Genomic DNA, 72,089 nt, shown 5'->3' on the forward strand with positions numbered 1-72,089 from the left:
CTTGTGAGCCCAAGATATTAGGGATGGGATTGGGCACTTGAAGGAACGGATGGCTTCTGCCCTTCCACAGGACATGAATGGACTGTGGTAATTTACATTCGGCTGTGCTGTGGCGCCAGTAGCCATCATGGAGGTCACGGAGGCAGGTGGCCTGTAGACAGCTGAACACAGCATGGACTGCAAAAGAGAGACAGGGGAAGGACGCGGGTCCTTGGTGATGTGGTCAAGCCGCTGAATTAACTGGGTCTGACAGCACTGTGAATCAGGACTTCTAATTACGTGCATTCAGAAAACTTTCAGATTGTGTAAGTTGGTTGAGTTGGGAGTTTCTGTTACTTGCAGCAGAAAGCTTCCCAAGTGATGTATCTTTTCTCATTGATCACTCGGAAATGAAGAAGAGGGAATACGTGAGTTATTACCCAGCCTTTAGCACCTCACCACGGGCAGAGGCAGAGCAGAACGTCCAGGACTCAGAGGCAGTAAAGCTACAGGCTTGCTTCTCATGGCTCATTATCTTTTCCAAAGCCCACTTACCAAGTGAAATGTCACCAGCTTTCTGTGTCACCTATCTCGCTCCAGCACTGCTAGCATGAGTGATATAGGGCATTATCAGGCTTCACAACAGTGTGTGTGGCTGAGGTTTAAATGAATTTCATCAGCATGATTAAATACTTATTACATGAGTCAAACATACGGGCTTCATTAAGCTAGTGAACTCCCAGGAACCTCCTCTTCTGTTTATACAACCCATCTGGACTCTCAGATTACTTTAAAGAAATGAGATAAATGGAGTTCAGTATGACAGCCAGGTCGTCTTTCAGCATTATACTCTCAGGAAACTCATCTTCCATTGCTAACTCTGGCTTCCATACAATTGGGTGCAGAGGTTTTTTCCATCTGCTTCTGGCCTCCGTTAAAGCCTGACATGATGCTGAAATTGAGACTTTAAGTGTAACTTGCCAGGACATGACAGACATACTTTTCTCATTGAAGCATGGAACATTGTCTAAAGTCATTTGCAAGCACAAACCTTGGGCCTTTTACAGGGAGGGTACACCTTGAAAGCAAAATAAAGGACAAGGTTTAATTAACTTACCGGGGCTCTGTTAGTCGTTATTAGAAGCTCTTTATCAAATTAAAGGCCTGCTGGGAAGGCAGCTGAGTGCCTAGAAGCAGTGACATGCGTTAAGTGCCAAAGTGGGTTTTAATTGGCTGTTTAAATGAGGAAAAGCTCCCTGCAGTGTGACAGACACATAGCGGGAGTGTGCAAACACACACACGCACACACACTCACACGTGCATGGAGCCCCAGGCAGTCTGGGAAATCACAGGAATCACATTTTTGGAAAGCTGGCATCCCTAAAGAGGGACCACAAGCCTACCAGGACAGGAGCCCTAAAACATGTACTCTATGCTTAATAAATACCATTTATTATTTCTGATCATGATAAATAACAGGGTGGAGCAGTACGTTGTTTGAACGCTGCCAGATTTATATTGTATGTAGTCCAGCTGCACGGCCAGGGTCCTCTTACTCTAGGATCGAGCTCAGGGTTTTGCTTTGTTCTCATGTCTGTCAGGCCATTGACATAACACGGAGTCATGTTAGCTACCTTGCAGGAATGCTCGAAGAGATTTATACAAAGCTCCTAGCAGTGCCAGGCACATACTGAAAGCCCAATAAATGATAGTTATTTCGGCCAGAATGTTTTTTCTACTCTACTCTTTGATAAGATTACTCGGGATTATTTATTCCTAACATCCCTAGTTAGGAGGAGAGGCATGGCAGCGCGGTGGCTAAGCTGTTATTGTGTGGTGGGCGTGCGGGTCCCACCCCATGAAGGGGCCTTTGTGAGACTCAGGCTCTGTTTCTGTGAAATGGGATGAACATACCTACTTCCCGAGCGGTGGGGAAACCCTGCGATCGTGCTGGGAAGGAGCTGAGCACAATACGCGTGTCTTGCAGGTGTGAGCGTCAGTACGTTTATTAGGGTTCCGTTTGTGCTTCCCGAAGACAGATTGTAGAGCGGCCGTGGGACAGGCCCCAAGGACACCTTGTCTTTTCACAGAGGCTGCTAACAAGAGTTCTTGGAGTCAAACCACTGGCTGAGTTTGTGGGATGGAACCTTACTGAGGTGGCAGAGCCTGGACTTCATGGGCTTGGGGGCACGCTTAGGACACCTGGGGAGTGGGGTAGACAAAGGAAGAGGTTGGCAGTCAGCCTCCTGCTGGTGCTCGTGGCATTTCTTGCCCCCTTAGAAAGCTGGGGCTCCCCTGTCGTCCGGGTATGAACACGTTTGGACCCAGAACAACTCTGTGGCACAGTTAGGACAAGAGCCTAGGGCTCCAGTTTCTGGTCTGTGGCTTATTTTACTGAGAAAGTTTCTTGTTAGGGTGAGATTCTCAACTGGTGGGGAAGAAATTATTCCAAAACAACTGTTTTTATTTCTTATGCAAATTTATTATTATTATGATGTATTGGTAAGAATTTTATTGGTAGTCTGAGCTTGCTATTTAACAGGAGTTCTCAAATGAAGTCCTTATAAAATCAAGATCTCCCATGTTCCTTTACAGGGTTATATGCAGTAGCCACTGTCCCTTGGCTCCCCGCCAGCATCACAGTTTGGTGTGAAGTTATGGGGGAGGGAGGAGGAGGGAAGGAATCACATGACTAGAGAGGGCTGGAGGGCCGGTAGAGTGACCATCTTTGAAGAAGTTAAAGGTGTCAAAGAGCCTCGGCCTACAGCTGTAGATGAGGAGCTTAAAATACAGGACCGTGGGGCCTTGGAGCCATTTTGAATCGGGGGATGTTTTCATAAAGGCTGTGAAAACCAACATTCCCGGTTGAAGGCATGTGCTATGTGCATTTAAACACACACCCTCTGTTCCAATTACACTGCAACTCGGAGCTATCCCAGATACACCCGCAAGGAAGAGAACAAACTCCTTCCTTTCCCAACGTGCTCGCTGGGGCTTGGAGGGACAGCTCTCACTCCATTTTCCAGCCCAGCAAGGCTTTGAACATGAAACAGAAGCGTCCCAGGGCTCTTACAAATGAGCCACAGCAGGCTGGAGTCAGGGGATGGATTCATGGGCTGCCGGGGGGTTAATATCTCTTGCAATTACAAATCAGAAAAAAGCCTGCATTCTTCCTCATTTCGCCTGTTTCACACATCCTTGGCAGCTGGGCTGCCCAATGCTTCATTTAGGCCAATGCCCGTGAAGGAACGGATCAGCAGGCGCAGGCCATCAGGCAGCCATTTTAAGCCCTTGGCCTGGGTCCTCGCTCCCCGCGCTCGGGTGAGACAGACAGGCCTTTGTGTGCCTGGAGCCGGCTAAGCCAGGATGTGACTGCGAGCTGGAATCTGACCTTTCATGGGCTCCAGCACCTGTCAGAAAAAACGAACAAGCTTGGGGTGTTTTTTCCGCTCCGGACTTAAATGCCAGTTTTGTGACTCCCTCACAGTGGAACTGTGCCAAAGCAGTTGTGGTCAACTCCGGCTCTCCGAGGAGCAAACCTGAGACATGAGTGATGGACGGCCCTGCATTGCCGAGAGCTGGCCAGCTCTCAGCTCAGAATGAACACAAGCCAAGCAGAGGACTCCCGCGCTCTGAGCTAGGAAACTGAGAGCAGAACAGACACATTACTCTGGCAACAGCCCTGGGGAGGCGGGGAGGGGGAGAGGGAGAGGGAGCCTGCATTCAGCACTGGAACAAAGCCCCGGTCCCGGTGACCCAGACAGGTAGCCATCAGGGGACACTTTGGGCACACTCCCTCCTGGCCTGCTGTAGGGGTCGGAGTAGGAATGTATTGGTCACACGTGGGTTGGACTCTGCTACTTATGATCTTCAGGACCTTGGGCAAGTGATTTAACCTCCTTGAACCTCAGCTTCCTCAGCTATAAAATGGAGAGAGACATGCTTAATTCCAAAGGTGATTGTGGATCAAATGAGATAATATACACAAATCACCCAGCTCCTCGCCTAAGCAGCTTGGCTGCAGGTGCCTAGCGATGGCCACTTTCCCTCCCCTGCTGCAGCCCATACTTGGGCTGGAGGAGGAGTGAGTGTGCTGGCACCACTGACGTTTGATCGCCCCATGGACACATCCTACCCTGATTATGGAAGAGGGACTGGTCTAGCCCATCAGTGACTTCAAGCATATGACTACTTTCTCCTAAGCATGGCTTCAGAGGATTATTTTCAAGGCTCCCTGGTGATCTGGTCTTCTGTTGGAGGTGGCCACAGCTTCCAGAAGGGCCTGGAAACCGTGGCGTGGCCAAGTGGTTGGTGTACTTTCCTTACCTCCAAGTGGCTTCAGAACCCTACAAATGAAGAAAAGCTAATGTGTACCAATACTGCAGCCCAAAGAGCTTGCCCCTTTGAAGAGAACAAGGCCACTGTGCCTGCATCCTTGGCCCTGGAGAGCCTGCCTCTGCAGGGATATCAGGCTGTTAGGCCACTTTGTTTCACAGGCTAGTAGTGCAACTTTAAGAAGTAGCAGCTGAGGTGGAAGAAAATATCTACACTTTTATAGATGCCTGGCCCGGAGCTTGAGACATGCAAATGTCAGTGGAAAAAATCCAAAGTCTAATCATCATGCTTAAAACTATGAGTACTTTAAAAATAAACAAACATCGTCATATAAAATCTGTTTTTGAATTACATGGATCATAAATGAACATAAATGAACTTCATTTTAGAAATGAGGTTTCTGTTTCTTTGTTTGCCTTTACCACATCTCATGAAAATAACTGGGTAGATTTTTACCAAATTTGAAGAGCAGATTAGGGTGGTATGAAAATGTGGGCCCTGCCCTGGGGGAAATCTCAAAAAGATAAGCTGTTATTCTTCAGACTGAATGAAACTGAAATTTGGCAACAGGTAGCCGTGACTGGCAGCTGAGGGTTACTGGCTCCAGAACTAAGACACTGGATCAAGAAAACAAATTGCTGCATAGGGGCCCTAAGTTGGAATGTGGTTGTTGATTTGCACCAAGCTGATTCTCAGATGGGCAACTCTCTGAAGTCAGATCCATGCAGAACATGTATTTGACTCTTCTTCTAAAGAGCACAGGGCGGGTCAGTTAGGCAACACACAGATAGGCTCTCAAGTCCATTACCTTTATATGTTTTAATTTTAAAAAAGATAGCTACTTGTCTAGAGTGTACATTTTGTAGCCTTTTTGTTCCTAATGTTTGAAACACATAGTTTGCAGTGTGCCAAACACTTTGCTTTAGATGTATCACATTTAATCCTCCCAAGGATTCCCCCAGAAAGAAGCTTCTGCTCTTCCCATTTCATGGATGAGGGCAGAGCCTTAGGGCAGTTGAGTAACTTGCCCAGCATCACCGAGCAAGGAAATAGTAAAGCTGGGACACAAACTCAGGCCACTTTATTCCAGGGCCCAAGTTCTTTAGCAAAATGCTATGTTGCCTCTTTCTACGGTTTCTTAAAGTGTCATTCCTTTACTGCAAAGATATTCAAATGGTCGTAATTTGATTTGTTGTCTTAAAGGGTTGCTTTAATCAATCAAATTGCAGGCTGACAATATATTCCTCTATACCTCTCAAAAACGTCTGAGTTTTAAAAATTCAAATGAAATTTAAGAAATGCTCCAAATTAGATTTTCACTGGTAAGCATGTTATCTGATCATGTTATTATTTGATGTTTGATAATATTCACCGCTACTGTTTGGTACTCAGTTGAACAGTTAAAAGGTGGCTTGTTTTAGCCTTAATCTGAAATACATTAAGAAGGGTCAGCCAAACCTGGGCCAGCTTCGCTAAAGGTTTTTTGCATTGGTCACAGTTTTGACTTATAGATCACCAATTACTTGCAGATGTCGACAGTAATATGAAGTGTAGGAAGGGTCAGGAGAACACTTCGTTCCCATTTGAGAGGAATTTAGAACTTGAAAAAATACTCTGTTAATTCTTGAGCTGCCAACATCTACACATTCATGCGTGTGTGTAACTCTCTGGAAAAACAATCAGATTTTTGGAAGCTGTAGGCTATAATTCTATAGACTTTATAATTCAATTCATAAATACCTGGGTTTTTAAAGCATAATCATAACAACAACAAGAAGAACAAGAATCGTTTTCATATTTCTCTCATCTCCATAACTCAATAAATACTTAATTTTTAATTCTAATGATTACTCATAAAAATAATAACAGTAATGAGAAGCACAGCTATGTTCATGGTGAAGTGTTGAGTGCACTGATTGTCTGTTATTCCATCAATCCTCACACCTACTCTCTGAGTTACGTTGTACCATTAGCTCCACTTAGAGCTAAGGAAAATGGAAGGTCAGGCAGGTCCTTGGAACTAGCCAGAGCTTGGGTGCCTCACCCCTGTGTGATACGGCCTTCCTCATAGGGCCATGCTTGGTGGGAGGCATTTGTTCATCTCTCTAGAGGACCCATGTTTGGGATAGATGGTATCAACTTTCTAGGAGCTAATGGATTTAGGAAGGGCTGAGATACAGATATCAGCACTTATAGGAGGAAGGACGTAGAGAAGTCCTAGTTCTTGGCGAAAGAGCAGGAAGGAAAGATTGCTTCTGGAGCTCATGGATCTCCATGAGTCAGCCAGCGATGGCCCACAGGCTGAGTCTGAGGCCAAGGCCTGTTTCCCTACAGCCCTGGAGCTAAGAATGGTTTTTATATTTTTAAAAGGTTGAAGGAGAAGGAAGAGGAGCTGTAGGAGGAGAAGAAGGAGAAAATACATGACAGACCATGTGTGGGCCATACACATTAAAATACTACCTGGCCCTTTACAGAAGAGGTTTGCCAATACCTGGTCTAGACCAGCACTAACAGAAATATAATTCAGTCACATATGTAGCTTAACATTTTCTAGTAACCCCATTAATAAAGTCAAAATATGCAAGTAAAATTTTAATAATGTATTTTACTTACCCCAGAATATTCAAAATGTTGCTTCAACGTGTAATGAATATGAAAATTATGAATGAAACATTTAACATTCTAATCTTCATACTAAGTGTCTGAAATCTGAAGAGCATCTGACACGGCACATCCACTTTGTACTAGCCACACTTCCAGTTTTTAATAGCCCCAGGTGGCAAGTGGCTACTCTATTGGGTAAGGCAGGTCTAAGTCGTGAAGGAATGGACAGGATTTTGATGTGGAGGGAAGGAGCACATCCTGGTGTAGTCTCAAGCAGGGTTCCTCAACCTTGGCCTTGTTGTCATTTGGGACTCTTTAACTCTTTGTGGTGGGAGGCTGTCTGTGCATTATGGGATGTTTAGCAATATCTCCAGAATCTAGCCATTCGATACCAGTAGCAGGTCCCCTCCCTAGTTATGACAATCAAAAATGCCTCTAGATATTGCCAAATGTCCCCTAAGTAGCAAACTGTCGTAGGTTGGAAAGCACTGGTCTAAAGTATGAAAAACTGATGTTTGGGAGCACGCATGGAATTACCTAGAAAATGTCCTCTGAGTCAATCACTCTGATGGAAGAAGGACAATCAAAGGAGAGTCATGAGCGTTTTGGTAGAAAAAGATGAGGGCAAAGCTCAGGGTAAAGCATTTGAAATTTATTTGCTCAGCAATGATAACCATCAGAGCTTTGAGCAGGGGAAAAAAATTAGCAAAGTTACAAATTAAAAACATTTTTTCTTCCATCTTTGAATAACTAGATTCTTTCTCTTTTTTACTGGAACAGATAGATCTTTTTCCCCACTTAAAGGAACGCATCATTTAAAGAGCCAATGCCCCCACCCTGCGTCTGGTGGGTGGTTTTTATTAAATTCCAGTAGAGGGATGGGTTTCCAAAGCAATCATCCAGCCCCTTGGTGAGCCGGCTCCCTGCCACTCAGCTGACATTCCACCCTGCAGGAGCTGAAGAGAGAAGAAAATCAACAGTAAGCAGGCAAAGGAACTGTAGCTTACACTGTTGGAATCCCTAGTAGGGCCACTTGGTGTTACAGATGGGGCCAAATGGGGCAGGGCACCGGGGTGGAGACAGCCTGATAACAACCCGTGTATCCTACAGTTGCTAAATTATTTATTTACTCAGCTCCTGACATCCAATCACTATTGAGTTTTCTAATTCCCCTTTGAATAATATTATTAATAATAATAGGAATATGGGTAGGTCTTTACTGTTGATCCTGTGTTTTTGTGCCCAGAGTCATATTTAACCGTCATGCATCATGATCTAATGTTGAAGTAGGAGTGTATGCTGTGCAAGTGTATTTTGGGACTTACTCTTTCTGGGGGACTCTGGGGCTTTTTTCCTATTCTGTTTGCCCCTTGGATCCATGCACCTCCCTCCCTGCTTTCCACCCTGCTCCAGTGCCCTGGGAGGCTGGCCGTTAAGGATTGCATCAGCTGGGCCCCTTTGCCCTCATTTCCTGCTGGGTTCAGCCAAAGGGAGGCACAGCAGGAGATCACAGGGTGGGGGAGATTGAGGTTGGGGTATTTGCTTCTCGGTGGGGCTGTGGGCTGGCAGCAGCTATGGTCCTCCACTGAAGACCACAGCTCCTACAATGGCAGGTCTCATTAGATTCCAGGAGCTGCTTTTCACCTCTTTGTCCTTTCAAGCCTGAGGATGGGAAGGCACAGTACTATTGTTGGCCCTGGGTGCTTCATCATCCCTTGTAGGTTGACCCACACCCCTGCAAATTACCCATTTACAAACTCTCTCCCGTTACCCCTTTGGAGTGTGCCGTCTGCTTCCTGCAGAGACCCCAGACTGACATTCTGGCTCCGCTGAGGAAAGTCCACAACTTTCTTGCCTGTCCCAACATCCAGTGAGGAAAATTCAAGCAAGGGTACAGTTAGTAGTTTGGCCTTTGAGGTCAACATGTTGTCCCCAGTTTATCCCTAGAGAAGGTAGGCATGGAGTTCCTGTGGCTTTTCCTGGGTTACCAAGTAACTTGGTACACAAGAACTTTAATCATAAGCCCAAAACCCACACACCCGGTTCTCTTCCAGGGAGGAATGTGTGTAATGCTTAATTCAGTGTTTTTCTTTCTGGAATTTCTAACAATAATAATGGAAAAGGAACTTGGGGGAAAGTGTCAAAGAAAATCACGTTGGTGTTTTCCTTTCTTTATGTGTAGATTGTTTGAAGGAATCCAAACCCCAGCTTGAGTTACAGTGTCTAAACTAGACATGTCAGCTGTCAGCAGGCTGGCCCTGGTCATCAGCGTGAGCGTGCTCTCCTCTCTGCTGTCAGCTTGGTTCTACCTGCGGGGATAGGCCTGGAAGTCACATCGCCTGTGCTTCCTCATGGAATCTCACTAACTACAAAAAGAACACACCCTGCTCTAGGTTTTGTCTCGGCCAGTATAACTGGAGGAAATGATCAATGTTGATCCATTGAAAAAGGCTTGGTCTTTAGTAAGATGCTTTCCAGCTATTAGTGAGCACACTTTAGGGTCTCGATAGTGTCTGGGTTATGAAGAACCAGTAACAGCAGAGATACTAATGGTAGTAGGTACAGTACCTACAAACTATAGCAAAAGAAAAGACAGGACTCTTCAGGCCATGCTAGATAGAGGGCAAGGAGCTGCCTGTATATTCAGCCTCTTCGGGCAGATAGAGGTGGGGTGTAGATACACGCAAGATCTTGGGGCTTTATTCTTGCCTCATGGGGTTACTTGGGGGTGAATTCCTTCAATATTTTAATCACAGTTTCCCAGGAAAGGAGATGCAAGGGGCTTAAACACTATTAAGTTGAGTGCCTCTCAGCCCTGACTCTGTATTAAAGTCACCTGGGCAGCTTTTAGAAAGGGTCTGTGAGTTTTCTACACACCAATTAGATTAGAGTTGCTGGGAATGCGGTCCTGGCATTGGTGTACACTGTTTTGTTAACTGTACCGCCCTCAAACTAGATGAGAGACACAGGAAAGACAGTCTGGAGAAGGGGGAAGAGGAGAAAGAAAGAGAGCGGGGAGAGAGAAAGATGGGAGGGTGCTGGGTTTTGGTGTAAAAATGTGTTCTCTACTATGGGTCATGATGAGAAATTTTGAGGCAACTGTACTTTATGCATAGTGGGTACTTGATAAATAAATGTTTAATGACAAGGAGGAAAGAAAAAGGGGCATAAGAGAAGAGGAAAAGGAGGGAAGGAAGAATGACAGAAGGACGTTAGGACAGTTTTCTGTCCTCAATATTTGTGGAAATCATGGGCACAGCCGTGAATAACTTACATGCATTTGCAAAAAGTTTTAGAAGAAACTAAGGAAGACAGAGGAGAGAAAAAGGGAGTAACCAAAAAGTTCATGAACCAAAACCTCAAAAATCAGTCCTGACATTTCATCATCTCACATTTGACTCATTCTGGCTGGTGAGCCTTGATATAGGAGTTTTCAATGAATTTTAATTTCCTGTTGGTTTGAGGAGATTCAAGACTGTGATATTTGAAAATAGTTTAAGGCGATCCAGTACTTTCTTGCCAACTGGATTTCTCCTTGGCCAGGCTCTGATCTGAAGGTGATTCAAGCATTGTTTTGTAAGCCCAGTCTGAGATAACTAGGATAACCCTGATCTCAGTACACTCTTCAGAGTGAGAGACCTTCCAGAAACCTCTGGCGCTTTTTAAACAGACTATTCCATGAATGCAGCATGTTGGTGCACAACAGAAGATATAATAACAGAGACAAAGAGGGAAATTTATTAATTAGAGAAGAGTAAACTCATCAGGAAGACATAACAACCCTAGATGGATATGTACCTAATATGAGAGCGTCGGAAACCTGAAGCAGAACTGGATATTTACCCAAGGTAGATGAAAGCCTGTGTCTTTACACACACACACACACACACACACACACACACACACACACACGAATATGCAAAAATGTTACAGTACCTTTATGCACATTGGCCAAACAAGCCAAATCTTTGGTGAATACAAAACCAAATGGTGGTATCTCCATATGATGGAATACTACTCAGCAGTGAAAAAGGGTGGGCTATCGATACATCCAACAGTATGCTAAGTTGAAAGGAGGCAGATTCAAAAGTCTATGCAGTGTATGCTTCCATTTATATGACAGTGTAGAAAGGCAAATCTGTAGAGATAGGAATCAGGTCATTAGTTGACAGGGACCTGAACTTGGAGATATGGAACTAACTTCAAAGGAACATGAGGAAATTTTTTGCAGTGTTGGAAATAGTCTATATCTTAATTGTTGTGGTGGTTATGTGACAGGCCTGAGTTTCTCAAAATTCATAGACAAGTACACCTAAATAGGGCTAAATAGGGCAAATTTTCCTCGATGTCATTTATTCCTCAATAAATTAAAAAAGTATCATAGATGAATGGCATAAACAATTTTATGATCATAAATTAAACAATTTAGATAATAGGACAAATTCTTTGAAAGACACAAACTACCAAAACTCATTCAAGAAATGTGAATAATTCTATAGCTACTAAAAAAAATCAAGTTTGTACTTCAAAACCTTCTCACAAAGAAAACTCCAGGCATTGATGGCTTCACTGGTGAACCTAATGTTAAGAGGAAACAATTACTAATTCAGTTGGGAATACTTTCCAAATCATTTTATGAAGTTAACTTTACCCTGATACCAAAACCAAGGACATTACAAGGAAAGAACACAAAGATCAATTTCCCTCATGATGTAGCTCAAAAAATATTTAGCAGAATTTGAGCAAATTAAATCCATCAATATATTAAAAAGGTAATAAATCATGACCAAATGATGTTTATTTCAAGAATGCTCAATGTTGGTTTAATACAAAAAAAAATCAATGTAATTCATCATATAGCATATTGAAAAAGTAAAATTAAATGATTATCTCAATAGATGCAGATAAAGCATTTGACAAATTTCAACACTTATTCATGATAAAAGAACTCAGCCAATGAGAAAATAGATGGGAATTTCTTCATCCTGATAAAAAACCAGGTGTGGAAAACCTACAGTTTACATCATACTTGATGGTAAAAGACTGAATGATTTCCCCTAAGGTCCTCTCCTCTCTTCCTACATCTATTCGACATAGTACTGGAAATTTTAGGGGAATAGGAGCTATAGAGATTGGACAAAGGAAGCAAAACTTCCTTTATTAACAGACAACATGATTCTCTACATGGAAAAAAAATTTTTAAATCTACCAAAAAGGTTTGAAGAATGAATAAATGAGTTTAGCAAGGTTGAAATATGCAAATTGATTAAACAAAATTCAATTGTATCTTTATTAGTCACAAATCACTAGAAATTGAAACTTTAAAATATAACATTTATAACGGCCTCTCAAAACATGAAATACTTAGGGATAAATTTAACAAAATATGTGCAAACTTAAGACTCTATTGGGAGAAATTAAAGACTTAAATTAATGGAAAGATACAGACAAAATAGGGAATCTAAAAATAGACCCACACATACATGGTCAAATTTCAAAAAAGGTGCCAGTGTAATTCAATGGAGGAAGGCAAGTCTTTTCCAAAAAATAGCTGATGTTTAGGGGTGCCTGGATGGCTCAGTCAGTTAAGCCTCTGACTTCAGCTCAGGTCATGATCTCAGGGTCCTGGGATAGAGCCCTGTGTCAGGTTCCCCACTCAGTGGGGAGTCTCTTTGTCCCTCTCCCTCAGCCCCACCCCTTGCTCGTGCTTTATATATCTCTCCCTCGAATAAAATCCTTAAAAAAAATTAAAAGTCTTAAAAAAAAAAGCTGATGTCTATAAGGAAATAAATGAACTTTGACTCTTACCTCACACCATATACGAAACTTATTTTAAGTAGGTAATAGACCTAAATGTAAAATCTAAACTATAAAACTTCTAGTAGAAAGTATACAAAAATATTGAATTGGGTTAGACAAAGATTTCTTAGACTACAAAAAAACACAAACCTTGAAAAATAAAAATAAACTGGATTTCTCCAAAATTATAAACTCTTGCGGTTCAACAGACATTATCAAGAAAATGACAAGGCAAGCCACAGACAGGGAGAAAATATTTGGAAAACAAATGTATTATAAAAGACTTGTAGCCAGAATATACTCTTGAAGAACTCTTACAACTCTGATAAATGAGAAGTAAATGGACAAAAGACTTAGACAGTCCGTCTAAAGACTGATAAGACAGTCCATCTAAAGAAGATATACAAATGGTAAATAAAGACATGAAAAAATGCTCAACATCAGTCATCATTAGGGAAATGCAAGTTCAAAACAATGAGTTATTGCTACACATGTACTTAAACGACTAAAATTAAGAATACTTACAATACCATGTGTTGGTGAGGATGTGGAGCAAGGAGAACTCTCTTCCATGCCTGAGGGGGAATGGGAAATGGTACAGTCCTTTGGGAAACTGTTCCTCACTTTTTTATAAAATTGAATGTACACTTATCATATGACCCGGCAATTCAATCCTTATATATTTACATAAAAAAATATGTGTCCAAATGAAGATACGTACATATATGTTCATAGCAACTTAATTTTCATTAGCTGAAAACTGAAGACAATTCAAATATCTATAAACTGATGAGTGGATAAATAAGTTGTAGTATTTCCTAACAATGGAATACTTCTCAGCAACAATAAGAAATGAACTACTAATGCATAAAACACATGGTGAATCTCCAAAGCATTATACTAAGAGAAAGAAGCCAAAAGTGGAAGACCACATGATTTGATGTCTAGAAGATTCTAGAAAAAGCAAAGCTGTAGAGTGACAGAGCAGATTAGTCATTGCCTGGGTCTGGAGACAGTGAAATGAGATTGACTGAACCTGGGCGAAGAGTACCTTTTGAGTGATGGAAATGTTTAATATCTCGATTGTGGTAGTGATTATACATTAATCACACCCATCCAACTATACATTTAAAAATGGGTATATTTTCTTGTATACAAATTATAACTCAATAAGGCTAATTTTTAAAAAAGTTTCTAGGTCTAGGGCTTCACACCAGAGTGACAAGTAAAAAGTTCCTTGGCAAATTGTGGGTGCAGGGAAGGGTGAACAATTAGAGCAATTAATGAAACCCGTCTACTATACCGGGTTTGAGGATTAAATAGAGTCTCTCTGTTGTTGGAGATTTCAAACCTCACCCTTGATAAAGAGTCTGTTACTTCACACTTGTCTTTGCATCTCCTTCCCTTCCAGCCTTCTGGCTGGTCCTCTAATGCTGTCATTTCTTATTACCTCTTGAGCTGAAATCTGATGTTTTTGTGCTTGGATCTCACGTAGTTTCTAAGAGACTAAGAATTCAAAAGTTTATGGTCATCTGGTCAATTTAAAAGTGATCTTTACTTAAACTCATTGGTATTTGCAATGCCAGCAGTTCACATGTTATCTTTTCCCAGTGGAAAAGCTGAGCAACTAAAGAAAAAAGAAATAAAGCTAATGAATTAGACACCATGGAAAACCATTTGGGGATTTTATAAACTTTCTTTTAAATGTAACAAGGCAGTTCACAAGATCACCACAATTTATGGCAAAATAAATTATTGCTGTTCCAGGCACTGTAGTCAATGAAGAAAACCCTTCAGCATGTTCCTATGACATGAGCAACCTATGCTAGGACTCTCTGTTCCTTGAGAGACCTGAGGTCCAGCAAAAGGAGAAAACTGGCCCAGGGCCGTGGAATCCCATGAGAAATTGAGATGGAAATCACAACAAAAAGAGCAGAAACTTTTCACGCTTTTTAAGTTTCTACTCCAGTTTGATGTGAACAAAGCTTTGTATGCAAATCAAAAATACATTTAAATTTTTTTCTCCTAGGAGCACTTCATGGCTTTTTGCATGTGACAGAATGAGTCTGGTAGGGAGGCAGGGCTGTATCTGGCCAAGTTTAGAATTCATTCAGCCTCTTTGGTCTAGGCAAATCCCACCAAATGAGAACAGTTTGGTGTTTAAATTTGTTTATGCTTTGTAAAATAGAACTTCCTGTTTTTTGATTTTGTAAAAAAATCTCTTGAAATGAAGTAGCATTTAAATATTTTTTTGATGGGTTGAATGCAAACAGATCAGAAGTATATGGATAAAATTTCCCTCAAATTTCCCCCAAATTTTAATAATTAAGAAGTAGCCAAACATACTTTAGGTTTGGGGCTGGATTTAAATTTCAAAACATTCAGGGAACTCAGACTGCATTCCAAACTGACAGGGTTTTGTTTTGGTGTTTGTTTGAATTTTACATGGGGAACAAAACACTTGGGTTTGTCTCCACAAGTATGAATTTGTTTTCAGTACTTATACCTCAACCGTTCCACTGATAGGAAAGTTTTCTTTTTTTTCCTTTCCTGGAAATGAAATCAGCTTTTAGAGAAATGAGAGATTCTGTTGGTAATTGAGAGTAGTCTAAGTCTGTTCTGGGCAGGTCCCAAGCCCCGTTTTTACAGGAGCCCAGTGCCCTCTGCTGTCGCACCCATTGTGGATGGACCTCATTTGTGAATGTAGCCAATATCTCTCATTTTCTGTTCCCCTTATCCTTCACAACCTCAGGGTTCCCAACCTCAATCGTGTTCTCTCTCCAGACTCTGTTCCAATTTTGCTATGCGGTTCTTTCCATTCTTAGCCATGTCATTAGGAAATTTCCACTGCAGTTCTGGCTCTTTGGGACAAATCCCATTCACCCCCCTCATCTAACTCTCTGTTGGAGGGAACCTTACTCTGAGTCTGGGCTGTGCTGGTTATGGAAGGGAATGGAGGCCACTTGGAATGCCAGTGACCTCAGTGAGGAACTCAATGAATTCTGGGTCAAGGTCTTGGGAGGAGAAATTCCTACTAAATTGGAATAAATGACTACAAATATTTCCAGAGGAACTGTCAATGGAACTAGGACAGGGAAAATTCTTTGGGGTGTCCTGGGCCAATGACATTTCATTTCCTGGTAAAGATGATGGTAGGTATGAAAACGCTCTCATCTGTCCAGCCAAGGGCAGACACATACCAGTGAAGGACAATTACTTGTAACCATGGCAATGATGGAAGCTGACGATTAACCAGATCCTCAGGGTTTTTTCTACTCTTTTCTTCTGGTTCTCTTTGTAATTGTGTCAAGTAGAGCCTGAGAGGGAGAAAAGACAGGAAAAAGAGACGAAACCCAAACTGATCAGCTGTGCTACCTTTTAGCAGTTAAAAAGTTTGAGTTCAGGTCTGAATCCCTAGGTAAAATGACTGACTAACATGTGTGTTGAGAGGACTGGTAGTCTTTCTCTTCCCCTGGGGGGAACAAGTGTATTAACCCCTTCATAAAGACATTTGCCTGTGTCTTTGCAGCCTGTGTATTAGTATTGTGGTGACTGAGGGGCAAAGTGACAAGAGAGAGGGTCATCCTGCCTCCTCCTCTCTGGTGGAAGAGGCAGGCAGCCCATCAAGAGGACCAGAGCTCTGCAGAGTGCCAGATGGTAATAGGCTCCCCACAGGGACTCCAGCAGCAGGGGTGCCAGATGGTCCCTTGCCTGTGGAGGATCTCTGGAAAGAGGATTTGAACAAGAGGGAACAAAGTTTCAGGCACCATCATGCAGTGTGTGCTATTAAATGCTTAACAAACGGCTGTCCAGAAAAGAAATCTCTGGTTTGTAGCGCTGGCCAATTTTCATGGTGTAAACATTTTCCCCATCCCCAACTCCAAGCTCCTGACCTGAACAAAGAGTCCCTGGAAGAGGAGTTGGGAAGAAATGAGCAAAATCAGCTCTGGCAAGTGGGTATGGGGCTTGGGGGGGTGGTGTGGGCTCCAGCATTCCACTGCCCCAGGGGTTAGGCCTGCAGACCCCCTGCAGAAGGGAGGGAGGGATCCAGCAAATTCTTAGGGGAACTGGTGTATTTTCTATAGTTTTCTGCTTTGTTTGTGTTCCCTCTCCTCTTTCAACATAAACAACCAACATCCAGCTGTGATTCCTTCAAGTATGACCTCATGAACTCAGGGTTTAAAATAAATCATTTATCAGAACCGAAACCTACATTTGGACTCAAATAGAACTAAAGATTACAACTCTTGTGAAATAACAAGAACAAATATTTTTTAGTGTTCTTCAGATAGCATCCTGCAGCTAGTCACGGACAGTTTGAGACGGTCCACGACAGTTAATGTTTATTGAGAACCCACAATGTATCAGGTACCTTCCATGTCTTAACTCGTGAAAGGTGGTATTATTAGGAAAATCTCACCTTTTCAACAGATAACCATGATGAATACTTTTGAATAAAACTACATGTGTAGTCTAGTGTATTCTAGATTGTTCACAAGGTAGTTTGAGATGTTAAAAATAGCAAACATTTATAGTGTTCCTAGTATATACCTGATATTTTCAGCGAACTTTCTGTGTTGAATTTTTATGATGATCTATGGGTCAGGTGTCATTATGATGCTTTTTTTACAGTTAAGGAAATAGAGGACAGAAAGTGACATCGTGAGGGTCAGACAACTCATTGATGGCAGAGCCAAGAATCAAACCCAGGCAGCCTGGCCCTGAAGCTCGCTCTTATGGATAGGACTCCACCATCTTTCCAGGCTCAAATGCTCCTAGGCACGTCCCTGACTGTCAGTGTAGATGTCTGACTTTGATTTAAAAGCAATGCACTTCTTATTGAAATGTTTCTGTGCCACCACCCTTCCCAACACACACTTCTTTGAGGCTGTAAACACTACCTTTTTCACTTTCACGGTAGATACTGTTCAGCATTACGTTACTGTGGTCTGTGATTTAAAGCTGGGGTAGTCACACTCTAAGAGGTCAGAAGATGAATTCAGAATCATACACAATTCTAATTGCTAGTCAAGTTCAATGTGATCCCCTTGAAAACCACTCCGCAACCACACGCAATTCAGCTGCACCAAGGGGTTAAGGAAAGTCAGATTTCAGAAGAATTCTATTGATCTCCACCTTTAGACTCTAGTGCTAACCCAGTTTTGAAGTTTCTGCCTCGTTGGAGTGACATGATTTACACCTTTCATTCTGGGGCTGTCTCAGCTGAGCTGCACAGTGGTGTTCTTACATAGACAAAGCTACTGGAGTTTAGAAACAGGAAGGGCTTGAAACTCACTTTTAAAAGTAAAATAAAGCTTACACAGTGGGGGATTTCCTTAACTCTCCAACGTCTGACATGTGTTAGGTAGTCAGGAAAGAATAATAAAATTCCCCAGGAAAAGCATTTCACAAATGGCAGTGGCTAAAATATGGTTTTCTAGGTGGCCATGGGTCTGATTTCCATCCTATTCTCCTCACCTCCTGCGGGGCTGGTCTCAGGTTCTCTTGTTGAGACAGATCCTTCAGAGTCCTGTACAAGAGCCAAGGCTTCCAGAACAGCCCAAGGACAGCCTGGAGGGTGCTCAGCCCACAACCGAGGCACCTGTAGAGACCGTATGTCGGTGTCACCCTAAGAGCTGTGCTAGCTTTCTCTGGCCACTCCCTGGATCACCCAGGAAAGGGTACCAGCTTTAATTAGGCTCTGACATCTCAGCCAGCACTGCCTGATGATGGAGAAGGGGAGGAGATACCTGTTCCATGGAAAGCAGATAATAGGAACCACAGGGATCTATAGGACTTCCAACAGGTGGCCTCAAAAAAAGAAAGGGCAAGATTAATGGAGATGAAGAAGAAAGAACATGCTTCTGGAGGACAAATGAGATTTCGGGGAGTCCTTCAAAAAGTAGCTGCACAGTGTAGGGCTGTCAAGACATTTGATTCAGCTCTGAGGGCCTCAAGGAATAAGGAGGCATTCGTGGGGTTCTGATCCTGGGGCTCAGTTTAATTTAGGGGTTCACACCCGTAGCCTGTGGTTGAGTGAGAAATGTGTGGAAATTAAAAGATCCAGGTAATAGCATCCCAGTGCATTGATATCTTTCATTACAGTACAGTCGGTATTGGGTTTAATGTAGAAAACTCCCCTCGCTGCACGAGGTCACACCATAAAAACCGTGGGGCTTAGAGACAGCTGCGGCCACCTAAAAATTCTGTCAGTCACATCAAAAAGAGAAATCTAATAGAAATAGCACAGCCTCACGCATGTTAAGTGACGGAGAAAGGAGTCAGTACTACAGTAAATACGGTGCTTTATCTTGAAAAAGACCTGAAGTTGGCTTCTGGAAGCAGGCGTTGCAGCTTGTGAGGTATTGTGAGGTGACAGGAGGAAGGTCATCAAAGTTCGCAGGCTTGAAATCCTGGAGCTTGCTTTCCTGTCTTTGAGACACAGGCCCTTTGAAGCAGGTCTTTATAATAGAGACCCCCTTTATCAAAATTGAAAATTTGATCCATGTGTAGTCGTTGTCTTCAGTTAACATCCGTCCCCCTTCTGGACATTCTTCGGTGGCTTTCTCGTCTTCACCTGGGGTTTCACCTAACAGCTGAAGGCTTTGGAAATCGGCCTGAAGTTTGAAACCACCAAATCAGCCACTCGTAGTACTAACAGGTGCCACTGCTGCAGCATTTGGCATTTGGCCTTAAGGTCTTGTATGGAGAGAGTGCTTTCTCTTTGTGAGACAGGTTGTCCCCCACTTTGCACTGTTTGATTTTCAATCGCAACAATGCTCGTCTTTCCATCCCTTCTGTTTCTTCAGAGGTCGTTCTCATGGACGTCTTAGTCCTCAGAGCTGTTTCATCCAGATGCCTGTCGTTTATCATCTCAGCGTGTGGATTCCTTCATGCCTGTTGCTTGGGAAATCGTACATGAGCTCTTGATTCTTTCGAACTGCTTTTTTACTTCAAGCTTCTCCTCAATACATAAAATTTTCCTTTTTCATGACCTGTTTGGTATTTTTAAATCAGGATGCTTAGACATGTTTGAGATGTTGAATGATTATTTTTTTTAATATAGAGAAGTTCACAAGAATAAGAGGCAAACATAACCTTGTAGGAGCACACACTTGGATGGGGTAAGGATGATGGTACAAGGTAGGGGGCAGTGTGTGAAGTGTGTGCATTTGTGCATTTCATGAATTCCTACAAGACTTGGCTCAGCAGGTGCAGTTTTCTATGTTAATGTAGTTTTTTAACTTTCAGACAAAATTGCCAGCAAGAAATTTGCATATGCTCAAAGTGGTCCCATCATATATTAATCTGATTAGAATACATTTGCATTTTCAAAACAAGTGTTATAGCAGACTGTGTACAGTACCACTACTCATGGGCTTTCTCAGCTGACCATTATACTAATTCTGTGAGGCAGATGGGAAAGTTAATATTCCCATTATGCAGATGGAAAAACTGAAGCCAGAAGTCCCGAAGCTTGGATATGAGCCTGGAACAACCAAAACAACCAAAAGATGAGAACGGACCGTGTCCTACTAGTTCCTAAAGTGAGTCCTAACCCTTCTTCTGGAAGTTTGGTTTTGCGAGCCAGGAAATTTTCTTCTTTTGCTTCAGTTAGTTGGAGGTACGTTTTTGTTTGTTTGTTTTGTTCCTAGTAAGGCAGGGTCTTGGCTCATGCAGAGCTGCCTGGTTAATGTTCAAATTCTCTCCTAGTTCTCGGAGACTTTCTGCCACATGCTGACTTGTGAATTGACCGTCTGCAGGTAGAGGGCACCCTACATGTCAACGTTTGCCCTTGAAATAAGACGTTCTGCCTGCCTGTGCTGTGGGCACAGGACAAAAGGATGGTGCCTTCATCCCCTGAGTGCTGGCCAAGAAAGTTTCCAGGCAGAGTGGGGGTGTGGGGGTGAGAGCCTTCTTTTGGAGGGGGTCTGACTCAGTTTGCACCCATTTAGACATTGCCCTTTCTGAAGACACTGCCCCTTGGCTCTTCCCGTCATGGCTATTTCTTGCTCACTGTGAGAGAACATGCTCTGAGTGTGGCTGAACCCCCCCTTCCTTTTGGTGTGGTGGCGTCCTGACGGCCCCTGGTCATATCCAGCTCAGCGACGACAGGAAAGGGTCCCCATCATTTCCCACCATGAGCTCAGGAATGACCATTGCTACTCAGCAAGCCCCTCTCTGTGCTCCAGGCCGCTGAGAAGCACTTCACATCATCGTTCACGCATTCCACTGGTATTTGCCGAGGGCTCATCATGTGCCGGGATCATTCCTATTGCGTGGTTCTCTCCCTTGCTTCTTAGAGTTTGGAACTGCGCTAGGGGCTCCCAGCCATGCACTTAACCCTGTGCTGTCCTGCGTCTCTTATTCGGGGCTGCCCATGTGGTCTTAGGCAAGGTTGCTATGAGCTCAGTCGGTTTCAATCATTTTCCAACTTGCTGGAGACCTGAAAACTTGTCAATGACCCTCCCATGACCTGGATAACAATTTCTCAACTTGTCACTGCTTTTCATGTGTGGGCACAGACTGAGTTCCCTTCCATTGGGATAGCATGTGTCTGAGTGTCACCTTCATGTAAGTTTGGTGAGCTTTAGATTTCCTTCCTTCCTTCCTTCCTTCCTTCCTTCCTTCCTTCCTTCTTTCCTTCTTTCCTTCTTTCCTTCCATTCTATTTTCGAATTCATGCACTAGGACCTACTCTACAAATCTGAGAGGAAAGAGAAAGAACAAAGAAAGCAGCGCAACTGAAATACTGAAAAATATATTTTTTTTAACTTTATGAATGAGGCCTTTGAACTCAGTGGCCCTGGCTCCTTCTTAACCTGCACCTTTCACGTCCTATTTCCAGCTGGAGTGGAAAATCTGAGGTGCCCTGGCCCTGAGCCCACAGTGGAACCTGGCTGTGGGTCGCGTCTCCCTGTCCTCAATGAGCAGTGGCAGCCAGGCACTTCCTGCCGGCAGCTTAACTCTGTCGCGGCAGCCATGGAAGTTTGCTGGGAAGGGAAGGGAGCTGGAGCCTTCACCCAATGTGGCCAAGGGGAGCAACAAAAAGAATGTCAAGGAGAAATTTCTGCAGTCAGTGGGCATGGGGCTGGAGAGGAAGAGGGCTGTCTCTAGAGGTTGGTGTTGAAACTTTCTGCCTTGATTAAAACCCAGGTTCTCAGCACAGGGGATGTGACTCATGGTTAAGAAATTCCCCATGGCCTTGGATGACATTGATGTTGATTACCTCTGAGTCACATTTCTGGGAGGAACTTTTTTTTTTCACCAGAGGCAAACTGAAGGGAAAATGGCATGGATGGTGGTTTGGAAACAGCAGGGGGAACAGGGTCACTGGTGTTCTTAGGAGGAGAGGTGAAGACATGCAAAATGGAAAGAAAAACAAGGCAAAAGGAAGGACACTGAGGAGGAAGGAATCCTCTCCCAGTGGAACAGGGAGAACTGGGGTCTCTCTCTGGGGTGATGAAGGGGTGGGGGCAGCCCAGTTGGGCTCTGACCTTTGGCTTCTTATTGTCATTACAGAAATTTAGGATGTTAAGAGACGGAACTATCATTCTTTCCTTTATTTCACAAGTATTTGCTGAGAATGCTCCATGTTTCAGGCTCTGTTCTAGGTACCAGAGATATTGATCTCAGTGGAGGAGCAAGACAACAATGAAATAGTGAATCAAACGGCATCTTTGAGTCCAGCCCTTTAACTAATTAACAGAAATATGTTCTGAACTTCTAGCTCCAGGATCCGCAAACGTGTGTACTTTGCTGAGCTCAAGGGGCAGTGACTTGAATGGACCTGTCAGGGGTGCTGTGCTTCAAAAGTTCAAAGGTTTTTCTTGAGTCCTGGCTTTCGAAGCTGCCCTGCCCCATACCTGGGACTCCCATCTCCTGGAAGAATGGCAGGGCCGTGGGGCTGATTGCAGAGAGGGGGAAACAAAGGGACCTTGATGGCCTTGAACCCTCCCCTTTCCATTATGTGTGTCTGAAGCCTCATCAGAGGTTAAGAGCTCTCTTTCTCTAAAATAGGAGAGAGAGCATGAGTGCTGGGAGAGGGGCAGGAGGAGAGGGAGAGAATCTCAAGCGGACTCCCTGCTGAGTGCAGAGCGTGATGTGGGCTTGATCCCACAACCCTGAGACCATGACCTGAGCCAAAATCAAGAATTGGAGGCTTAACCGACTGAACCACCTAGGTGCCCTGGTTAAGAGCTCTCTTAACGTAAATGTTGATCGCAGTTAAATCATGGAGTCTAAAAGTGTATCGGGGACAGGAAAAACAATATCCGAAGTCCAGTAGGATTCCAAACCACCAACAGAAAAACCACACCAAACCAAACAGAAAACACGTCTCACCAGATTAGCTTCACTTCTGCTTGACTTAGATTAGCGAGTCCGAGGTTGTTTCCTTCAAAAGGACCATCTGCGGCCAGTAGGTGGTAATTTGGGGAGTAAAGGGTAGTGACATGGAGGGGCAAAGAGAGCTAAGGGCCAGGATTCAAAGATCCAGGTTCTGATCTGGACTTGCCGCTAGTTGGCTCTGGAGAGGCGGGCAGTCCTCGGACTGTGGGAAGGGTCCCCAGCTGAGACCCGTTAGGAAGAAGGTGGGTATCTGAGAAGACTGACATAAACTGGGCAGGATCCCAGCATGCCGCAGAATCTTCGAGAAGCCGAAGAGTGAAGGATGGAGAAACTTCCCAGGCTCGAGTGACCCTGGCCGAGGGAGGCTGGGCCTGGAGGACCTGGAGGAAGCATTGGACTGCTGCCTGGCTGCCCTCCTGCTGAGAGCGAGGGCACTTCTGCCTCACTGGTGCCCTGTGTTCTCTCAACCCAGGTCTGAACTCACGGACTCCCCCGCCTGACATCCCCTGGCCATCTGGCTGCTCCCTTGACCCTGCCTTCTGGCCCACGCTTCAGGGTCCCCTCCTCCCAACTGACCTCTAGCGACCACTGCACACCAATCCATCCAGACAGGCAGCCTTGCAGCGAAGTCTTTATTAAAGACAGGATCAAAATATCGCAATAAGGAGAGAGAGAGAGAGGAAAGGCGGAAGGGAGGGAAAAAAAGAAGAAACATGGAGGGAGGGAGATAGCAGTGCAAAGGTTTTGCCTAATGGCTGACTGAGGCCTGGCAGGAGGAGACAGTGTGAGGGAGCAATGCTAACAGAGAGCCCAACCAGCCAGCAAGCACTTCCTTTCAATCTCCAGAAGAAACAAGGTGCAGCCCCACCAACCTCTCCCCAGCCCCTCCCTTCTTAATTACTGTCCTCCATGCAGCTTGGTTTTGGTTCTCGAAGTTCTGCCTGTTTCCCACAGGAGGCATGGAGGGGCCGGGAGGGGGCTCAGCTCGGTTCTCCCTCCTGCTCCTGTAAATTGCCAAGAAGCTTCACCCTGTGGGAGCAGTCTCAGCTCCTCGTTCTGAGTCCTCCTTTTGTCCATCTGGCCCTGGCCACCCCGCCCTGTCCCCAGGTCATCCACCAAGGCCAACCAAGGGGGTGACCGAATCAGAGCTTTGGTGGTTGCAGAGTATGGTTTTGACCTAGAGCTCTGCGTGCGTGGGTGTGTGTGCACACGTGTGTGCGCACGAGTGTGTGTCGTGGGAGTGGGGAGGTGACTTATAGCTGTGACAAAAAGGATTTGGGTTTCACAGATCAGAGGCTGGGAAGGATCTCTTAGCTGGAGGCAATCTGAAGGTATGAGTTAAGCCACACTCTGCAGACTCTGAATGAGTAAATTCCTGTAATTTACCCGCCATGCTATTGCGTGGCCTGCAATTCCTTACCTGGAAATAAACAAATGAGTTGTTGTTGTTGTTGTTACTTTTGCTTTAAAGAGGAGATGGAGTGTGTAATGTGCTGAGGGGTCAGATGAGTGAGGATGGTCATGGGACATTCGGGATGAGTCTCTGGAGCTTACCGCGTCTCTGGTTCAAGAGGAGAGAACCTCCACGCTAGCTGGCGGCCAGGAGGCTGGGGAGGAACAGAGCCTGCTGAGCACAGACATGGCCTGGCAGCTGGGCTATTGCCTTACCAGGGTCCAGCCCCAGCCCACTATTCAGGTGAATGGTCCTCCTTTATCATTTAAAAGGAATTACTTTATGACAGACATGATATTAAAATAACAGCCAAAGCAAAAACTGCCACCATTTCATCCTGAAGTCAACTCAGTGAAAAAATATGCCTGCTCTCTATCAAATACCAAACTCTCTCCGTGGTGGCACTGAGAACACCAGCCACGCATGTGAACGTGGCACGTGACCTGGTCTAATCAACGCAGGTTGTCTCAGGCTCAGGCCCAACCGTTGTACCTTCTACTGAGTTTTCAGGGACTTCCAGCAAGATGATTTGGCTTAGAAACCATGGAGGAAGGAGACCCTCCCCTCGGCCAAACCCCACCTATTCCCATTCTTGTTGTCCCTTGTGCCCGTCTAGCCCTTTGAAACATTGTCAGGGTTCAGTGGGAGGCAGATCTTCCATTACATTGTGGCAGGGCCCTTGCAGCCGGTGGCAGGGAATGAATGAGCCTGCGCCTTTGCTCCGGGACAAATGGTGCTTCATCTGCAGTCATCTGTCCGTGTGTGCGCTTCTGCAAGCCACCGATTTCCTCCTTCCCTAACCAACCTGCTAAATGCAACTTTTACAACCAGGCTCGCATGCATTATTGCCAGGCTGGGGACCGATCATGTTGAATGAAGGCTGCCAGCTTCCCCTGCCAGAAGCAAGAGGCACTGGGAAAAATGGAAATTGGACAATAGTCGTGTATACTCCCTGCCCTGTCATGGATGGCCTTCAGCAGGAAACCAATCAACGGAATCAAAAGAACACGGTTTCCTGTTAACAGAGAGCGATGCCAAATCCAGCAGACATTATTGCTTCATGCCCTGTGCCAGTCATTGTCAAACATAGCGTAAGTAATAGCATATGACTGGGGTTGCGGTTTCAGTGAAATATTCTTTTGCTTTTGGCACACCACCACACACCTTCATATGCTTTATTGCCCTTTCCCAAACTTGGGGAGGGTTTTTTTCTTTTCTTTTTAGATTTCTTTTCCCCCAAAGAACTATATCTGGCTGTTTTGCTGCATACCAGGTCTTAAACCCAAGCCAGCTGACTCCCAATTCTCTCCAGCCTTTTCTTAAGCAACACTTTTTAAAATACATTATTATTATTATTATTATTGCATCACATAGGGCTAAAATAAACCCGCTGTGTATTGGCCTTCAACGATCCTGCTTTCCCTCTGAAAATGGCTCGTTCCCTAAGACTGGCTTTAAGAGAGAAAAACCTCTCACATAATATTTTTCTTACTTTCCAGGCTGATGTTGAAGGTGATGATAGGTCATAAGCCGCAGCCTCGGCAAGGATGTCCTGGCCCCTGGAGCAGGCGGGAAGTACATGTGTGCTTGGAATGCAACAAAAGGGAAAAGTTACTAGTGTGCTTTGGACAGGACCCTGCGTTTTTAACCCTTTCTTCAAGCCTAGAGAGAAGCCAACTCCGTTAGCTACTCAGACGTTCTCTCCTAAAATGACGTGGTTAAGGGGGGATGTGAGTAGTCGTCTGGATTGTTGGTGTTTTTTGTTTTGTTTGTTTTCAGTTTTGCCTGGTGGTTAAGAGCTCTGGTACCAGGCAGAGCTGGTTCAAACCCTAAGTCCCGCTCTTACGAGATGTGTAATTCTGGGAAAGTTGATCAACTTTCCGATCCTGGTGTTCCTCCTCTGAAAAACAGAGGAAACACTCACCTCCCGGGGTTGTCAGTGAGAACGTGAGTCAAGCGCTGGCACTTTGCTTTCTGCTTGTCACGGAAGTCTTTGGCAGAGAGGGTAACTCCTAAGTGCTCAATAAATCACAGAACTATTAATGCCGAAGCACTTTGGAAAGCACTGGGTTCCCGCTTCAAATGCTGACAGTAAGGGAGTGTGGGGATCAAGGTCAGGTCACAGGCAGAGGGGCTTCTCCATGACGTTTGCATGCATTATCTCGCTGAATGGTCATGAGAATTCCGGGAGAGAAATCAGGCAGTCATTGTTATTCCCATTTCACAGATAAAGAAATGGAGGCCCTTGCCCACCGCTAGAATTGGCAGAGCCGTGACTGGACCCCAGGGCTCTGGAATCCTTGCTAACGCTCCATCTGTACACCACATTTCCTCTCAGAGCTGGATTAATTTGTTCTTGGCCTGTCCTCAGTTCCCCGAGGCTCTCTTCCCCCTGTCCTTTCCAGGAAAGGCAGAGCTCCTTGCCTTTAACGTGCGCCCGCGTGCGCACACACACACACACACACACACACACACACACACACACTTCTGGGCCTGTGCTGCTTCCCATGGTCTCCTAAGAGCTTGGGTGCTCATGCGTGGATAGGAGGTGATTTGACTGGCTTCTATCATATTTTGTTCCTTGCAAGTTCATCCCTGCGAACTTTCTCTTTCTTCAGAAAGCTTTTCTGAAATGCATATTTATTACCTGCAGGCTCTGTGTAGCTAAAGCAGTTTCTTGCTTGAAAACAGGGCTAGGGAGCTATTGATAAGGGGGTGGGGTCCTTGGGCTGGTCTGGGTCTTAGTTTGGGTTCCCAGGGAAACTTTCTGTGATAGAAATGGTATGGAGGACGTTTATTGCAGAGGGCCCTCAGGGTCATACCTCCTCGGAGTTGAATGGGGATGGCGGGTAGGGGAGTAGGGCATAAGTGGGTGGAGGAAACAGGACTACGTAGAGGAAGGATTAAATAGTAAGAGCAGTGTAGTTGCCACTGAGACTCAGCTAATCCCATAGGAAGCTCTGGGGCTAGGACGGCCCTTTGGAGTTGCCCTGCCCCCAGGGAAGAGACTGGGTCATTATATCCTGTATGGACCTGTCTTTGGGTACAAGAGGCCATGTGACTTTAAACCAGGTGTAAACCTGGTAAACTAAAGATAGTTCCTGGAAAGGGACTCAGCTGAGAGCCTTCACCGCTGTCTCTTGGCTGCTGGGGGGAGGCTCAGCCCCGGAGGCCAGTTGGGTGGAGCGGTAGGAACCACTCTAGGCAGGAAGGGAAGGGTGAGACCCTGGAGCTGTAGGTTAGCTGGGAGCTAGATGCCTGGGGCTTTTGAGGCTTTGATGAAAAGACTTTAGGACTAAAGTACTAGGAAAGGGAGGGTCATTCTTTTCAACCTACAACTGAAACTGCAGAAAAAGCCTCCACAGCCGGGAAAGGGGAGAGACTTTTGCTGCACCCACTCACGCTCTCATTAGAACTTGGCCACGATACCAAATGAGATGCTTGGCCTGTATTTCTCGAAGGGTGCTCTGTGAACCTGATACCTCCAAATTACCCTAGGGAGGGGGCTTTAAACATGTCAATTCCTGGGCCCCAAATTTGGTAAAGCAGAATCTCTGGGGATGGGACCAGGAATCTGGTTTATCAGCATCCTCTCCCCCCACTATTTGATTCATTTGCCTGTCTACAGTAGACTTATCAATATCTCTGCCACCACTGTCTCTAAACTGGCAAAGTCTGTGGAACCAAGAACAAGTGTTTATCTCAATAATATTTGCGTAGTTATCGTGCAGATTTTTCAGATTTCTTCCGTAGTAGGCTCCAATTCCGATGGCTGTATAACTCAAGCCGACCACCCTAGTAACCATCACTACTCTGCTTGCTCTTCTTTGGGGAGTGAAACTCTCCTCCCTTCTCCGTCCTTTTGACCCAGCCATGGGGCCCAAATTGGAGCAGCCTTCTGCTTATAGGACTTCATCTCTCTGGCCATAATCATGGGCTGAAGGATGGCCAGCTGACCTAACCTGGACCAGTCATTGTGCCCCACCTCTGCCCCAGTGACTGATGCAGAGATGTTCCAGTGACTCCAGCTAAGCCAACTGGAATCCTTTCCCCAGGATTTCCCCCCCACCCCAAACTAAAGCTCGTATAAGGAAAGAGGAGAGCCCTTCTATGTTCCTGAGGACACGAGAGTGATTCTAATGCTTCCAGTAAGCATAGCCAGAGTCATGGAGAAAGTGGATTTGGGAGAGTAAAGCAGACACCAACTAAGAGAAGCAGAGATGAGAGCTGGTGCATCCTGATGGTGTTTAAGACCTCTGTTCAAGTTACCTCTGGTCTTGTGTGGTTTGGTGCTGTGACCCGATAACCATCATGTTAGTAATGGGTTTCCTGGGTCTCCAAGGATGATACTAAGCCTCCGAGGCTAGTGCAGCATTAGTGATCATATGTAACCATGGGATTATCAGACACATGAGCTATCTAGGAGGGGAGTGAGGAGGGTGCCGATGGTAAATAATGGTGGCAGGGTTCCCACTTTTCTCCCCCTCCTGCATGGCATGCAGTAACAACAAATCACCATACTTGCCTCTTGTTTTGCTTTAAACAAGACAAAACTAAAACCCTTTCAATACAGTGTCCATAGAAACTACCACCAATAGAAGAGAATTAGCCTCAGATATTAAAATCTCCTTTTCATTGGATCATTGGATCCATTGCCTTTGAGTCTCTTTCAAAGGAGATCGTTGAATGTTGGTTTCTACATGAGGCTGAAAGTTTTAAGTGTTGTGTCTCTGCACCCAGATGTATTAGTAGAAAATCTTGTATGACCTCCCCCGTCTGAGAGAGAAAGTCCCTGGTTGCCATGCTATTTTGGCTTCTTCTAACCACCAACCACCGAATGTGCCAAGACACACTTCACAAAACAGTTAATCTCCTTGAGAGTATGTCAGGGCCTTAGCTTAAGGATGAGAAGGGATTTTGAAAAATAGAGAAGTTTGGGGCATCCGGGTGGCACAGTCATTAAGCGTCTGCCTTTGGCTCGGGGTGTGATCCCAGCATTCTGGGATCGAGCCCCACATCAGGCTCCTCTGCTGGGAGCCTGCTTTTTCCTCTCCCACTCCCCCTGCTTGTGTTCCCTCTCTCGCTGGCTGTCTCTCTCTCTGTCAAATAAATAAATAAAATCTTAAAAAGAAAAAAAAGAAAAATAGAGAAGTTAAGGTCTATGGTATAATTGGTTTGGATTGAGAGGAAGAGAGCAAGTAACTACTTTGGATATGCAAGTTTACGCCAAGAAATGACGCTTCCTTCTTTGGGGAGATGGTAGTAGTGATGATGGTGGCTGGCGTAGGTGATGAGAAGCACGCAGGAGAGGGTGGCCTTTCTCACCACTTTCTTCCACGCCCAAGGCATTATCACCATGGTTTCTATTGTTCTTCAACATAAAGGTCCTCCAAAAAATAAGCATTTAAAATAGGAGGGACAGTTAGATAAAAGCCCACACAGAGATTCGGTTTTCACCTGCCCTTGAGCTAAGTAAAAAGCATCCGTCAGGTTGCCCATCCCTCTTCCTTCTTTTAAGGAGAACATTTAAGAGCCCTTTTCCTCCTCATCATCCATCCCCACTTCCTCCTCCTCCTCTTTCTTCTTCCCCATCTCCAAATTAATCTGCGCAGGGAGTCCTGAAGCAAATGATCATGTTACAAGTCTAAATGTGATAGCCTGTCATCTTTCATTATTTTTGACATAAACAAAGCTGTCAGAATTCTCGGAGACCTAGACCTGCCTTTGGTTCAGGGTGTTCTCTTTGAGGCGTGGAGATCCGTAAGGATTAGAAAAAGGAGGCTTGCTCCAAGATAATGAAAAGAATGTAATGGAAGAATGGAAATGATCTCCAGTTCCAAACTCGTATGCAATTTTAGACCATTGCACTTTGGGGTTGGGGGGGGGAATTGATGAAGGCCATAAAATGGTTACATAATTGCAGCTTATTTTATAAAATAGAGGTCTGCGGGCACTTCATTAACCAGATTTATTTCTTTCTCTATCCCCCTGCAATTTCCTTGAATATTTAGATTTGATATGCAATTGGAGAATAATTGCCTGGCTTGTTTCCTGGAGATGGGTGTCTTCCGTGGACTGAATCATCGAAGACAGGGAGGGTATGTCTTAAAATGTAAGAACAGTACCTAACTGTTGGCGTTGCCTATTAAGGACTCTGAGCTAATGTGCCATCAGACCAGGCGTGCACACACACAAAGTATTTTGGAAAAGTTTCTTATTCTTCACGTACTTTGTGTATCTCCCTGCCAGTGATCCTGGGATGAGTTGAGTGTAAACGGATCCAAGTATCTCCTCATTAGAGGCTATTTATCTTCTTCTGGCCCCACATTCAGAACAACTGCAGTTTTCTGAAGTTGCACATACCACACACTCCGACAGCAGGGAATTCTCTGGTTCAGAGTGGGTAATGCTGGGGCCACCGTCTTGGTTTGGGGGCATTTCAGAACTTTAATATTTTGGTAACCCATGCTCTATAAATCATTGAATTACATCAAGTCTATTTAAAACCCCTCTGGGCAGCTGTTTAAAATGCTGTCACTGCAGTAAGCAATGTCCTCAGAGTCACATGGCAGGTTGGGGCCCAGAAGGGGATGAGTTTTGTTTGTGTTTCTTTAACTCCAGTGGGGTTTACCCTCTGACTCTCCACTTCTGTGAATAGTCCCTCCATTTCCAGTTATTTAAAGTCAGGATGTGAAGGCCACTTAGTCCATCAGGAGTCAGCTTTCCCATCAGATCAAATTCTTTTTCCTTACATTCCTCTCTTCAAACCGTTTAGTGAAACCACCACAAATTGTTAACTTCAGATTAATATGTTTAATAAGTTAAATCTGGACTATTTCAAGAAGGCAGCAGGGAGACGATTGGTCGCAGCTGAGTGGTCCCGTGGCTGAGACCACCTGTGTCGCACCTGTGGGCAACTGGGCTCTAATTACCCCAGGGAGCCCTGCTTTACCCGCCTTGCTCTCTGGCCTCCAGATTTGCTCTGGGGTCTTACAGTGTAGGAGGTATCCGGAAGCTAGACCTGGGGGGAGGGGCGAGGTGGGGTGAGTCTGGAGTGAGGCTTCCCCTTCAGGATGCTGCCTGCTTACAGGTGTCATGTCTGCCTCTCCTCTGGCTTGAGCTCCTGAAGGAGAAAGACGCTGCACCTGCCTTGCTCCCCAGCACACCCACGCCTGGATTATCCGAGCGTGCGCTTGAATGCAGGCACATGCGGGAGAGAAAAGCTTAGCTTCAGTGAACTTGTATAGAACTTTTCAATCAGAATACCAGAAATTAAACATCGAATATGCTATCTTAATTTTAGCAGACTTATAAATGTTGAAACCTTAAAAAAAATCAAATTCCACATTACGGGGTGGTAGGGGACACAATGATCTTTTCAGAGTCCTTGCTCTCCCATGGTTTTGTCCTTCCCTGGCACATAGAAGGTGCTTAATATATCCGTTGAATCAGTTCATGAATCCAAATTCAGAGCAGGGCTTTGGAGTGGAGACCTGGGTTTGAATCTCAGCATCCCACTGCTGTGTGACCCTGGCCAGGTGGCTTAACCCTTTTGAGCTTCAGGTTAAGTCGTTGGGAAGATTAAGATAAAGCATACAATATATTGTATATGTGACTTTTACTAATGAACTAATGAGTAGTATATATCATACTTACTCTCCCCATTGCATTTGTCCCAAGAGCACCCAGAGGGGACCAGTCTGAGGGAGAAGATCTGGTTTTGTCTTTGCTCCGGCCAGTTGAGCGCAGGGATCTCGGGGGCAGGGAGGTGAGGCAGCTCAGCTCCTCGCGGGCCTAGGGCGGGCAGGGCAGCCGCGGGCAGGGAGGAGGATGCGGTCCGCTCTCTGCCGGCTGCCCCCTGGAAGAGAAAGAAGGCAGGGCCGGGCTCCCGATCCCTGACGGCCCGGGGGAGCAGGCCTGGGGCAGCCGGCGTCTGGGCCGCCAGCGCCACGGCTCTTCGGCTTTGGCCGGGAAGCGCGCCTTGGACCGGCTCCGGGCGTAGCAAGCCCCGGTCCCGCTGCGTCTGGGGATCGCGGGGGCTGCCGAGGCAACCCCCTCGGCCCAGCATTTGTGTAATTTGAACAGAAAATAAAAAAAAACACCCCACAGTTCACAAGGAAAACAACAGCAACCGAGGGAAATGTGGTTCAAAAGAGGAGCTGCTTATTCTGAGCGAAACCGGGCGAGCGCCGTCGACTCGGAGCGCTCCCCGCAGCTCCAGCGAGGCCCGCGGCCGACCCCGGTTCCCTGCGGAAGGGAGGCGGCTCGTGTTTGGGAATCCCAGCGGGGGCCCCAACCAGTCTGTCTCCAGGCCCTGACCTCGCTGAGATTTCTCACTAGGTCACTGTTTCTTTAAAAAACAAAGTATTGGCCAAGCCCTTAATTTGCTTTTTGCAAAATTCTCAAGTTTATGGAAAAGGCAAAGGGGGGAATGAGTTGGGACACTCTCAAAGATATTCTTGTTCACCGAGTTGTCCCACTTGGAGGGCCTTTCCCCTGTCTGTGTACTCCAGATGCTTCCTTGATAAAGGGACTGCACTGAAACGTTGCTTCTCTGGAGAGAAGTTTTTATTTCCTAGGGTGAGGGACCCCTTCCTTCCTTCCTTCCTTCCTTCCTTCCTTCCTTCCTTCCTTCCTTCNAAAGTTTTTATTTCCTTGGGTGCGGTTTTCCTTCCTTCCTTCCTTCCTTCCTTCCTTCCTTCCTTCCTTCCTTCCTTCCATTTTTTTCCTTTCTGATGATGACTGTGCTTTTTAAATCTATTTGCTTTTTTTAAATAGCAAAATTTGACCTGACCTATTTTTCTTTTTCCCACCCTCTTACCTAAATTTTGAAGTGTTTAAAATTTAACTTCTGATATATGTTTAGAAACCCCCTCATTTGTCATTTCTCCCCCCAAAGTCAGTGATATAATTTTCATATGGCCTTTCATGTAATGGGTTTATTACTTCTCTACCTGGTAGCTCCTGTTTCTCCCTTTTTCTTTCTCTGTTCCCTTTTCAAGGACTAGTTCAAATCTCATCTTTGTCAATTACTAGCTTGTGAACTTGGACAAATCATTTAGCCTTTCTAAGCCTCCATTTCTTTATCTGAAAAATGGGGCTAGTAATGCCCAACTTATAAGATTGTAGGATTGATAAAATATCTTAACTATAAAAATGTACTCACATAAAATACACTAAATAGGGACAGCTATAAAAATGGATGCTGCTCTTCTGAATAAAACTAGTTCCCCCCCCCCAAGAAAACTTGAGTTGACAGTTTCAGGTTCTGGGATCTTAGGTCAATCAGGTCTTCAAGGTCCTTCAACTTAAATATTTGTATCCTTCCCCAGAAAGGGGAGGCCAGGGGTTTTTCTCCCACCTGAACATGTTCTTCAGCCTCTCCATCTGTCTGTGTTCACTCTCGTCCCACTCCAGTCCGTGCTCCAAACAGCAGCCTGAGTGGCTTTCTAAAAACTGAAATTCAAAATAAAACAAAATAACAAAAAAACAGAAAAAAAAAAAAAACCCTGAAAATCCAAAATGAATGTCACTTCCTTTCTGGAACCCCTTCAATTGTTTCCCCTTATACTTAGAATAAGATCTAATTTGCATTCTCAGGAACCAGGATCCCCTGTGCAGGTCCTCCCCGTCCAGCCTTCCCCCCTCTCTCAATCTCTTTCTCTGGGCTCTAGTGATTGGCCACCTTTCTGACCTTTCTGCTCTCTGATGGCATTCAGCTCTCTACTGCCTGGAGGCTCTGCTCTTACTGAGCCCTGGGCCTGGAACTGTCTTCCCCTGAACTCTTGACTCTTCAGCTCAAATGTCACCTCTTCAGAGATGCCGTCCCACCACCTGATCCCCACCCCGGGTCACCTTCTGCTTACATCACCTTGTTTATGTCCACGGCACTGAAATTAATTGCTTATTCATCCACTGACTGAATGAATAAGCTTTCAGTGTGCTGGGGGCGGGGAGGGGGGGAGGGGGAACAACTTATAAACAATCAGCTCAAACCAAAAGACCACAGAAAGAAATGCAACAGCTTTCAAAGCCAGGAGTGAGAGTCACAGGATTAACCAATTTTTAAAATCAAAAAGTCATTGTTAATAAGAAGCCTGGTTCTATGGCCTGGGGTCAGAGCTTGGGTGGATAGGATTCTGCCCCAAGACAACTACTGCAGGGCTCACAGAAGAGTGAAAAAACTGGACTTCCCCTCATCCTGAAGAAAGTAACAGTATTTTCTCCAAGCAGCTTCAATGAAAGGGGGAGGAGAGAATGGGCTTATTACTGTAGTTATGATAATTTCTTGTTATCCTGTACCCTACACTGCCTGGGTCTGCTAAGACAATCAGTTTTTGCCCACTTATTTTTTTTCTCAGGCTCCACCAATGGGCTTTGTTTTCTTAACATAAAAGAATTTTTTTTTTGTTTCCGTAGAGAAAATTATGGAAGCAATATATACTTAGTAATTGGGTCCGAATTTTTTCAAGTCTTAACTCACTCTTTCTGATGTGCCAGGCCTGGGTTGTTTAGAGGCCATTGGTTTTGATGGCTTTGGGAGTTTGTGGAACTGCTGCAGATTATATATATATATTTTTTTTTCTAAGTAATTTGGTTTTGATCAAACCCCCAAGTAAACTTTTTCCCAAGTTCTTTCCCCTTTAGTTTACCATCTCATATGTATTTCCAAAAAAATGTGATCCACATGGTTATATTCATTTATGCTCAGCTCATCGCAGGATCACTGGCAGAGAGATACGTATTTGAAACGTGTGAAGAAGAACAAAGTTGTCCTTTGTGTGTGTGCGTGAAAGGGTGGCACGTTAGCTCAGAATCCTAAATGGGCCGCGCTAATAGTTAGCTTTGTTCTGGCGTGTGACGTACATAGGAAGATCTTAAGCACTAGACAATAGAGTTGCATGTTATTTGAATTTCATTTTTTAAATAAGAAGTGATTTCTATTTACTTGTTGGCATTTCAGGATTGTCCCTTCTCTATTCAAATCCCGAGCAGATACTTCCATACTAGACTAATTTCCCTATGGGAAGAGTCATGTCAGTAAGGGGAAATTACTAGCATGTGATTGGAGACAAGTTAACCACTCTGAGTGAGTTTCCTCTGCCGTTAGGAATACAGATATCCCATCTGCAGAGCTGCAAGATTAGAGATAATGCAGGTAAAACTGCTAGAATAATGTGTGGCTTGTAGTAGACTTTTAACAAAACTATCTGTATAGTTTTTAGTAATATTTTTGATGAAGCTTTATGGGACATTGTCGTAACGATGGTTATCGTGCGTATGCGCAGAGGAGTGCGCGGAAAGGAATGGCTACAGAGAGGCCAGGTGACCAAGGTGGGCTGCTTTCAGAAGGGCTTCTTTAAGAAAAGTAGTGCTGGTCGCCCCTGGGTGACACAGTAGGTTACACGCCTGACTCTTGGTGACTCTTGGTTTTGACTCGGGTTGTGATCTCGGGGTTAGGAGACTGAGCCCCGCGTTGGGCTCAGCTTGGAGTCTGCTTAGGACTCTCCCTCCCTGCCCACCTCCCTCCTCTCTCTCTCGCTTTCAAAAATGAAAAGATAAATCTTAAAAAAAAACAAAAAAAAACCTCTTTAAAAAAAGAAAAGCAGTGCTTGCTGTCCTAGATATTTAGGCAACAGGACACTACTAAGCTCAGCCTCTTTACAGACCCACATCTATAGCAGATGGTCAGTTGGCCATTTGTCCAAGGCCAACCAAATGTTGATGGGGGTCATAATGGCTTTGGGCCACACTTTGGAGGGCATTATCATAAATAATGCCTGTGAAGACCTCATGACTTTTGCGTATGTGATCTTTGGAACTTCATTTTCCCTACTTCTTAGAATAATAGCTTTCTGCAGTATAGCTCGGGGATTAGGACAACGGCTTCTAAAATAGGATATAAAGAGAGAGTCTCTCTGCCCCAGCACAAATCTGAAACGGCAGTCCCTGCATGAAGCCACCCATGAACATGAGGTGTCTCCAGGTCTTACGACGCATAGACCACAGGTATGTTGTACACTGTGAATGGGAGTATTTATAGGGAACAGTGAAAAAAGCAAGGGAAGCCATAGTAGGCAATCATGGGAAAGATGGTGTCAAATGGCAGGGCAAACCACTATGGCAACGTCCAGAAGTAATTATGGACATCTGGATTGATGAAAAGAACTACAGGATGGCAGGCATTCTGCATTTGGGACTGGGTTTTCCCAAAGGAAGATAAATGGAAAAAACATGTTTGCTTTAACTGCTGACTCATGGTACAAAGTTTTAATTCAGAGACTTTAATTGAAAATGCAGCAAGAATGTAAAAGATTTACATAGAAAATATTTTAGCATATTGGCAGGGCATTAATTATAAAACCAGATGGTCATGGTAGAAAAATTAACCAAGAGGTCTTTGTTTTTCTTTTGTTTTCTTAGAATGAAACATTTTTGCTTTACAAATTTTAGTATTCTGTTATACGTAAGCAATACTACCTTTTCATTAAGATTAATATAAAGACTGATTGCCTGGTGTTTTGGAATATTAAAAAAAAATGAGAAACCATCATTATAGAAAGCTGGACTATGAAAGCATTCTTGTGATAGAAGCTTCATGACCAAGACACTAGTTCTCTCTCCCCAGAGGCCAGTCTAATGAGACCATATTTCTCAGCTCCTATTAACCGTGACCGCTGTCTCAGTCAGGGGTCATTTGTTTGCAACAGAAGATTGGAACAGAACTGCCTGAAATCAGCTCAGAAAGGAGAGTTTATTGTAAGGATATTGTGAACTTTCTCTTTCAGAAAATTCATGTTCAGGGGCTGTAATCAGTTTAGAAAGTTTATCTGATGGTACATCCCTCCACCTCTGTCTTAAGGTCCAAGGCACCTTCTGTCTCCTTCTGCACACTTTCTCTGCCATAACCACCTTTCCTCCCCAAGCTGGCTTCTTCCGTGTGGTGAGCGATAGGCCCACCATGCCTGCCTGCGTGAGTTTAAATCTACTGTCATCGTCTTTGTTTAGTGTTTGTCCCATCTGGTTTTTTCTATTCCTCTCTTTCTACATTCTTGTCTTCTTTCTTACGTTAATTTAGTATTTTAAAAATTATTCCATTTTCTGTGATTAGCTTCTGGATTATACACTCTTTAATTATTCTTTTTGTAGTTACCACAGAGATTACAAACATGTGTCCCTGATTTATTAGAGTCTCCTATAAATTGATACCGTTAATACTTCTTGGACAATAAAAGAACCTTACAATATTTAAGCTGATTTCCCTGTTTGGGCATTGTTACTGTTAGCATGTGTTTTATTTCTACATACTTTTAATCCCACAAAACATTATTATTATTGTTCTAAACAGTCAATATTCATTATGTGTTACCCACATGTTTACCTTTTCCATTTCTCTACATTCTTTCCTGTATTACCATGTTTCCATCTGGGATTATAGGCCTTCTGCCTAAATCACTTCTTTTTAGTATTTATTTTAAGTAAATATCCACTGCCAGCACATTCTCTCAGTTTTTGTTTGAGAGTCTTTGTTTTGAAACTTACTAATGTGATAAATGAATTTTTCTTCTATTTGTGGCACTTTCTCTGCCCAAATTAACACAAATAAATTAGTTTTACCACCTTCAAGAAGAGACTACAATAATTACGAGAAATTTTTATGGTTTATTATTTAAAGGTGTATCTTTTGCCTAAAAGGGAGGATTCAACGTATATTTTATGATTCCAAATCAGTAATGTGTCAGGTCTGAAAGGCCCAACATGTGTCAGGCAATGTGCTAGTCACTGGGAATATAAAATCAAACAGGCATGATGTTGTCTTCTAGCAACTCCCAGTCTTCTAGGAAAGACAGGTAAATAAATGATGACATCAAGTGTGATAACCCATGTGATAGAATCATGCATGGGTTATTTTAGGAGCCAAAGGAAGAACCTCTGAATCAGAATTAAGAGTCAGGAAGTATTTCCCAAGAGAGACACCTTGGACTAAAAGAGTTAAGTTGTTAGACCCATGTTTTAGTTAAGAGTCGTTTGGCCGCAAGTTGATTTTCGCTGTGCATTCATGTTCTTTCTTTTTCTGCTCTGCCACCCTTAGTGATGGCTTCTTATCCTCATGCTTTATGGTCTCATGATGTCAACAGGACATCCACATTTCCAAAAAGAACATGCCTGTTGAAGGTGGATAAAAGCGGGGGAGGGACAGCACCGGCCCTGTCTGTTTGTTCAGAAGTCCCACCGCAGGCTTCCTCTGGCATCTCATTGCCCGTGACAGTGGGTCACGTGGCTACTTCCAGCTGCGAGGAGGCTGGCAGAGGGGAGCCTGGCTCATGGGCCTTCGGAGAGGGAGGTACCAGGTGCTGGCAAGGGCTGTTGGGTCAGTCACCGCAGCCTCTGCGTGAATCTAAGGGGGGCGGGGGAATCCTTTCAGGGACAGGGAACAAATGTGTAGAAGTTTGGAGTTGTAAAGTGTTGTGCACTTTTGGGGAAACTGCAAGTCGCTCTGAAACAAACGGGGCCTGCCCAGGCTGCTAGAAGGGTAGCCAGGGGCCAGAACCCAAGGTGCCTTGTGGGCTGAAGAGTCAGGCCGTGAAGAGCACAAGAAGGTTTCATGCAGAGGGAGGGTAGTGATCAGACTTACGTTTGCTTTGTTTTGTTTTTTATTATACTTGGTTTTTATTTTATTTTTTATTGAAGAACAATTGAGATACAACATTCTGTTAGTTTCAGATGTACTACATAATGAATTGATATTTGTATATTTTGTGAAATGGTCACCACTTTAAGTCTATTTACCATTGACCACCCTACAAAGTTCCAGGTTTTTTTCTTGTGATGAGAACTTTTAAGATTGACTTTCTTAGCAACTTTCGAATTTGCAATACAATATTATTGACTATAGTCCCCATGCTGTACATGACATCCCATGACTTATTTATTTTATAACTGGAAATTTGTACCTTTCGATCTCCTTCACTCACCCCCCCCAACAACCACCAATCTCTTCTTTGTATCTGTGAGTTTTGTTTTGTTTTGTTTGTTCGTTTGTTTTATTTTTTAGATCCCAGATATAAGTGAAATCATATGATATTTGTCTTTCTTTGTCTGATGTATTTAACTTAGCATAATACTCAGAGTTGTGTTTTCAAAAGATTGCTCTGGTGGCAATGTTGAAATTGTCTTGGAAGCAATCCAGATTGGAGCGGAGGAGAATAATCAGGAAGCTATTGCAATAATGTAAGCAAATGGGATGGGGAGTAACTGTGGAGATAAAGGTGTAGCAACGAACATGAGCGTATTTAAAACAATAGCTCTTACAAGGTAGTGTAGTTCAGTTGTTCAGAGTCTGGGTTTTGGAGGGGCGCCTGTCACAGAGCAGTACAGTCTGAAGCTGCATGACATGGGTTAGAGAGTAAATGGGAAGAGAGAAAGTAGGAACAGTGAACTTAAGGAGCTGTTTCCAGAAACTTGGCCATGACCAAAATGGACCAGTTGGACAATACTGGAGTGAGGGAAGGTCAACAGATGGCATCTCAGTCTGCTCAGGCTGCCCTAACAGAATACTGCAGACTGGGTGGCTAAAGCAACAAAAATTTATTTTCTCACAGCTCTAGAGACTGGAAGTCTGTGATCAAGTTGCCAGAAAATTCCATTTCTGGTGAGAGCTCTCTTCCTGGCTTGTAGATGGTTGCCTTCTTGGCCTTTCTTCCGTGAGTGCTAGTGGAGAGAGAAATGAGGATCAGAACCCTGCCTTTATGACTTCACTTAACCTTAATTACTTCCTTAGAGGTACCCCATCTCCAAATACAGGCTGACTGGGGGTGAGGGCTTCAACATATAATTTTAAGGGGGCACACATTGAGTCCATGACAGATGGACTTTGTGAAAAAGACAGAAAGGTATTTGTGTGTGTGTGTGTGTGTGTGTGTGTGTGTGTGTGTGTGTGTTGTGTTTGGAGGTAGAAGAGCCAGTAAGGAGGGCAATATTAAAAATGCAGGAGAGAGAACATGGGCTATTGGAATGATGACCATAAGAAGCCAAAGCACAGCCTTGGATAACAGAGCTAAGAGGGAAAGCGTTGGTGCCAGTGGAGATGGATGCATCCGTAGGTGTTGTGGTAGGAAATTCCAGGCTGGTGGAGGAGGCAAAGTCATGAGAATGAAGTGATGGTCAGGAGGAAGGCATTGAGGAGAAAGATGGAGGTGTGGTTGCTTATAGCCCAGCTGCACCAGGAAACTGGGAAGTGATAATGGTTCAGTCTTCCCAGTTGGGTGAACGTAGGTAAACATCTTACGCATCCTTGAGGTTGCTAATCTTTTCAAACGTTACTACCATTTTGTATCAACTGTCATCTAGAGACAACAAATTGAAACTTGAATTGAAATTCCTGCCTTTGAGTCCAGAAGTACAGGATGGAGAAGATATAGTAGCAGATCTCATTAAAATGGAACTTTAGTTGACAGGACTGTCAGAGTTAATGGTGCTCATTGTATTTTTGGCCTGCATTGGTACAAAGACAATATATACACCAAAGAAGGTGAAAATCCCTCTCCAATCTGCACCTGTCAGGCTACAACTGGAGAATTCTGAGCACCACACTGGAGAAGAACATAAACTATGTTGTAGTCACACAGAACAACAGACGACTCATGCCTTGCCATGTGACACATGGGTATAGCCACCGAGGGACATTTAGCCTGAGGAGGAGAAGATTCAGCAGTAATAAGATAATTGTTGATTTAATCAGTCTAGCTATCTTAGCTTTTACGTGCTCTCACTTCAAAAGAGGTTTCACACCTGCTGGTTCATCGCTTCCCTCTAACTTCCCTGGGGAATAGGGCCATTAGTTCCCAGACTTCACAGATGGGGAAATTGAGACACCTAGAGGATAAATACAGGAGACCAGCCTAGGCAACCCACATCCAACAATTTGCTCCTTAACCATCTCATTCTTGGGGTGTGTGGGTGGCTCGTTTGGTTAAGCGTCCGACTCTTAATTTTGGCTCAGGTCATCATCTCAGGGTCGTGAGATCAAGCCCTGTGTCAGGCTGTGTGCTGGGTGTGGAGCCTACTTAGGATTCTCTCTCCCTCTTCCTTTGTCCCTCCTTACTCGCTTCCTCTCTTAAAAAAAAAAAAAGACATCTCATTCTCAACTTTCATAATAAGTGTTTCCCCCCATCTCTTCCTATAAAAATTCTCCCAATCCTAAAGAGCCCGGTTGAAGTTCTCCACCAAAGAGGTTTTCTCTGCATCATTGAGCCTTTACTGATTTTCGTCTCCTTTAAAATTTGACAGTGTTCCAAAACATTTTACTAAGCATCTAAACAATATAAATAAAACGACAGCTGTTGCTAGGGACTGTCATACTGGATTACATATTATTTTGTGTTGGTCACTCTAGTTTGACATGCGTTGGTCACCTCTGCCTATATACAGTGAAAGTAGGGGTTCTTATCTCTCATAAGGACTAGTCCAGTGTTGAACACTGAAGAGATGTTCAATATTATGCCCTTTGCTCTGCAGGAGACGTTACTGCCATTTTATAAGTCTGTCCATTATATACCACATCCTTGAAAATGTAGTCTGAAACAGGGGACAGTCGGTGTGTTTGCTTGTGAGGAGTGCAGAAACGCAAGACACACACGGAGAATTGTCTTCCAATGGTAGGTAACTCTCAAATATTCCTAAGTATTGATATTTTAGCAGCTAATAAGAGCGGCCCATTATCTCCTTGACATGCTTCTGATCAACGAAGTAGATCTTCAAATCTGGAATACCGTGAGATTTAAGTGATTGCTTTTGTTTTTTAATTATGGCCTGTAAACCCTTGTACTTAACCTAAGTCAATCCTTGAAAAAAAAAAGTTATATATGATTGATTTGAAGCATCTATTTTTCCACTTTAAGTTTTACTTCTGCCCACCTACTGTTTCTGAGACCTCCTGTATTTGAGGGCAATGCGTTTGAGTTTCTTGGCATTAGCCATTCCATCGGCCATTTATTCAACACCAGTCCCATGGCCCTGAATGCATGGTCCTTCATGATGTAGCCTCAGCCTCATCCAAAAACTCATTCGCTCATGCAGTCTCTGCCCCAGCCTACTTCTGGAAGCACTCAAACATGTCCTGTTCCTCCAGGCTTGTATGCCTTGTGTGTGCTTTGTTTTTGCTCCTGGAAAGCTTGGCTCATCTTTTTTGTGAAGGTGGACTACTTGTCCTTCAAAACCAGACTATCCTTGCTTGGTGGAACGTTCTCTATGTCCCCTATGCAGAATCACTGACTTCTGTCTCTGTGATCTTTGTTTATCTATAATAGCGCCTCCTATATTACACCGGAATTACCTATTTATATAGCAATCTCAGTCTGTCTGAGGGTAGGAGCCATGTCTCTGTATTCCTGTGCTAAACACAGATGTTCAATAAATTTTTTTCTTTGAACAAATGAATACATTAGACCTCTTGGTCACAACCCTCTGAAATAGACTCTGACGATCTCAAGAAAAAATAGATTTTTTTGGATGACTACTTGAGACAACTCATTGAGGGGCTAGAAATCCAGGTTTGGAGAATGGGCTGGACACAAGAGAACCCACGAGGGCAAATCAGCAGGGACAAATAAATTCTCATGACCATTCATACCCCTCCCTGGGATTCTCAGGCTGGGGAGAGTGTCCTGTTGAGTGAGTCTGTGCTAATGCTCACCTTCTGTCTGCTCAGTCCATGGACAAGCTGGATGAGGTACACCCAACATGCCAGCTTGTGGGGCTGGGGGCAGGCACTAATTCCCACCAAGATTGCATACATTGGGAAAAGCAATTCCCTGAAAGGAAACTGAGATGTTATCAGAAGGGCAATGAAATGTGTCTACCCCCCAAAAAGAAAAAAAAGTGACAAGTGTCTGCTATGAATGAAACTTTGCAGAAAAAGAGACTGTGTGATTTCAAAATCAATTTAATATTGGATGGCTTGATTACCAGCAAACTCACTTGTGACATTTAGCACCTTTCTTTATTTTCCTTGATGAACTCAGAGCTCTTGCATAAATTTAATAATGTGTTATGTATCCCCTGGGTGTCTGATTTACTGACTTGAGCTGAATGACTGGACTCAATACAAAAAGAGCTTGCAAACTTTGCCTATGGCTTTCCAGCCATGAAGGAACTAAGCTCTCATGTTCCCTGGAGAAGCTAAAAATTCTAAAATGAAGTGCCCTCTGCTCTGGTTTTTGCTTTTCAGCATTTCTCTTCTGCTTTCACATACTTTTGCTGTTTTAAAATTAAATCTAAAAAACTCATTCCATATTTTTCATCATCTGCTTTTGAAAGTGAATGTTATGGATTTATGGTTTGGAGTTCTTTGATGTTAGAGTAGCAAACTATGCTTGCTTCACTTGTTTTTGTTTCTTTTTTTTTTTTTTTTACATCTATGGAGCTTTGATAATTTGATTTATTAAAACACCACAGTCAATGTAGGGGAACTGACACCATTTACATTGTTGGAAAGCGTCGTGAAACATCAGGAGCTAGTTCTCTATGGAGAGCTTATGTCTGTTAGTACGTACCCCCCCCTCCCCCAGTCCTCAGGGAAGTTTGGCATTGCACAACATCTCAAACTATACATCAAGGGTATTTATTTCTAGGACATTTCAAGATTTAAAAAGTTGTATCCCACGCCCCCCATTTATATTTGGTAACTGCTAGGATGTACACAATGCTTCTTATCAAGAAGCAGAAATGTTCCTTCTCTTCCTTCACAGTGGTTGTGGATCTGATGTACTAAAATGTGTGTTTTATATGGTATCCCTTTGAATGGAGCAGGGATTTGGAACGTGCCGAAGCTAGAGGGTGATTATCTTAGCATACTGGTATCCATTGTGGATCCCTGAGGAGGAGTAATGATGAAAGTGCCAAAATGTTCCTTGCTGCAAGGTGGGGGTGCTTCTCTGTCCTCAGTTTCTATCAGAAAGTTGGGGGGGGCTGGTGGGGAGAAGGGTGGAGGGAAAGAGAGAGAAAGAGAGAGAGAGAATAGGAAAACTTTAGCCAGAGCGGAAAGCCTAGATAAGCAGACTATCAGAAAAGCTTAAAACCATAGAAAAAATGCCAGGATTGGAAGAGTCTCTAGATGGGTTCACTACAATTCCCTCTATAACATCGCTGGGTTTCAAAGAAAGGAGCCCTCATGTGCTACTATTTAATGAATATGTGTGTGTTGGGGGGATATTATAAGACTAGGATGGGGGATCTTTCAGGTATCTGAGGAATAGGGAAAAAATCCAGGTCACATGGAAACCAGAACTAGAAGGTTAGAAACCAGGGGCTCTCTCTCTTCATTTGTCAGGGATTGCATAATCTCTTTCTTCTCAAGATTGGCTATTTGACACACAGTATGATAAAGCCTATCATTAGTTTCTTCACTCAACAAGAAAATAGAAAGTCAATTAGACATGTCAGGAAATACAAAAATCATGGTCTAAAATGCAAATTAAGCTGTGACATGAAATTTTGAACTGTGTTGAGAGAGAGAATCCACTTAACCTTGGTATTAGGAATATTTTCCTTATTGTGACACAGGTTTAATAACATAAGATTTATAATATCTTCCTAATGGATCCATTCACACTACCTAAATAATAACAATATAATAATACTAATAATAATATAACTGCTGTTGAAATTCTTACTATGTGACAGGCACTGTGCTAAGTGCTTTAGATAATTTCCTTTAATCTTCAAATAATCCTTCAAGGTAGTTATTATTTTCCCAATTTTTTCAGATGAAAAATTAAGGCACAGAGAAATTAAGTAACCAAGTCACACAACTCTTAAGTGGCAGAGTTATTCTAAGCCTCAGGCTTTCCCACTATGATATATTCTGGCTAGGCTATATTATCCCCATCAAGAATGAATGATAGTCACATAATCATTGTAAATGCTCTTTGGATTTTTAAAAGAATCTTTCTATAGATAAAGCATGTAAAACTTAATTATAAATCCAAAAGACCTTGGGCACATACAGATAATATAGAAAAAAGTTAGGGGAAAGGGGGAGAAAGAGAAGGGAGACAGTATTTATTTCCTCATATTTCCCAGTGGAAGAGATATTGTTTAATGTTACTGCATCAAAAGAGCTGTATCTTTAAAATGATAAAAATAGATAATAGAACTAAAAATAAAAATAAATTAACAAAAGTTGGAAGAGGGTTTTGTATAAGTGAGCCCATTTTTTATTTTTCAGAACATCGTTCAATAGATAAATCAGGGAACAGTATAAGCAAGTTAGTTATGTAGATGACTACCAGAAAACACAAAACTATAAACAAGCAGATGAAAAACAGTTATCTGTGAAAAGCGGGCCTGGAGTGTGGATCATGGAGTGAGATTTTTACTTTTTATTTTATACCTTAAATGATTATTTCCATGTGCCCATATTATGTTTTATAATAAGAGCCATGCCCATACCCCTCATTCAGTAAGTGCGCATCTAGATTTCCCTCCCAGAAGAATGCTCATGATGTACATTATAGAAGGGGCTCTAAGCCTGGAACTAAGTCCCTGGAGGGTAAACACCACGCCCTGATGGTCTGGGGTCTCTTTATAGCTATCTGAATGCGTTTATACCCCCACCTACCCCAAGGTGCAGCCTAGAGATAAGAGAAAACAAGGACCCTCGTGTCTGAATTTCTCACCCTCTTTTCTCTTTTACATTTACTTCTGGATGAGAAGGCATAGTGGGTTCCATGTCCTTTTCGGGTCTGTGTCTTACCTTTCTGACACAGGGCACAATAAGCCTCAGGGCTTGGCCTTAATGGCAGATGGGGTGCCGGAAAGGAATATAATAATGGAAAACAAAATGAAAAGAAAAAAGATAATAAGGACTTTCAAGGGCTCAGGGAAAGTATATGAGTGCCTCGAAAGTATGATCCCCCTTACATATATACATACACATGAAAGGTCTAGGAGGATACAAGTCACTTCAATAGCAGTGGGCACCTCTAGGGAGATGCGTGTGGAGGGATGATGTATTCATGTATGACACGGGTGATTGATTGTTTTTGTTCTTGTTGCTATGGATATTCATTTAGCACTTTCATAGGTTGCATCCATTTTAGCCATCACAATAGCCCAGCAAAATTAGTTTTTTCTCTACTTTTTTGAAGTTAATAGACTTTATTTTTTAGAGCAGTTTTAGGTTTACAGAAAAATTGAGTGGAAAGTACAGAGAGTTCCCACCTACCTACCCTATCTCCCCTCCCCAGTTTCTCCTATTATTAACATCTTGCATGAGTGTGGTACGTCTGTTACAACTGAGGAGCCAATACTGTACATTATTATGGACTAAAGTCTCTAGTTTACACTGGGGTTCTCTTTTATGTCTGACGTCTGATGGATTTTGACAAATGTATGACATATATCCACCATGATAGTATCATACAGAACAATTTTACCGTCCTAAAGGTCCCCTGTGTTCACCTACTCATCCCCCCCAATTGATTTTTTTAAAAAATCCGTGTCATCCTGAGTCCAGTAGTGTTCCCACTTGCCCATGAAGTGAAATCCAGTCCACTGCACCTGTTCTTCTCGTTACTCACTCCGCTCTCGGTGATAATAGCGTGTGAGTGGTCTTTGAGCACCTCATATCCTGCTACTACCGCCACTTGTCAGGGGAAAACCCAGACAGGATGAGGTCCACATTCCCAGCTGTCCCTGTCTTCCAAGGAGGAGAAACCCTAAACCAGTAGCTAAAGAGTGAAACCAGATATCCCAGGGAAGGGGTAGGGGGTGTCAGGTCTCTGGTGGTCTGAAAGAAGCACCAAGCCAGAAGCCCGGAAGTGCTGGGAAAACCAGCAAGAGATGTAGACAGTGCCGTGTAACATCCCAGGCACCATGCAGAACGGGCCTCAAATAACAGGACTTAGGATTTGAGATGAACTCTTACTGCAGTAAGTAAGGACTGCTTCCTGGATAAAACCCTATCCTGATTTCCAAGATTAGCCCTGGGCGGGGTGCAGGGGAGAGTCTCTTGTACGGACAGCCGAGAATGAGGCTGGATTTCTCTAGGCAGTGATTTTTCAAGTGATTTTTATCATGACTTACAGTAAAACATCTATTTCAGATTGACATGTAGTGTACGCAGGCAGGGCACACATTGTACGCACACAGACACATACGCACTGTCAACACTATCAGCATCACCTGGGAACTTGCTAGAAATGTGAAATATGGAGCTCACATTTGGCCTATTAAATCAAAATTGGCATTTTAATAAGGTTCCCAAGTAATCATGGTGCGTATTAAGGTTTAAGAAGCACTGCTCCAGGGGAACTCAAGCTCAAAGACAAATAAACCCCAGATGATTTCATTCCACGGGTTTCTTTCACCTGAGACCAGAGCCCTTAGTAAATTGGCTAAATACTGCAGCCTGGGATATTGTATCCCACCCCCTCAAGACTCCATCACATCATCACAATAATAACTGAGTTGTGTCATGGAGTTAAGTATGTGCCAAGTGCTGTTCTAGTGCTGTGTGTGTATTAACTCTTTTAATTCTCATAACAACCTAATAAAGTAGGTTCCATTATTTTGCATTTTATATATGAGATAATTGAGGTACAGGAAGGTTAAATAAATTTCCCAGGTCACAGAGCTAATAAATGGGGAAATAAAACTACCAAAAGTGATAGAAAATGGTCAACAGATTTCTGCAAGATGGAAAGTGGGCGGGACAAGGCTATTAAATGAAACAGGTGGAGAAACTTGAGATCCCATGTATTCTCCCCACTGGAGCCAGTCTACTAACAAAATTGCTGAGAGGCTCTGTGCTCAGAATCAGCAGGTACGGCCAAGGGTCAAGGTGATAACTGGAGCAAACACTGGACAACTTCCCTGTTGGTACACCCCGGCAATCCCCTACCCCTTTAGGGCAGAAAGCCCAGGCAGCTGACACACACCCAGGGCCAAAGAAAGTCTGCCAGCTCTGCTCTAAAAATTTTGAACTGGGGGAAAATTATGACCTCCCTTATAGATATTGTTCCTCTTCTCCCACAGCTTAATAATTGGTCAGAATTTTATAAAGAGCCAAACTATTAAGTGTGAGGGTAAAAACATTTCAGATGTGTGAGGACTTAGAAGATCTATCTTCCATGCCCCCTTCTGTGGGACGTTACTTAAGGATATACTCCAGCAAAATAAGGGAGTAAACTAAGGAGGAAGGAGATATGCAATCGATAAACAGCTCTGTTGCAGGAGAGCAGGGGCAGACAAAATGTTCTACGATGAGAATAGTATTGCAGGCCCAGAGGGCAAGTCCAGAGTGGTGCAGGGGAGTTTTGGAGGGGAAAAGCCAAGTCACTCAGTAGAATAGATAGCGAAAGAAAGTTTGGGGAAAATTTGAGAATATGATAATGGAAAACAAAATGAAAAGGAAAAAGATAATGACTTTCAAGGGCTCAGGGAAGGTATACAAGTGCCTCAGTCAACTAAACATGACCCAATTTAAAGCTAAATGTAAGAAAAGGGACTCCATTGGGGCGCCTGGGTGGCTTAGTCATTAAGCATCTGCCTTCGACTCAGGGCGTGATCCCGGCGTTCTGGGATCGAGTCCCGCATCGGGCTCCTCCGCTGGGAGCCTGCTTCTTCCTCCCCCACTCCCCCTGCTTGTGTTCCCTCTCTCGCTGGCTGTCTCTCTCTCTGTCAAATAAATAAATAAAATCTTAAAAAAAAAAAGAAAGAAAGAAAAGGGACTCCATTAATCCTTGATGCTATGAACATTCTACTTAATGTGGCCCTAGGGGGTAACTCGGGAGCCCGCAGGGAGGGAATGCGATTCCAGCACTTTTCCAGGCACTGAACACTATTTAAATGGTTAAAATGTGTAAATACCTTTCACTGGTGTCTGACTTTAGAGTCAACTTAAGGACAAAGCAGAGAAAAGTTAAGAGGTTATACAGAATATAAATATCAACAATTTTAACCAGGCAAAATGTAACCAACGGAAGGTAGATTGTAGAAGAAAGGAAGGAAGGAAGACAGAATGGAATGATAGTTGCCTCATTTTTATACAGTAGGGAGTCAAAGAATGCTGTTTGAAAGAATAGAAGCTTGTGGGAATGTATTTTGGGAGAGTGATTTGGCGATATGTGGAGGCAAGCTGATGAAGGTGCCCTCCGACCCCACACTCATAGGAGATCTCTCACACAGGAGTGCAAAGTCACTCACTGCAGCGTTGTTTGGAATGGTTCAAAGTAATCAGTCTAGATTAAGAAGCAGGACTACATAGAGGTTATGAGAGAGGACTCCGGAGCTAGACGGTCATGTATTAGCTGTCAAGATTTCAGGCATGTGGTATGTTCCCTGTGCCCCAGTTTTCCAATAGCAGGATCACATTAGTTAAGCAACATAAAGGACTCAGGACAATGCCTGGCGGATAGTAGGCACTACTCAATGTTGTTGCTATTGCTATTATTGTTTTCCATCGACAAGACCTGAACAAAGACATTATGGTACATTCATGGAATAGAGGCCGCAGGGAAGACGAAAGGACTATAGCTTACATGTATTAATGGATACATTTTGAAAACGTCAAATTGAATGAAAAAATCTAAACGTGAAATAAAATGTTCAGAGTAATAATATGGCTTAAGTACGCTAAAAAAGGCAATAATAACATATTTGAACAAAGACATTATGGTACATTCATGGAATAGAGGCCGCAGGGAAGATGAAAGGACTATAGCTTACATGTATTAATGGATACATTTTGAAAATGTCAAATTGAATGAAAAAATCTAAACGTGAAATAAAATGCTCAGAGTAATAATATGGCTTAAGTACGCTAAAAAAGGCAATAATACATATTATTTATGGATCCATACACTATGTATTAAAAACATTTAAGAGGTAACATAGGTGTTATAGTCTCTATATTCTTATATTTCATAATAAAGAAATAGTGAGGTAGCACTTTGTATAAAGTTTAAAATTTCAAAGTAACAATAAGAATGTAGGGGCGCCTGGGTGGCACAGCGGCTAAGCGTCTGCCTTCGGCTCAGGGCGTGATCCCGGCGTTGTGGGATCGAGCCCCACATCAGGCTCCTCTGCTATGAGTCTGCTTCTTCCTCTCCCACTCCCCCTGCTTGTGTTCCCTCTCTTGCTGGCTATATCTCTCTCTGTCAAATAAATAAAATTTAAAAAATCTTAAAAAAAAATAAGAATGTAAATATTAAATATTGAGAGGAAGAGGAGGGAAGAAAAGGTGTGAGATCATTTTCATCTTTTGCATTGGGGGGTCAACAAATATTATTTAAAATTGATAAGTGAAGAACTAGGGGTCCAAGCACACTATCTATACCTCTCTGTATGTACTGGGTCGCAAGTGCGTTGGCGGCAGGAACGCGCCCTTCCTTGTTACAATCGGCACGACGTCTAGGGGGAGGCTTCACACCTAGGAGATGCTCCACAGATACGTTCCATTTAATGAAATAATCTAAATATTAGTCTTGTTACTTCGCAGTCTCACACAAGGAAGCCAAACACAGCTGTGCAGCCTTTAGGGCGTGGAGGTGACCCCCAGCTGGCTGCAGCCCCCCTCGCCTCCCTAACCGCTTCCCCATCCTAGCGCCCACGCCGCTAAGTGCACCATTCTTTTACTATCCCTCCACACTGCAGAGTGCTATTGATCTGAAACCTTGTCAAAAAGATTTGAAGAAAAGTGGAAAAGAACTAAGATCCACAGAAAAACCTCTTGAAACTTGGAGTGGAAAAACTGACAAAAAATAACCCGTCACAGTCCTAGCCAAGGGGTTGTTATGACAACACAGCCCCGGTAACCCGAGGGGCGAGAATGAGGCGTTTCTGCCCAGGTGAGGAGACAGCCAGCAGCCCCCCGATATTCACAGCACCGGAGATTTTTCCAAATCCCACTTCAAATCTCATAATCCCTTCAGTCCTTAACTGCTGCAGATGACATCATCCGTTCCTGCGTTTCAGACAGAGGCTCACCACTTCTGCTTTAGAGCACTGTTGTGGTCGAGCAAGCATGTGGCTTTCAGGCTGACTTAGAAAATCCAGTCGCACATGGAAAAACATAATTTAAAAAATTATGATCTCTTTTTCCCCTTAATAAATGGATGTCGTTAACTTTGGATCTAAGCAAGGGCAGAACTGTCCTGCCTCACTCAAGGGTTTGTGGAGTGTTTTTCAATATCGTTGAAGGCCTGGCTCTTCCTGTTGCGGAGAGGCTCTAACTATGGTATCATCAGAAGGCTTAGGAGTGTCAATTTTCAGGGATTTGCCTCCCCGAAAAGCCATAAAAAATGGAAACAAAAAGTAAAAGGAAAGAGTATTAGATAAGCATGCACAAGTCTATACATTGTTGCTACCTGTTTGAGTTATTTAAAATTCTCCAGCTCTAGTCACAGGATTTTCGAGAAATGGATTTTCGAGAAATAGGTTTTCCTTTCTTTCCATTTTTCCTCTTCATTCTGTCTATGTCCATTTATCTCTTTACGTCTCTCCATGTGTTTCTATCTATGTGGGTGGCACAGTAATCTGGATGCTCTGGTTAATGTTGAGGGCTCATTCATTGATTAATCAGACATTTCATGAGCAACTGCTATGTGCCAGCTCTGCTAAATTCTGAGTATGTAAGGATAAAGGAGATACAACTCCTGTCCTTGGGTCTGACCAATATAGCGGCGGGAACAGCCTTCCAGGGGATAAATGACATGTTAAAAGCAAAGACAGAGTCAAGGGCTCCGTGAGCAGAGAGGGAACACAACTCACTGTGCTGAGATAACATTTCCCAGTTGTGCAGAGAACCACCCTGGTATAAACATTTTCTGAGCCATAAAATGTCTTTTCAGTTCACTCTGAGTTAGTTTTGCAGTGTTGAGTTTTCAGTGGAATGAGGAGCTGTCTTTCTGTGCCAAAACTTACCCTTATGTCAGGGAGAGAGGGGTGGATAGAGAAAAGCACAGGGAGAGAGGCGAGGGGAGGGGGACCGTGGCTTCTTGCCTGCCAAGGGACTAGCACATTTAAATTCCCTGGCGCTGTTAGTGAATCATTAGGTTGTTAAGAATTTTGGATCTGCGTGCATTTGTGTGTGAGCGAATGTGTGCTTAATTGTCAACTCTTCTAAAACTCCTTTCTTACCTTCTCTTCCCCCTCCCACTTCTTTTTAAAATAGAAGAAATCACAAAGACAAGGAGGGGTCTTGCTTCAATATCCTTTTGGTGGGTGGAATCATCACATTGTGACATTCATCTGCATCATTAGGAAATCTACATTCCAAAGTCTATAAAATCCCATCCATGCCTCAGCAGGGATGGGAGAATGTACAGTTGCCAAACTTCACACTCCCCCAATCCTTGCTAAATTTGGACCTAAGTGCAAAGAACCGGGGTCTTACACTCATTTATAGCTGGCAAAATGCAGCAGCCTGGTTCGTGAAAAAGGACTTCATGGCCATCCAAAGCTGTTAGAGTGTCACGTGGTGATGAGTTTAATGTAAATGAATTTGAAACATCTGGATCAAATTGCTTCTCAAACAAACAGGGTTATGAAAATTGGTGGGCAAAAAATATCTTCTGGCCAAAGGCATTTTGAGTGATTCCTGAACCCAAACTGTCTGCAACGATGGTTTCAGAAGGGGACTCCTTGAGGCTTGTCTGCTGCTTCTCCCAGTACCTGAGTCTATGGCAGAGAGAGGCGGAGCAAAAAGGACTGACCACGTGAGCCATCATCTTTGTGAGGCAAAAATGGGAGGACTTAATTCATTTAACAACTGTTTATTGAGCACCTACTGAAAGCCAGCTGCTACACCGTGTCAATATCAGGGGATTCCCAGTATCAGGGGATATTGTGGGAAACAAGACAGACCCAGACCCTGCCCTCTGGGCTTGCAGTTCAGAGACAACTTCTGGGCACACGTCACACAGGTAGCTAGCACTGAACCTGGTGGCTGTTACAGGTGCCGTGGGAACTCAAGGCAGCCCAGTGAGTCACTGAGTGTGTATGGATTAAAGGAGTGTCTCTGGAAAAGTGGCCTTTGTGCTGAGCACTTCAGAGTGGCTGGTCGACTGTAGCACTCCTCAGAGCCAATCTCAATGCTTGGTACCTGGCAGGGCCTCAACAGGTATTTGTCAGATGAATGGCTTCTCCAAACAAACGCCGAGAGGAGAGTTTAGAGAGGAGAGGGAGAGTGTTTAGAAGGAGTGAACAGCTCATGCCCGAGGTAGGGGTGAGCAAGAATTTTGGTAGGTTGGAGAGAGACTGGTCGGCTGGGGAGTGGGGAGGAAGGAAGGAGGCCAGGGGAAGGATGGGTCCTCATATTAGAGGGTTTTGTAAGCCCATTTAAAGGTCTAGACTTTATCTTAAAGACAGTGGGACATCCTTGAAGAATTCTAAGCAGAGAAATGACATGATCAGATTTGTATTTGGGGGAAGATCTCTATTGGCTACCTATGGAGAATGGACTCATATAGAATAATTCTGGTTCCAGGAGGCTGCTATGTGGTCTAATGGGAACAATACGGTGGAGATAAGATGGCCTAGGATGGGACGGTGGGGAAGAGAAACACTGGACGGGCTCCAAAGACATTGAGGAGGCAAAGTCAGGGAGACTCGGTGATCATTTGAAGGTAGGGGGTAAGGGAGATTCCATGAAGGGACCCACACTGACACAAAGATTTGTCTGCAAGTGCTCCATTAAAGAAGTGCTCCTGAGTGGGAACAGCAGAACAGGGAAGGGAAGGAAGCTACCAAGCGTGACTTTTAGGCAAAATCCCACAGAGGGTATGTTGTCCTGACCACATGGGGGAATTCTAACATATCTCAAGCCATTATAGTTCATTTACCTATTTGTACCAAACTTGTTCCATATAGGATTTAAGGCACACTCTAAGGATATATAAAATACAATAAGATCGCATAAGATCTGAGAAAAGTAGAAAGAAAATGGGAGAGGAGCGTAAGACAGCAGTCAAGATTAGGGCTAAAGTACTGCTCTAATCAACACGCTTCCCCAACATGGGCCACATGCCTGGCTATAATGTGAAAGAGAAACTTGGTCAGTTATGCAATCTGGTGTTCAGACAATAAATGCCAGCTTCACAAGGGCAATTATTTTTTACACTAGTAGAGGGTAGGAATTTCTTCTAGAGTTTTTATAAAGAAGTCATGGTATGATTTTATAAGTAAACTTCCTTCAGGAAAAAAAAAAAACAAAGTTCATGACTGTTTTAAAAATAATGATCTCAAAAGAGGCTGATGACACGTCGTCCAAAACACAATTCAGCAAAATCCACCTGTTGGGGGATGGATATGTTGTGGGGTAGATTCACCACCAGTTCTCAAGCACACTGCTTGTGCTTGATCCAGGGGTAGATTTTAGAATACCTTAGAAATCATTGCTTGAAAATTAGTAGATGTCCCCCTCCATCAAAACTTTGTTGTAGATGTCCCCCTCCATTGTAGATGTCCTCTTTCAGTTGAATGCTTGCTAAGCATCGATTCACAATGCACTTGAATTTCCTTCTTGATTTTCTGTCTCAGTTGCAGTCACTCTATTTCCAGTTGAATACAGACCTTTGCGACTTAGTAGACATTTGTTCTGAGATTAGATTTAACATCATTTTGTAAAAACCGAGAAATCAAATAAAGATGTGGGCATGATTCAGCCGCACACTACTTGTGCTTACAGGTAAATCAGGGGAGCGCCTGTGGGGAGGGAACCGTGGCTTCAGACACTGCTTTGAATCTGTGCTAATGCTCGAGCTGATGAGTTACCAAGGCCAAATGTTCCACTCCCTATAGCACAATTGTAATAGTTTCAGGCTGGAAAAACATTTTCAAGGAAGCATATCCAGAAGTCCATCTCTATAAGCAATCTGTGATTCGGGGTCTGGCTTGAATGTGCCCTGCCTTATATCATAATTACGGGTGAATAAACTTAGAAGAATCTTTAAACGGTTCTGGAGCTACAGTCTTCCATTCATCCTTCATTCAATCAGTATTTTTAAATCATCTGTCATGGCCCATGTAGGGAGTGACCTGTGGCCCATAAATTTGGGGCTATTGTCCTTACTTTCTGAGGCTAATAGAGATGAGTCTTCTAGGAGTCAGCTGGCATCCAGGTCTCTATTCGTATGGTTATCTTGGGAGAATGTATTTCCTGCAGTCACTTCCTAAGACAAATAACCCACCAAATGGCACAGTGCCAGCATTTCCCCATTGATTTTGTCTATGAAAATGCCTCTTGGATTTACCCTTTCTTCTCATGGCCTCTATCTCCCAAATCCAAAATGTTGTGACTTCCCTGTTTGCTTACAGCCTGGTGTTGAGCTCTCCCATCCAATTCATCTTGAATACAACAGCTAGATTTTCTGTATTTCTTTCTAAGAAACCACTTTCATCATGTCACTTTTCTGCTTAAGAATATAGGTAGTTATCAATTTCTGAGGTCATGCTGAACCCAGATTTCTCTTACTTTCAGCATCCTTCACAATCTAGTTCTACCATACATTCCCAACTTTATCAACTAATACCCCCTTTCTCCTCTGAATTCACATAGCATTTCACTCATTTTTCTCCTATAACATTTGTCACTTAAAAACTAATACTAGTCTGCATTTATATCTTCTTAATTTTTGTTCTATATATCGAATGCATGTCCAGTTTAGAATTGTGATATCTTTTTAATGTATGGAAACATTTATCATTTTATTATGACCTTATGTTTCACTAGTAATTCTTCTTCTTCTTTTTTTTTTTTTTCCCTGAGACTCTTTTTGGTGTGGTAGTAAAACAGACATACCAACTTTCTTTTGGCTTATGTGCTCAATAGATGCTATCTACCCATTTACTTTCAACCTTTTTATGTCTTTATGCACTTCTATAAACAGTGTGTACCTGGATTTCCTTCTTACATTTATTCTGATTACCAGCATATTTACTTTTATTTTCATCACCTTATTTTATGCCATCTATTTGTCCTGTCTAATTTGTTACTTTATTTTCCCTCTTAATAACTTTACATTTGTGTTCAATTTATATCCTTTAGATTTCTCCTTGAATGGGAATTCTTTTGTATTAAACACTCCATTTTTGTTTGTCTGAGAGTGTCTATTTCTTCATACTTATTCTTGATAGATAGGTTTTCTGGGTATAAAAATTTTAGATTGACTTAATTTTTTCTTGCACATTAAAAATATTATTCCAGAGTCTTTTGCCTTTCATTTTACTGCTGAGCACTTTTTGTTCCTTTTTATTTGTTCCTTTTTTTGTTTTATTTGTTTTATTTGTTCCTTTTATTTTGTTCCTTTTTATTTGGCCTGTCTTTTCTCTCCAGGTGTTTTTACAACTTTCTTTTGTCTTTGGTTTCATTATGATGTGTCTAGATACATTTTTCTAGTTATTTATCTTAATCAGGATTCCTTGGCTCCTTGGGTATCAGATTCAAGACTTTTTTTGGGTACCTCTTGAAATAATTGGAACTCCTATTAGACTTATGGTAGATTCTCAATTTATCCTCTGTGTTTCTTAGCCACTTTTTCATGTTTTCTGTTTTTTTGTGTCTGTATCTTTGGGCTAACTTCTGGATGTCATCAAATCCCTTTTCCAGTTTACCAGTTATCTTTTTATGTCTTTAATCTGCTAGTTAACATATGCACTGAATTTTTGACTTCTAGAAATTCCATTTTTATAATTCCTAGTTCTATGCTCATATTTTCAATTCTATTATTTCTTAAAACATATTAAATCCTTTTTATAGTCTGTATCTAATCATTTCAGTGCCTGAAGTATCCCTGAGTCTAAATCTGCTGGTTCTCATTCATGGAGCTCTGTTTATATGTTTTGTGATTTGCGGCTGTGAGTTTATGTTCTCAATACTTTGTCTATAGGAATTCTTTGAAACCAGAGTTGTGGTTGATGACTCCAGAAAAGATCTGTGCTTGCTCTTGACAATTGCCTAGCGGGAATTACAGCTTGGAATTACTTTTATCTAAATTCTCCACTTGCAGGTTTTAGCTATAGAGATATTTATTATGTATTCAGGTCATAAACCTGTATGAAGACTGATTCCATCCATACCAAGTTTCCTTGATGTACCCCTTTTCTTACTTCTAAGTCTACTCTAATGCAGACACGTGGCTTATTGTGACCCCACTTTATGTGAAAGTCTTCTATTTGGTTCCTCACCTTGGTTGGGTCCTGGGCTTTATCTCCTATCTCATGTCTGGTGTAGTCATCATAATCAAGGCCCAAGGTCACCAGAGTTTGACAGATAGCCTCCCAGAGTTCCTGCTTTCCATACATTTTTGGCCTCTGCAGATTCATCACTTTCCTTTAGTTCAGGAAATCATTTAAAATCGTTGTTTAAATCATAATTTTTAAATACTTCATCAGAAGGGCTTTGCAGACTATCTAGTTGACCATATTTCTGGAAAGGGAAGGAAGGCATTTGTATATTCTCTACATTCCTAGGTTTTAAGCTCCTTGAGGGAGAATTCTTTCTAATCAGCTTTTGTGTTTTATCTTCCATGAGTATCCTCCGTGGTCCCTAACACAGTGCTTTAACAATTAGATGCTCTGATAGTTAATTCTATGTGTCAGTTTCACATGGCTACCATGACAGGTCGTTTGGTCAAACGCCAGTCTAGATGTTGCTGTGAAGGTATTTTTAAGATGTGATTAACATTTACAATCAATAGACTTTAAGTAAAACAGATTACACTTCATAATGTGGGTGGGCCTTATCAATCAGTTGGAGGCCTGAAGAGCAAAAGACAGAGGTTTCCCAGAGAAGAAGAAATTCTGCCTCAAGACTGCAACATAGAAACCCTTCCTGAATTTCCAGCCTGCTGGCGTGCCCTGTGAATTTCAGTCTCAAAGACACAACATCAGTCCTTACTTAAATTTCCATACTGCCAGCTTGCCTGGTAGATTTCAGATTTACCATCCCCACAATTGTGTGAGCCAGTTCTTTAAAATAAATCTCTGTCTCTATACATAAATATATCCTATTGGTTCTTTTCCTCTGGAGAATCCTAACTAATACCAATGTTCAATAAGTATTTATAAATATCTATTAAATAAGCATATTCAAGAACAAAAGATATTTAATAAGTGCCTGTGATTTAATTGTTTGATTTATCAAAGCTTCTACCTAAGGTTTGCCTCCCTTTTGGGGCTTGCCATTTTTAACAAAAGGGTATAATTCTTTTTCAGCTATGTTCCACTTTCCATTGAGCAATAAAGCTTTGGGAGATACTTCTAAATTTAGATTCTGTTCCTCAACCTGGGATCAGTTTTGTGTGACATAGAAGGCCTTTGATCCAGTCTCAGAATCGAAAACACTGCTCCGAATGTGTACAGGTTTTAAGAGACATCCAGGAGGACTACCGGGGCCTCCCGGACCACAGAATCTACTCTGTCCAAGGTCACGGAGCCAAGTTCTTGGCAGATTTCACACACTGCGGTGGCCAATAAAATGTATGGCCCAGGATTGAAAGCATTTCCGGGCTATTTCTCTCCACATTTATTTTATGTTCCAGATCCTAGGGACCTTTTGTTGTCAGATTGACAAAAAACCTGGAGATTAAAAAAAAAATTAGACAAATCAAGGGTTACCAAGTAAATAAGAAGCAGTGGTAAACAGAGGGAGACATTTCCTCCTCCTGAAGGACAGAGAGCCTAGCAAATTCTGCCGCTACTTCTCCGAGCTCATCACTCCGGTTTAAATCCTCACACGGAGAGCCCTTTGCTGCTTTGCAGTCTGAAAAGAAGCTGGGCTGCTGAAGGGCTGGAGCTTGAGATGTTATCACGCGGATGGTTTGACGAGGCTCAATGGCAAAAATGAAGCTTTCCGTTGTTTTGCGCAGCCTTGTGTTACGAAATTAAGATAATTTTTAAAAAATCATAATTCATTTAATATGGCTGTTTCTCCTTGGGAGAGACTTGGGGCCAGGCTAAGTAAGAAAGCTATTCTGGCATGTAAAAGTATGAAACTCTTGCACATGGAATGTTGTGGTCAGGATGCTTCTTTCGGGAATGCCAGACCCTTCATCCAGGAGTGGCTAGGTGGGCGCACATGTTTGTAAAAATTCATCAAGCTGTACGCTTACGGTTCGTGCCCCTTACCGAAAGTGAACTGTACTGCTGTAACCCCGTTTAAAGGAAGAAATAAGAACCTTACAGTGTGGAGGGTGGAGTGGTGCTGAGTCCATGTTTTGAGTTCCCATTAGCGCTTGGGGAAGCAGTCCGGGGTCTCTTTCCCGCAGCTTCTCCACTTACTACTTCCACGTGTCTTCCTGACCTCTCCACCATAGCGCGCCGACCACAACAGCAACATCATCGCCTTTTCTCTTGTACTGACTAGTGGTAATTCCTCTAGAATCCTCCTGATGGGCATGGGGAAGGCTGGCGGTGGCCAGGCGTGAGGAGAAGGTTATTCCCGCGTTTAAACGAACGAAAACATTGCTCTTGTACTGTGATCACAGAGGTGACCTCCGAACGCGGGGAGCTGACTCAAACCTCGGCGGGGGGGATCTTTGACAAGCAACTTCTTCGAAAGTCCCTCTTCTACTTTTTAAAAGAAGCCCTGTTTTGTAAGTTTCCAAACTTCAATCAAGCTAGAACCGATACTGTCAACCTCACGTAAAGGCAAATATAGGGCTTGCCTTGGAGCCACAGGAAGATTGAATTTCGATTTTATCTTCTGTTCGTTTCTCTGGCATAACTAATGTTACGTTTATGGTCAACAGACATGAATGCGGAACTACTCTGAACTGGGACATTTCAGTCCTCAGCATGCTTACCTTGCCTCTCTTTCCTTTCTGTTCTCCAGTTCAATCAAATTCATAGAAGCATTATCTACTGGAAAATGAAGTTAAAACAGGCTGGATTCTCTCCAAAAAGCAAAAGTTGAAATATTTGCTGAAGGGAGGGAAAGTACAGCTAACTCACTCATCACAATCATCTTCCCATCCTTTTGCCCTCGTCTGTCCTCCACCCTCATCCTCGAACCCCAGACTCTCTTCTTCAACCCTGTGCCGTGCAGATATGCTTCAGGGAAGAAAAATAAGCAAACACGAAACGGGAAGCATGGCTGAGCTACGGACATGCCCATGGCCAGCCCTTCATCACCTTACATTTAGGTAAAACATCCCTCACCCTTGGAATGATGAGCTGTGTTAAGTAAATGAACACATTCACCAGATTTATGGGCACCAAATGAATGCTTTTGTGCATTCCAAAATGGTCACATTCACCAGACTTGTTATCAGTATGGCTTCAAAATACAGTGCTCTCCTGCTCCCCCCTCCACCCACCCAAATTTCATGGGGAAAAAAGCAATAGTGGAAGCAAAGCATATACAGACATAATTTGTGGCTTAAAAAAAAAGTCTTAAAAATTTTTGGTTGAACCTTGGCTTTTGTCTCTGAGCCCTCAGGGGAATAATGTGAGCTTGTTTCCTCATTGAAAAAATATCATAGCACTTGACAGGCTGGATTCTTTGATCCTCAAATGTTGCAGTGATTTCTCCAGTGCCCCCTTCCACCCCATTCCTCCTCACCCCCCACCTAAATGGGGCTTTGTAACCTGATGCTCCATAAGGAGCATTTCCACAAGAGTATTAAGACATGTCCTCACTTAATATTAAACCTGTCCCCCCATCGCCCTCCCCCTGTTCGAAAGCCCCGTCCCCTCCCAAGGCTTCCTCCATGAGACTTGGCTGGCAGGAGAAGCTGGCTCAGCTGTTTTGAATTAGGGGCAATGGGAGGCTTCCTTGTAATATATGACTTAATCAGTGTCCCTGAAGTAAACAGTCCAAACTGAGTCTGGAAATGACCTAAAACTGGACTTCACAAACCTCCTTTGGCTTTGGAACTGAGAAGGAATTTGAATCTCTCATAGGTGTGTTATAGGTTATCAATAGTAGATGGATTGTTGTCCTTGGACCCCCAAAGTCACTGTGGTAGTTGTGTACAATTAGAGTTGCCGGATTAAACACAGGATGCCCAGTTAAGGTTGAGTTTCAGATAAATAACATACAATATTTTAGTGTTAATATCCCAAACAATGCATGGCAACCATAATGTTACCGGTGTTCCAGGAGTAAAGGAGCCATGATATTCTGTGTATGTCCCTCTTACCTAGGTGAGGGGTTAGTTAGCCTCACAAGTGAGCAGGGAAGTTGCTGCTGATAAGCCACCATCCCAGATGTCAGGAGCTGAATGCTAAAATGTTTGTTACATGGATCCGTGCAGTATCTCAGAGATTTATTACCCGACTAGTTGTATTACTTCATGTCACTCTCATGAACTGTGTCATAATTTTCGACTTTATAACAAAGCTTCTTTATAAGTCCTATGTATTATTGTTGTTTAGGGCCCACATAAAAATGGCTTATGAGGAATGCGATAGAGATACCAGAGCTGCTTTGCCATGTGACGGAGAAAGGAGTCAGGAGACTCGGGGAGCTGGTGATGTTAGACTAGATTCACTCTGTAGGACTTGGGAAGCTACCACCTGACTTTGTTCCCCCGGACGGTTCAGAGTATATTCTTTTCCCTAATGGAATAAGAAATGCATTGGTGCAGGGAAATCTGTATTTTTAGCTCAATGCTTAGTGGTGGGAGATGCTGCCATGGTCCTAGAGAACCCTTGGGAAGGCATAGTCCTGGATCCCCCACCATCCCTCTTTTCTCCTAAACCAAATTACTCTCACAGCAAACTCCACCTTCCTGTCCATGGACCCCAGCCCACAATGACTACGCCAGCGGTGAGTGCTCCTGATTGCCCCCCCCCTCCACACACACAGAATGCCTCTCTGTCAAGAGGCAGAGTCCTGCTGGGAGGTGTCCCCCCAAGAGGGGAACTTTTTTAATCTCCTTAGACAGAGATCTAGCTAGTGGACTAAATAGGAGGGAAAAAGCAGTACTCAGACCTGCTTAGATCAAGTAAAGGAAAAGGACACCCTGCACCATCTCTCATGCCAGGTAGGAAGGACAGGGCATTTGAAGATTAAAGAGGTTTCTCAAGAAATGCAACAGGTAATGGGGAGGTCTTACAGACAGTGACTGGAAGCCGATGCTGTGACAGTGACAGACCAGGTAAGATTTGCAAGAGCCACCAGCAAGGTAACCAAGAGAGAGAATCATGGTGCAGAACACGAAAGACAAAGAAGAGCCTGATGGGGCAGGACTAACTCGCACAAAAGATATAATAAGACAAAGCAAGGGAGGGAATTGTTCAGATGGTGCAGGCAAACCTAGAAAATCCACAAGGTAGGGTACATATATTAGCATCATCAGCCCAGGAGGCAGAAACAAAGTTAGGTGCAAAGAAATACTCCAATTGTCTGAGAAAAGGAGGGAAAGAAATGGATTAAAGTTAAAAGGGAAAACAAAGCAGGCAAAAATACAGAATTTAAAATTTTATTTTTATTTATTCCTGTTCCCACATTTTATTGTATTTCCCTGGCAGACATCCCACACTCTGGTAAGTCTGGGGGAAAGGGAGGGGTTGGCAGAATAATGTTGCTTTGGGGATTTGAACCTTATTGCTTGGGTGCTGTTAGTGTTGGGGAGCCATTTATAAAAATTACATGCTTAGTGGCAGGTCATTTTTTTAAAAAATGAATCTTGAGCTTTAAATTTAGGACAAAGGTGAGGCTTTCAGAAATGAAGGAAAACAGGATGGGGGCAAAGAAAAGGTGGGGTGCCAGTGGGCAGCAGCTGAAAAACCCACCAGTTACCCAGCTTCCAGATCCCTCATGGAGGAGAGACATTTACTTCCTAGAACTTGTCTTTTTGGATGCGTACTTCTCTAGGGATTTTCCATTAAATTAACATTATTAGACACAAGCTCAGACAAAATCACTGGGATTGTGTTTGGGCGTTAGATACTGTCGTGATTAGCTCTGCTTTTACATTACATCTCTTTCTATTTGCCCTCATCTTCTGCTCAGGAAAATTTTGGCACGTCTCACCTCCCCCACGTGCCTGCCCGCCTTTCCCTCGCCTTCGCTCACCTTTGCGAGCCCAGCGGGGGCGTGTTAGAGCGCCACCTATCTGAGATCTGAGCTGCTCACGCCCCCGTTCTTCCCACACTGGTTGTGTCACCAGGATCGGGACCTGACGGTCCACTGGAGACCTCGGCCGGCTGCAGAGCGGCCTCTGCTGCAGATTCCCGGGCTGCTTGCTCTTCAGCGGGGCGGCAGGCTTCCTCCAAACCGGGCACTCCAGACTCCCTTCCTCTTCCTTCTTGCTGCAGCCTTGTAGGATCCTTTGCTAAGACACTCACCCTTTGGGAGAAGTGAGGATTTCGGGTTCTTATTTCCCCTGGTGACTTTTTGCTAAAAGGTAGCCTGGGAGAGTATTTACAATCCAAATGGTCCACAGAGATTGTCTTCTGGTGCTATGGCCTTATTAGCTAAGCGTTCTCTGGGGTCCGAGGTGGGAGGGGGAGGCAGCCCACAGTGCTCCCTCCCCAGCACTGCCTGGTCTTGCCCTCCTCCCCACAAAGTGCTGATGCTGTCTTCTGAAAAAGAAGACTCTGTAAAGTGATGTTTTCCCCTTTTCTAATCTCAGAAAAGTTGTCAGACTGGTTCTGGGTCTCCCCATAGGCCACTGCACAATTCGATGTGCAGTGTTGTGTTTTAATTATGCAATTGTGTATCCAGGACCAGTGAAAAAGATCCTCACAGGGGAATAGCTTTGAAATGATTCTTCATTGCTTAGCATCTTGCTTTCGTTCTGTGATCCTTATTAGATTGTGTGCATTTTGGGTATTTATTCAGCACGGTACAGATCAGAGAAGTGGTAATAGCCTCACGTGTATTTCTTTGAACCAAGTTTTAAGGCAATAAATGGCATTTTACTTCAAAACCCACTCGTAGACATGGACTTGGAGAGATAGAGACTTAGACTTATATTTCCTGTATTAAAAATACTTGCACAAAAACACTGTGCTTTCTGGTTTATCAAACAATCTAATGTGTCTCCCGAGAATTTTGAGTTCAGACATGAACAACTCTGTGAACTTTTTTTGTGTGTGAATCATTTGAGCTTTGGATGGATTTCCTCATGGGGAGAAAGGACTGCATAAAATAGTCTGTTTCTACCTGAAATGTCTCGTGAGATGGTCTTTCAGCAAAGACTATTAGTTTTACAATGGATAAGCCGTGTTTGAGAAAATAAACTCTGCATGGACAAAAAGCTTTCAGTGTCTTCCATATATTCTGTCTTTTCAGAAGACCAAAGAGCTCTCATGAGCTCATGAAATTTGAACCTCAAAGGTTCAGCTAATTAATCTATTCCTGTTTCCACATTTTATTCCCAGTGGCCAGTTTCACACCCATAACATTTAGGAGACCTGGAAAGCCCGGGAGGTATTTTCAGCCTGTCAGGACACCCTTGTTTTTTCTTTAACTTTTAAAACCGAGCCAGCGACTCTCTCTCTCTCCTTTTAGTTTCACCAACAGTCCAATTTAGACTTCTTTTTTTTTTTTTAAAGATTTTATTTATTTATTCAACAGAGATCGAGACAGCCAGTGAGAGAGGGAACACAGGCAGGGGGAGTGGGAGAAGAAGAAGCAGGCTCACAGCGGAGGAGCCTGACGTGGGGCCCGATCCCGTAACGCCGGGATCACGCCCTGAGCCGAAGGCAGACGCCCAACCGCTGTGCCACCCAGGTGCCCCCAATTTAGACTTCTGACATCATCCTAGGGGAGTTAAACTCTGAAATCCAGTTCCCTCTAAACAAAGATATTTTGTAGCGTTTTAGAAGTGGGAGAGACCCCAGAAGTCATTTAGTCTCACCCATTTAAACAGTTTCAACAGCAGCAAAGGGATCCAGGTAGAAGGAGAAGGAATCCTCCAAAACCAGGGAGACTCTACACAGAAAAGAAAAGATTGTTTCAATCTTCAGATTCCAGACACCCTCCAGTATCAGGCTCCCTAAAATGGCTGATATCAAAGGAACAAGAAGGGGGTGTGTGTGTACAGGTTAAAGGTTTGACTTTTGGTTTGGGTTGTTTTTTTTTTTTTAAAGATTTTATTTATTTATTTGACAGACAGCCAGTGAGAGAGGGAACACAAGCAGGGGGAATGGGAGAGGAAGAAACAGGCTCCAAGTGGAAGAGCCTGATGCAGGGCTCGATCCCAGAACTCCGGGACCATGCCCTGAGCGGAAGGCAGACACCTAACGACTGAGCCACCCAGGCGCCCCTTGGTTTGGGTTTTAAATAAAGTGACAGTGTTTCCCTGTGACCCATTTCTTTAGCTTTCAGACAGTCTAGAGTGTCGTGCCTTTGCGATCCCAGCTGAGATGAGCTTAGCACAGTTTCCACTGCCTGCAGCCTACAACTTTATCTTTGGCTCCTACCATTTGGCCCGAGTTCAGCTTCTCTGCAACTGCCGCCCTCCTCCCTAGCCTCCTGGGAAGCCGCTGTTGCCTGATCTTTATTGCTCTTTTCCCACACTCCATTATACAGCATGATATCTGCCTCTGAATTTATTTATTAGGACTCAGATCTGTAATATACAACCCTACCCTTCCTGTCTGACACGGTATCTGGGCAGCAGAGCGAATGAGAGGCGCTGCTGTCATAAACAGTCATGGAAAGTCAGCACCCAGAAAGGAAGGACCAGAGGCTTGCAAAAGAGCTAACCCTCCGGAGGCCCCTCACAGCCAAATTGCTTTTTCAAAACTTCACACTCACAATCCAACAGTCCAGACGGGCAGCCACAAACAGCTCCTTGTGGGGGAGTGCATTTGCAACTGGCAACCTTATACCCACATGTCTGGCCCTCATTTAGTAAACCAGCTATATTTTTAAAAAATTAACATTTTGCCTAGTAAGCTTAATCTTTGTCATTGTTATTCTCATTCAGTATGTGTAAGCAGGCTGCAGACCTAGAGCGTGTCTTTTTTTTTTTTTAAAGCTAGTAAATACATTCACATGGTCCATAACTCAGAATGATATAAAAAATACCTTGAGAAATCTAACTCCCACTGCTGACCCTGTGCTCCCACCCGCTCTGTGTAACCACTTTTATTAGTTTCTTACATATCCTTTCAGTGCCTCTGTTTATTTTCACTTTCCACCTGTTTTTTTAAATAACTTTTTTCTTTTCGAATAGTTTTAGATTTACAGAAACACTGAAAAGATAATGCCAAAAGTTCTCATACACTCCTTACCCCGTTTCCTCCATTGATATTATCTTATGCACAAGGTACATTTGTCGCCGCTAAGAAATGAACATTGGCATGTTTCTATTAACTAGACTCCACACTTGATTCGTCTTTCACTAGTTTTTCCACTAAGGTCCTTTTTCTGGTCCAGGATCCCATCCAGGATACTGCATTAGTCATCACGTCGTCTTCGGCTCCTCTTGGCCGTGACAGTTTCACAGCGTTTGCGTGTGTTTGATGACTTTGACAGTTTGGAGGAGTGCTGGGCTGGGTGTTTTGCAGAATGTCCCTCATTTGGGGTTTGACCGGTGTTTTTCTCATGATGAGACTGGGGGTGTCCTGCTATTCTCATCACAGCATATCAGCAGGTGCCTGCGGTTACCATGACTTACGACTGTTGGTGTTGACCTTGATCACCTGGCTCAGGAGGTGTGTGCCCGGTTTCTTTAAACCTTATGCTAAGACTGTTCCCCTCGGTGGAGCCAAACAGGACCTCACCTCCTGACGGGACTTGCGCATACACAGAAGCACTTGGTACACTTACAGATTACTGGACTTTCACTCTGTCATTTAAGCCAGCTGTTATAGGGACCCCCTGCGTCCAACCAGCTTCTACAAGGGTGAATACCATAGTGCTCTATGCACTGGGAGAATGCTTTCTCCGTTAAATTTAAGGGGCTTTGCATTGGATTTTGTTTTGATCTGAGCTCTGAAAAAGAGTGTGTGGCTTGCAGGACGGCCGGCGTCTGCAGGAAGGGCGCGCACCCAGGCTTGTAACTGCATGTGTGTTTTGTAGTTCTAGCTCCTGAGTTTCCTGCTGGGAAGGAAAAACCTTTGAAGCTAGTGCTGTTTTACCACTGCCTCCCACGATGTAGGCTTGGGAAATTCATTTTTGCCTCCTGAGACTTCAGAGTTGCAACCTGCCAAGTGGAGAGGACTGCTCGAGGCCCCCACAGGACATCTCGCTAACCGCCTTGTAACCTGCCTGGGATGGACTGAAAAGGAACAGCCATTGATGCCAGAGATGTGACATAAAGACGGTGGAGCACGAAACCCCCCTCCGGCCACCGGGAACCCTTCACAGGGCAAGGAGCAGGCGGCGCGGTGAAGAGCACTCACGAGCCCTCCGGCTTGGAGCCGGCGTCCTATCTACACACCAGCAGGTACCATCTCCCGGGCCTGCAGCAGAACCCGGAGAGCGTCCTCCTCTTTAAATTCCGCTTGTAAAAGTAAGCAAAGCAAAACAACCTACTGTGAGGAAAAAATACTAAGGTTCTTGAAAGAAAGAAATATAATTTCAAGAGTGGAGAGTGTTTTCAATGAGAAAGAAGCAATAAACCCAGGTCAACTGATAGGGTTTGCAGAACTGATCAAATGAAAATTCATTTCACGAAAGCCTGGCAGCTCTTCAAGACATTGCTAAGGATTCGTCTCTGTTACAGCACAGTCTCAACTGAGGTGAATTCTATATACCATGCTAAGTTCTCAGGACTCGCTCGTTCTTTCAACCAACAAGCGTTTATTGGCTTCCACTCAGAGCCAGGCTCCATGTTATTCATCCTAAAGAACTGAAAAATATTATTCCAAGTGTCAGCACTACCTTCATGACTCATTAAACTCTTTTAAATACATTTGCCCAAGACCAAAACATACATCTTCAAGCCAAAGATTATATTATTCCTTGGCCACACCCTTCAGCAAGTCATCTTTTCTCTTCCACAAACTGCTCTGGCCCCAGAGAGTCAGGAGAGGAAAGGTATGTATGGGGATGTTGTGGGTCAGTCAAATAAAATGGATGTGACAAGTTGATGTGGCTCTGTGATTTTTCAATTGGTTTATACTAGGTTGGGGTGAAAGATAGATATGTGTGGGGCAACCATGTCATACTCTTTTTGCTTTCCTTAATCATAAAAATGTGCCAGGAAACTGGATGTTGTGGATAGACCGTAAAATTATGTGGTTCCCACAAAGCATGGTGTTTGGCAGAGGTTGGCAGACAACGGTCATCTCTGCGACTTCTGAGGTAGATTCTGAGTTCTCTTCATTATGTAGGCAAACATCTGAGCTTTTGGTCATTGTTGATCAAGGCTAATTATCATATCCAGGGCTTGTCTTGTCCTTTATGCTGAATGAGCCATTAGCAAATGGGAAAGCCTCCCCTACCCACAAATAGTCTTCCCACTACACCCTACCCCATCCTACTATCACTGTTCCCAACATCTTTCTCAGAGACCCTCGGCTGCCACCGCTAGTGGCACAGTGAAAGTTCTAGTGAACTATAACTTTACCGAGATGGGTAATGTTGGCCCAGAATCAGCCATGAGCGGACTACATTTGTTAACTTAGCCAGCTTGGCAAGGCCTAGATGGAATGAGAGGACAGTGATTTTTTTATTTTGATGACAGAGAAAAAAAATCGAGAACAACAACAAAAAATATTCTAGATCAACAGGCAGTATAGAATAGTGGTTAATCGTGTGATTCTGAATCAGACTACCGCCATCACTCCTTGAGTTTCAAGTTCTAGAACTTCTCACTGCTTCCATTTCTTCACTTGTACAACAGGAGTGATGACAATAATGAGTATCTCCCTCATCAGATTGCAGCTGTGAGGAGTAAATGAGAGTATTTTTAGGATAGTGCATAGGAATGCCTAACATTTAGCAAGTGCCTAATAAATAGTATGTCTTGCAGTGGGACTTGAGCAGCTGGATGTTAGCATGAGGGCACTGGGAACCCTGGTGATGTGGAAGGGAAGAATCATCTCTGAGCAAAACATAGTCAAACATAAGGCCTGACAATCACTTTGCTAACCACTTGTTTCTGTTCCTAAGTGTGGTATTCACAGACCCTTCTTCTTAAACCTCCTCAAATACCTTCTGGGATTCTGTCCACAGCCAACAAAGGGGTTGTCTCCTCTAATTTCTGCAGGGAGTATCATTTTACCCTGAAGCCGGAAGGAGGGGGACGCCCTGAATTTTCTGCCTCATGGGTCAGGGTTAAGATTTCGTTCATTTCCTAGTGGAGCAGTGGGAGGGTCATGTCCTTACTCAGTTGCTACAGTACCTTGGGTGGCAGGTGATCCCACTACTGAACTTCCAGGAGAGAAGGAATGCTTGAGTTCAGTACAGACACAAGGACAGACACAAGGTCAAGAGTCGAAGTTTAGAAGACAGAGAGAAAAGTAATCTTTTCAAGTCTAGACAGCATATTAACAGCAAGGGCTTACTGCATTGCACTGTGTTTATAGGAGGTTTTTGCTGACAGCATGGAACCTGAGCCCCTTTTCTCCCCCTCCAGCAAGTTCCATTCTGCTGCAATGTTAGAGACCACCTCTTCCCATCAGCCCTTGGAGGACTGGCCATCAGAAGCTGTAGTTGGTGATCGCAGGGCAGTGGGAAATGGAAAGGGGAAAAATTGGGGCTTGTATTTTGGGGATTGAAGGTGAACCCATCTCATCAGTCCAGGAGCAGCTAACAGTTGTGTTTTAGTCCTTCCAAAATTCTTTTCTGGAAGTATTGTAGTAGTAAATGAGAAAATAGGTGGATCATCAAACATTTTCTATGTGTATTCTATTTTCCCTAGGCAAGCAGTTTGAAAAAGATTTTTTTTCTTTCATTTTAAATAATTTTTTTAAAAGATTTTATTTATTTATTTGACAGAGAGAGAGACAGCCAGTGAGAGAGGGAACACAAGCAGGCGGAGTGGGAGAGGAAGAAGCAGGCTCATAGCGGAGGAGCCTGATGTGGGGCTCGATCCCAGAACACCGGGATCACGCCCTGAGCCGAAGGCAGACGCTTTAACGACTGTGCCACCCAGGCACCCCTCTTTCATTTTAAATAATTAAAAAAATTATTAAATGACTTTGGTTAGACTATTGGGCAGTAGCCGGTGGGAGTGAAAATTCATTTCACCTTTCTGGAAAAAAATTTGGCAGTACGAAGCCATCAAAACGGGCATATCCTTGACCCAGAAATTCCATTGCTAGGAATTTATACTATGGGAGTAGTAGTAAAAATATTTATATGAGAGAATGTTCCTCACAGAATTATTTACAATGGCTCCCCAAACAAAAATTACCTAAATAGTCTGAAATAGGGGATGGGTTGAATAGAATACAATGGGAGTACCAAGTAGCCACTAAAAACCTTCCTTAGAAAAGTCTTTAATAGCAGTGAGATATAAGGCTGTGCTTAAGACCACAGACTTCAGAGGCCTTAAATTTCAGCGGCTACATGAGGATGATACCAGCCTCACAGCGGTGTTATAAGGATAACCAAAGTCAGGCAGATAAAATGCAATTGGCACAGTCCTAACAAATCCTAAAATTGAGAGTGAAGATGAGATCATTGTGATGATGATGATGATATTGGGTAAAAAAGCAGATTTCAAAACAAAATGCTCAGTATAGTCACAATGTATTATTTATTTAAATGTTATATATATGCACGCCTTCAATATGTGGAAATGTCTGTATGTTACATGTGTGTGTATGTATATGATATGCATGGAAAAAAGACTGGAAGGATATACACCCAATGCTAAAAGTAACCAGCACGGGGGAGTGGAATTAATTTTCCGATTTTTCTGAATTTTTCAAACTTCAGAATCCTGAATGTGTATGGCTTGTGCGATGAGAAAAAGTCATACCACCAGGAGATAAAACCCATCTGATAAAACCCTGATATAAAAAATACTAAATCCATCCTCTATAAAGAGTAAGACTCTGTATGGGGTATAAAGTGCATCGAACAATGGGCGCCTTTAACCTGAAGAGAGGCTGTGGGAAAGACCGACTTCTTGGGGTAAAAAATGCTGCCTGAACAGGGTGCTGCCTTAGTCACGAGGCCAGAGCTGTGGAATCCGTCTGCTGTGTGCACCTGAGGCACCTGAATGATTGAGCAGATTTCTCCGAACTTGTGTATTGGGCTCTGGTTACATAAGCCACTTGCTGTTTGTGTAAATGGCTATTTTGCCCTCTTCTGAATTGGAAGGAGTCTGTTTGATTAGCACAGTTTATATAACCGAAATCTGAGACTGAAGGAAGGATTTGGCCAGGACTGTTGATTGCACTGGAGGGTGGGTTGGACAGGAAACTTCCAGAGTGAGAGGCTCTCACGTTGAGGCAGTGAATTAGAACAAATAGTTCCCCACGCTCCCCCCAAGCCCATGCACACACAGTGGGATCTAGCCCGTTGACAGAGTTGGGCTCTACGCCTTCTGCCAGGGAGAGAATGGGGCTGCTCCCCCGCAAGGACTGAGCAAGGCTAACTCACCCAACACAAGGGAGCTGGTGGCAAGGCCACATTTAATGGTTATTTCATGGCCTGTGCCCCATCTGCATTCCAACCCCCTTCTGTTTCTAAGCTCAAAAACATTTTCATA

General features: G+C 43.5%; 1 protein-coding gene across 2 annotated transcripts; it reads right to left on the bottom strand.

Annotated features, from left to right (window-relative positions):
• Nucleotides 1-13,224: 13,224 nt before the first annotated feature.
• On the bottom strand, nt 13,225-33,131 carry LOC109489719. Of its 2 annotated transcripts, XM_019800241.2 has the most exons (3): nt 32,176-33,131; nt 15,918-16,034; nt 13,225-13,292 (listed from the first exon to the last, which is right to left on the bottom strand). In XM_019800241.2, the coding sequence occupies exons 1-2, from the start codon at nt 32,585-32,587 to the stop codon at nt 16,024-16,026; spliced, it is 423 nt and encodes a 140-aa protein (XP_019655800.1). In that variant the 5' UTR covers nt 32,588-33,131; the 3' UTR covers nt 13,225-13,292; nt 15,918-16,023. The 2 variants fall into 2 exon arrangements, with proteins under 2 accessions (XP_019655800.1, XP_019655797.1); XM_019800238.2 differs by lacking the exons at nt 13,225-13,292; nt 15,918-16,034 and adding an exon at nt 31,337-31,711.
• Between the last annotated feature and the right edge of the window lie 38,958 nt (nt 33,132-72,089).

This window comes from Ailuropoda melanoleuca, chromosome 14, assembly GCF_002007445.2.
Source record: "Ailuropoda melanoleuca isolate Jingjing chromosome 14, ASM200744v2, whole genome shotgun sequence".
NCBI classification, from domain to species: domain Eukaryota; kingdom Metazoa; phylum Chordata; class Mammalia; order Carnivora; family Ursidae; genus Ailuropoda; species Ailuropoda melanoleuca.

Bases quoted from the DNA above. Each gene is read 5' to 3' on its own strand.
- LOC109489719 (XM_019800238.2), bottom strand. From the start codon at position 32,587: ATGCTGGGCCGAGGGGGTTGCCTCGGCAGCCCCCGCGATCCCCAGACG. The intron at 31,712-32,175 runs GTAAGTATGATA...CCTGCATTCAAG, and splicing joins GGACAAATGCAATGGGGAGA to CGCACGCTCGGATAATCCAG.